We start from the raw sequence: 71371 nt of genomic DNA, 5'->3' as shown, positions 1-71371 counted from the left end.
GATCCATTTATCTGTTAATCTGTCTGCAGACCAGAGGTGGAGAGCCAATGTGGACGGGAGCCAATACACCAAAGTCTACATAACATTTCATAAACTAATTAATCAATGCCGGGCCTGTGCAGAAGCCAAGGAAGCTGCCAGAGAACTGCAGAAGTGCAACACTGCCCCCTGCTGCCACGAGGCCCCAGCACATCACCAGAGTGGGAGAGGCTCTGGCGCCCACAGTTGCATTAAGATGAGAGAACAGGCCCTGCCAAGTGCTGTCATATTGTGTTTTCTGGTTAAAAGAGACGGCCACTGATTCAGCTGTTGTGAAGCCGAGGGAGATGAGCATATGGCCACAGTATCTAACACAGAACACGCCGACAATGTGAATTATAACTCGCCGATTTAATGGGGATGGAGAAGTTTGAGCAGAGCAACACTCAAGGTTAGTGTGTGATATACGCAGGATTTAATCCGGTGGTTGGGATATGCTGGAGTTGTTTCACAACCTTTATAGAAATCTATTATTGGAATTAAGCATGAGTCTTATCCTTTTTCCCAGGTAGAAAGAAATAAAGCCAAAATCATTCTTAACATGTGTAAGAAATAAACCTTAAAAACCTCTCATTCATTAGTCACCGCATGTATACAACACAGGTTTGGGATATATGGGGACTGTTATAATGAATGCTTTCCTGGGCTGCTCATCTCATATGGGCAGGTCAGGGTCTAAATATACAAAACTTACTGGCTGGTAAAAGTATTGATATGGGTAAATTAACCCTAAATTCAAGATTAATTATTGTGTTTACACTTATTGTTAATAATAATAATAAAATAATAGGAATTTTTTCTTTTACATGTGTATTTTATCTTGTTTCTATTCCATTTAGACATGCTCGGCTGCTGCAGGGACAATTTAATTTCCCTCTGGGGATCAATATAATAAAATACAATATCTGAAAAAATATTGATGGGCTAACCCTTGTTGTACTCGAAGTACAATCATTTTATTTGACACAAAATGAGAAAATAATTCATGATTTATATATTACATTGATTATACATGAAGAAATATAAAAGAAATGCAGTGTGGTATTATACAAAAGTGATGTCATAGAAGAAGACTCTAGAAGACCTCCAATGATTAAACTTATAAGTCCACAAAGAGAATTTCACTTAAATTAATTTGGAATTTAGGAGGGGTAGTGTTGTGTAAAAAGTCCTGTCAACACAAATCACAGAGATAAAGTGCAGATGAAAATCTGTTGTCATTAGTCGTGTTTTTACAGCTGGAGTTTCACAGCTGTGTCATCTGTCATCTGCTCAAAATCATATTTAAAAACCAACTCTCATTTAATTATGGAAAGCTATTAAGTGTGAGGCAGATTGCAGACGCTAAATGTTAAAGTGTGTTGGTGGATCTCCAGCACCTCAAAGAGTGAAAAGGAAAGATAAGCTCACCTCTGCCACTATCAGGGTTTACTCAGTATTCTCCTTCACATTTCCAGGACCTGTGCAGCAGGAAATTCCAATAAAGGAACCATTCAAAGAGGTCCAATAGCAAAGGCAAACACACGTCAGACATTAATAGGCTCTTTTGAAGTGAAAATGAAACTGCATTTTTAATGCCGCTCCATCCTCCACCTATATTTCTGCAGCTTATTGCAGAATGAATTGATTAAAGATCAGTGTGAACTTTGTTTGTACTTTATGTCGCCTACTTCTCCAGGCTGGAGGGGACTTCTGCAAATGTCATGCATCGTTATCAACAATACTGATATGATTACCTCCAAATCCTCAAAGCATTTGTTGCTGTTTACGGCCGTGTGTCATCATAATGCTAAGAAACCACAAAAATACGGGTGGTTTTATCCTCAGTCCTGGCTTTACTTCATAGTCTGCTCTCACAACGCAGGCCAATGGAAGGAGTTTATGTCCTACAGCTAAAGCAGTGACTAAGTGGCAAGTCACTAAAACTTATATACTTAAATGCTTGTAATATATAATAACTCATATTTATTCTGCTCTGAAAGTCCTTTACCTGCACCTCCCCCCGTCATACTGCTATTTCATTTTTCATCCTCTCCTCTTCAATTCAAGGTTTTTCTTCACTTCACCAAACCTGGAAGCTGCTCAGTGTGGTCATACCAGCAATTGAGGAAATAACTCAACTGATTTAGTTTGTTTGACGGTTTTCCTTTGCTTGTAGGTTCTCTAGTGTCCTTGTGTTTTCTAACCAGATTGGGTGTTTCAATCATGGGTTTGCTGCACAGTTAGTTTGGATCAGGTGCATTATATTACACATGTATTATCCATAGATATTTGGAGTTAGGATTGGTTATTTGATTTGATTTCAGGTTTTGAAAACGGATTAAGGTCAACATGTGGAAATTTTCCTGTATATCTAAATCTGGCATATGAATACAGTATTTTGGCTGTTGATCAACGGCCATCGTCCCATATATATAAGAAACTATTTGAAACTGTGGTTCCCCAATGTCGAAACACTATTTTATTGTCCTCCAGCTTTTTGTTTAGCTTTTAATGGCTCTGGACTTGTTTTTATTTCAGTCACTACCTGACAGAGCCGATTTCTACAAATATGCTGTGATGGAGCTTTTTGAAGTTTAAACACCAGACATTTTTCCTCAGCAGAGACCAAAACAGGGCATTAAGAAAAACGATTATTTGATATACATTTGTCGGGAGTGTTGAAAACAGGAAACTGTTCAGCCTCTTTGCAATGGTTTGTAATGATCAGATGTCAAGTCTCATATCTTATCATATCATGTCCGCCCTGCAGTGAGCTGAAACTCCTAACACCACTAAAGCCTGTGTCTTGATGCTCTCTGCTTGCAATTTCCTGCAGCCTCTTTCACTACGTTCTCTTGCATTAATTTGACCATACAGCCTCTACGAAAAGGTAAGTGTACTTTGTGTGTCTGTACGGATGTGTGAACTATAGGGTTTGTGGGTTAGAGTGTTAAACGCAGGTGAGACATTTCCTATTACCTCCATATATAGATGTTATTCTCACGGCCAGCAGATTGAGCCCAGCGCTTTGGAGAGATTTACCATTTTGACTGTTTAAAAGTAGAAAAAGGTCAAAGCTGCTAAATATTCAGCGAACATAAAGGAGCCATGGGAAGTACCTTTCCCACCACACACACACACACACACACACACACACACACACACACACACACACACGCACGCACGCACGCACGCACGCACGCACGCACGCACGCACGCACGCACGCACGCACGCACGCACGCACGCACGCACGCACGCACGCACGCACGCACGCACGCACGCACACACACACACACACACACACACACACACACACACACACACACACACACACACACACACACACACACACACACACACACACACACACACACACACACACACACACACACACACACACACACACACACACACACACACACACACACACACACAAATCGGTTGGTTTCTATTTGTAGAAATGGAGGATGTGAGCACTTGCCTTACCTGCTCGAGTAGCCATTTTTAGAGGCTAGGTGGGCTCAACTTTCAACTTAATGCCTGGTATGTTAACTTAGAGTGATACATTATTGTTATCTACGCTAAACTAATCTCTCCTGCATCTCACACCTCTTTTTCTCCATTGCATGTGTGGAATCTTGTTCCTGTGACTCTGGGGCAAATTTGGGGAGATGTATACAAATTTGGCCTTGTGTTGCTTTTGTGTGTTTCTTTTTAAACTGGATTGGATACAATGAGACTTTTCAAAAGATAAGAGGTGTAAGATGCGTGGATATAAAACACACTTTTCTGGAGTGCCAAGTAAACGCAGCCCCACAGACAGGAGCCGTCCACACCTTGGAATAGAAGCTATGTTTGCAGCTGCCTGAGAGGGCTTTGCACACTGCAACGTTATTATTATTATTATTAACACAATTTTGCTGAGCGATACTGCAGCTTAAAATTTTTTGAACCTATTTATTCCAAGTACATGTACACATCTAACCAATCGCAATGCATGATGTTCATATCGTCATATCTTGAAGCAGAAAAGCAGAAGAAGATGAACACTTCAGACTGATACAAAGTTTGTCACTTCATTTAATATATTGGTCTTCAGCCATTGATTGTTATGTTTGTCTTTACAAGGACATGATGTTGCATTTACTTGAAGAGCTGACGTAACTCCTTTCAAAGAAGAATCACAATTTGTACATTTGGGTCTGGTAACAAACAATTTTAATATTCAAGAAAACACTGTGATCTTGGTTCAAACTGTTGCAGGAGTTTTCAAAGAAATGGTGAAATACGTCCTGAAAAGGCTGTGGTTGACTTTATGCCCCTGAACCAGTGAAATTAAGTGAAGTTATCCTTGTTTATTCAATATTGTAGCCACGTTTTTCTTTTTTTTTTCTTCTTATAAATAAAAGGAGCACCAGTTCATAATTTCTTGATGTAGATTCCATTTTTCTATTCTTGAGGTGCTGTTCCTGATAATTTTACCAAGATCACCCTGTGCTGTATTTAAATTGTCAGCCACATCCAAGTCTGCCTCCAAATTATTTGCATTTTGTGTCGTTTGTTCCCCCCTGTTTATGTGCAAATGTATTTAGTCTGGACCAGGATTTAAGCTTTGTAATGGAGGTTGAGTGGTGCAGCAGGTGTCACATGACTTCACATTGATCAGAGCAGGGAACATAAAGGAGAATTGACATGTTGTTGCATAGTTGGACCTGCCATTTTAAGAGGCAGGGACATATTAGAGAGGAATAACTTCGCCAAATAGGAATTATTTATCATGGCCCAAGAAAGAGTAGTATTATACCACCATTATTAAAATTACAGCTGGCAAGTGATTACATACCAATTAAGTTGTCCACACTCACACACCAGTCAGCAGCAATCCACTTTTCCACTTCCAGCACTAATCTCTAAAGACAACAACTTTTTAATCCCACACTCTCAGGCTTCAAGCAATTACACGTTTCATCAACATGAACTTATTAAGCTGTATGCTTTTTGAATGAGGAGACGTTTAAATTATATATGTATTCACAGTCATACAGCAGCTCCATCCCTTCAATTACACAATACCACGTGAAGCAGCAGTGCATGTCAGTCAGACCAGCAATATCACTATCCAATGCAATTGTCCTATAATAAGACAAAACACCAAAAACTCAAGGAATAACTTTATCAGTGTCAGCCAAGCTAAAGAGAATGAATCAAACTTCGCTTTACAGGTTTTTCTAAGCGGCTTTTTTTTTTAAGTCAGAGAAACATCTCACAAGAGTTAATGAGTCAAGTTCTATCCGTCACGAAGGGTTCAATATTATATGAGAAGAATGTCATTACCTTTTCCAGCTTTTTGATCCTGAGCTATAGTTGCCGCAGTCGTTTCGTTAGGATAATACATGCCAGACAGGGCATTCTCTTTCTCTTTCTCTTCTTCTTATGTTCTTTCTCTCCACCTCTCTTCTCTCGAGGTGTTAACTGGCTGATTGGCTTACACCTGAGCCGTCCAGTCAAAACTGCTCATTGGATTCTCCCTTGACTGAGCTGACCTATCACCAACCAAGGAAGCCTCTCTTCTTTTGACCCCCCCTTCTTGTTACCTGAGCTATAACATGAACAAAGGAACTCATTAGAAATAAAAGGTTTTTGGGGGGCTGTAGGACGATAGTTAAGTTTGAGGTACCTTATACATTTTCCCTTAGAAAACACTTTGTGAAAACAGTGCCTTATTTGGTTGAATTGATTGTGAGAAGTTTCTTTGTAAAAAAGTCAGGGATTTTTTGTATCTTTTGATTTTCAGAGTTTGTTTGATAGTCTAGGCCCAGTTTGGTTTTCTTTATTCCAATTATTTGGCACAACTATCTTTTAAAAATCTCCCCCACATTGTGTAAACCTTTGTTTATTATGTGTCAAGATTTTCACAAACGCTCATGTCACATCCTTTGATTGTTTGTGTTTTTGTCTCAAGTTTCTCCAGTGACACACAAAAGGGACATAACAAACAGGAAGTTTCCTGAACAGCAGTGAACACAATACACAGCCTTCCAACACTAGCAAGCAACAAACTGAGCTCATCTGAATTCTTTCATGTTGGCTACCATAGCTCACTCATCTGTTTCTGTTACAACATGCAGGTGCCCTTCACTATCACATTGGAGGGAGATCTAATTCACTCTCACCCAGGTTCCCCACAAGGCTGTCATCCTTCATGTTCAATGTAATTTTTCTGAATTCCGAATTTTTTTTAATTTATGCTTTTAAGAAACGAGGGGGGGGGGGACCTATCACTTTCTAAGTTTATGTGGAAGTGAAAGTTAAGTTAGCCAGGAAAGCTACATTAGGTAACTGGAGTGGGACTTACGTTTTTCTGTAGTTTCATCTCCTTCGCTGAACCAAAGGCTGATGTCAAGTACAAATCAATCTCCAGAGCCAGTTTTATAATTCTAACTTCTGCCTGATTTACTCTGATATTCTTGAGTTTGATGGGCAGATGAAGCTGCAGATGATTGGCTGAGGAGTGGGTGGAGATAGACTGCAGCCAATTAGCATACATATTGATTCAACAATACCAAGTAAGGCATCCAGGCCAATTTAATTAAATTTTGTATTGAATGGTAAAGTAGATTTCTCCACCATGCACTATATGGCTACCTGTAACTATGTGTAAAACTAGGCACTCACTGGAGTCCATACCTCTGCCAAGGCCCTTTTAATTTGGTCATGCCGCACCACATGGCACACACTTTGATATCACTCCCCTGAATTTGCCGAATTTTTTTCCACCAAGATTCATTCATTGGGGGCACCTCTCTCCCAATGTCACACTTAGTAAAATAAGGAAAAAATGCCTAGAAATGACCGGCAAAATTCAAAGGGGAATAGGATTAAGAGTAAGAGTGTCATGAAACATACAAAGCAACAAACAGGGGGAAAAAACATAATGCAGAGGAGGTGTGATTAGAGGATTAGAGGATAAGAAGAGGAGGAGGAGGAGCAGGTGAAGAACAGCAGGATGACAGTGACAGATGAGCGCGAGCAGCTGACAGAGTGATGGCAGTTTATCAGCATCTGGTCCGCAGGATCACATCAGCTCCCGGACTCTCTTTCTCATCCGTCACCCTCTCTCTCCCTCCCCTATCTCCTGACCCGACTCTCCCTCTCTTGCCCGCCTCCCTCCTCTCTGTGGTTCTGACAGCTCTGACAAAGCACTGAGATGTGAAGGCGAGGCTCCTCTCTTTTTTCACCCTCCATGCTCTCAGATATGCAGGCAGAGAGAACAGTGTCCACAGAGACACAGCCACACACCAATTAAGACACAGAAACACCACCAACAATAGCTGTCGATAACATCAGAGATCATTTAGCCAGAGACTTTATTGCTTTTGCATTAACATATTTTAAATGTCAGCCTCTTTGTGCAAGAGCAGAGGATTTATGCCGACATCCCCCAGCTGATTAAATGTGATGTTTCAGGATAAAATACAGCCTTGGCGAACGGAAGAGGAGAGAGAGTCAGGGGAGGCCAGGCTCACACTTCATGTGTACGACACCTTAATTGCGTCAATGATTACCCCTCAGCATTACACTTTCCCTGCTCATATTTATAGTTGTGTCCAATTTTCATTATGCTCTTCATTATGGAGCATAAATAACCTGCGTAAATGTGCCGCCGCGCCACGACACACCCCATAACATTCCCAAGTGATATCCATCTTGTCCCCCAGTGATCCGGCATTACCTGGCTGAATTATGTCTATTAGCTGCGTGCGGGTCCTCCCACTCCATCAGGAAGGCAGCCTGCAGATGACAGCATTAACTTGTAAGGCTTTATGGCGTCTTCTTTACCCAACACATACCATTAATCAACTTAATGGCCACTGTGACCCCTTTCATCGTGTTTCATAAAATAAAAATATGAATAAAGACCATTACATTCTCTATTGTGGAGAGTCTCTGCAATAAATCAGAGTGGTTCTATTAGAAGGATTGCCTCTTTGACAAGTTAGGTTGGTTGCACTAAATCATCTGCACTGTTTGCTTTATTAAAGCTCTTTTTTTGCCCGTTACAATGCTTAAAGGTGGAATCTTTAACTTAACACACGTTTTGGGCCATATTTCAATCCCCTGCTGTCCTTTAGCCGGCGGTTAGTGTGAAGGTTTCAGAGTTAATATCTCTTCCTCACCTCTGAGTGGGCGTTGCCTCTCTTACTATTGGGAGGCCTCGCTGGCCTCTGACAGATGTTTCTTCTTGTTTACATCTGCTGGTGCGTCATGTGTTGAATCCTGCAGCTTTAGCAAATGTTGAAATACCTAGAATCCTCAGAAGTGTATTGTTAAACAACCATTAAACCATCACCCATTAGTCTAAACATAGTGAATGTGCCAGTCTTAAAAACACCAGCATGCAGATTAAACCAACACATCAATATAATTTTAGTGTTATACAAACGTACAGTACTATTGGGAGAACATGTCTGTCATTGCCACAGCATCCCTGGATGCCTGTAACTACACTATGTAACTCTAGTCTACCCTGCTGGAATATTATGACCTGCTTTACGGCATACGTCACACCAACAACCAGAGACGGAGCTAATAGCTAGCTACAGGAGACAACTCGCTTGCCATTCTCAGTGTGGACATCTTGGTGGAGCCATGGAAGGAAGCAATGTGAACATTGTGAGAGGAAACGAAAAAGAAGAGAAAAGAAAGTAAGAAGGTAAGAAACCGATAAAGCAACGATATCGGAGTATATTTTACTGGCGAGAGCTAAAAGAGGGCCGACCTGATGTGCTACAAAGATCACAACTTGTACTTACAACAGTAAGTTATGCATACCACCTATAGGGGAAGCCTGAGTTTAATCAAGAGGAAATCCTGCATTGTGTTGCTTTAGAGCTGCTCTTGAACTAACAATGGATCGAATTCAACATACAAATCTGCCATTTTCTGTCTGACATCACAATCATGGTTGGAGTGATCCATGGTGCGAGTTTGCAATGATTTCTGAAATATCTATATGCATCATGGCCACGTACATTTACACTTGAAGTAAAATAGACTGGATGTAGTGAGCATAACAATGAATTATTTTTAATGTTTTTCAGCCATCGTCAGAAATGATGTAGTAGGGTCAGTAGCTTTCCCAAAAAGGTCCACAATGTAACTTGGATCCCATCAGTACAACATTATCCTTGTGTTACCAGCTTTTTAACTTTTCACCTGGCGCAAGCTCGGAGTTGAACCACTGCTCCTTCACAGCAAAAGGGGCGAGTTAAAGGGAAAATTCTTAGAAAAATGGAAAATCCCCCGAGACTCCAAAAATGTTGTGTTGCCACCAGCACTTCACCAACCCCTCCATCGGCATAGTGGTGAGTGGATAATGAGTAAATTTAAATTTTTTGGTGAAACATCTCTTTAAGGTGACTAAGGAACCATTCAGGATGACTCCTGAGTGCCTTGCTCTGAAGGATTAACCTGCTCGTCAAACTGGGAGGAGACCCAAAAGGCTAAACAGCCAAGAGGCTATACATATCCCTACATATCCCATCTGGCCTGGGAACACTTCACCTCCCACAGGTGGAGTTGGACAGTGTGGCTTGGGAGAGGAATCACTGGAACCAGCCAGCTGCCCGCACAACCTGATCTCACATATTAGGACGGATGGATGGACCCTGAGCATGACGTCAGAGGAAAGTGAACGTCGTGTGAATATGGTTAATTAATAAACGTTAAGCAGAAAACATGTCAGTCATATTGACAAAGACTTTTCCTCTGACTCTGCAGTTCTTTTTAGCTGTTAAAGTTTATTAGCATCTTGTAACTTGTCTCAGTCTTATCTAGCTTATCTCTAGTTTAGTCTTGTCTAGTAACATCTCTGCTGCAGCCGGCAGCATTTCACCCTGTCTCCAAGAAAAAGCTCTGAGAGCCAATCTGTACGCCACCTGCTCACCTTGGCACCCGTGAATAGAGACAGTAAATGTTGGACAGCTTCAAATGATCATTTATGTTGCTTCATTTGTATGATGTAGATTTTTTCCCAAACATCTTCACTATCAGAAAGAAAGAAAACATTTGCCACTGCAACATTTACTTGTTATATTTGCAGATGGAATAAAGAATAAGCCTCAGATTGTGCATCCAAGATGAATAAAATCCAGAGGCAACCAATCTGAGCCAGGGCAAAGGCCAAATGCATAGTGTGTGTGTGTATGTGTGTGTGTGTATGTGTGTGTGTGTGTATGTGTGTATAATGGTAATATTGTGTGGATGAGAAGCTCAGGACCACATACTTTTGAATTATGGAGCAAGCCTTAGCTGGAAAGCATTAAGTATTCTTGAGCAGTTTCCCCCCCAAAAAGAAAAAAACTCAATCTTCTGTTTTCACCTCTCTCCATTCCCACCCTGCCTTCTGTTCCTTGGAATTCTTCTCATTGGCAACTCAGAAGGAAGTCCTCTGCTTTTAGTTCAAAGAATGATCTTCTCTCTTTCCCCTCCAACTGCATGGGGTGAGTGTGAGGGGGGAGGGGAGGGGGGGGGGGGGCGATCTACTTCCATTAAAGGGTAACAACTTTGATTTCGCCATCAACCTGACTGAGCGTCACATATAATTTGTTGCGTGGCCAATACAAACCAGTTTGTGCTGTAGGACACAGTAATGATAAATGGAATTATGCCTAACAAAAAACCACTATCACCGGCTGTGGCGCAAAGGCCTCTCAGTAAACTCTCAATTTGAGGATCTGACACTGCCCTTGAATTGTTTAGGCTCAACTGGGACGGGTGGAGGAATTAATTTCAGATATTACCAAACAGCGGGGTACACAGCTCCCCAGGCGCGGCAGACAAAATCTTTCATCCCCGTTAAAAAAAAATGAATGGGGATTTAAGGAGAACACAGATAATTCAATCTTTATCTGTGGCAAGTCACAATGAAATGTTAAGTTTTCAGGGGATCCTCTTATAGCTCAAGGGAGGACTGTGGAATGAAAGGGCGACACATCTGAAGAGTCTCCCTTCTGCTCTCGAGCACAGGACACACACACACACACACACACACACACACACACACACACACACACACACACACACACACACATTCTCCCACACTAAAACATGAAAGGTCCTCATCAACATATCAAAGCTGTACTACCTGCTGTTCAACATGCTACACACGGACCCTTTGGAAGCCAACAGGGCAATGCACAGCCCTCCTCTGCAACAACACAACACTTACATATATCGCACTGACAGCTCCTGCAGATACCAGACAGTTACAGATCGAGATAACTCTCAGGTGTCAGGTGTACATGCGCCTACACGCCAACCTGGGCACACTTGGCATTCCACTCCTCAACCGCAGCACCTCTCCCTCCCTCCCTCCATCCCTCCCTCCCTCATTCACACTGACGCCCGCACAACGTATGACAGAAAGTTTCGCAGGAAGATGGAGCAGGGGGAAGGACTGAGATGAAGAACGTGGGCTTGGCAACATCAAGCCTGAGATACCCACCAGCAGCATATGGATACAGCTCCAGAAAAGCTCCACTGTAGCATTACAGTTGTCAACATGCATCGACTCCTCTAGTTTGGAGAGCCTCACACCGAGTCAATATGCAATTTGAGGCAGGTTGGCAGAGAACATTGGATTGATTGATTCTGACCTTTCCCTGACAGTACCTGCTACACATGTCAACGAAATAATGAAAAGTGTTGAAATCCCTCCATCTTTAGCTTTTGCCTCTTTTCTTCTCCCAAATAAGCGCCTGTTGTTAATCCCACTCATACGTCTGGCTGCAGGTCTGCTTTCTCTTCTTTATCTCTAAGAGCAGGGGGAGAGAGACTCAGGGGGATGATACCAGCTATATCGATTTGTGCAAACACGCGCACGCAAACGCACAAATACACACAGACACACTTGAGGCATTGGTTAAAGCAGGTGGCCGCTGCACAAAATAAAGCTATAATCCTCTAGATTTAACTCCGTCTATCCTATAACACAACTACAAAGCGAAAAAATGAAAAATTGTAAATAGGCATACAGTAAGGTAATGACCATTGAGAAATAATCTAACACAGTGGTTCTCAAAGTGGGGGGCTTTGAGAACCACTGTTTTCCCTGGTGAAAGCGGACACTCACCAGGGGGAGCGCAATGTCACAGACAAAAAAAAAAAATGGCCGACGACCTGTCACTGGTTAGTGAAATCTCCCTCAGAAGCGAAATGCTAGGGAATGGACAGACACAAACATTTCAAATCGTTCCTGATCCACCAATCAAAAGAGGAGTGTTATCATTTGAACGCGAGTTGTGGGTACTCTTCCGAGTATAAAAGTAACTGCAGGCATGGTCAGCGCTCACCCTCACTGAGACGACACCCTGCAGAGCTTGTGCGATTGCTCTGGTTTCCTCTATAATTCAGATATTCATTGCTATATAAACAGTATTTTTAAAGACTCACTCCCTCCTTAGTAATACCTTCCTGCACTTGCATTGCAGCAGGCCTATTCGTAGCCTAATCTAAGGAGTAATTTGCTCCACAGTCTTTTTTAGAAAGCTCATATCCCCAAGAGCTAGCCTTCTAGCTAGCTAACTACTTCCAACTGCAGCTAGCCCTTTTCTCCTTAACAACTACCTTTACATCTTCAATCATCCACCGTGTAGCAACAAATAAAACACCAGCACTTGAATACTATTCTGTGCTGTCCCTGTCTACATTGTGTACTGTTCGTTTTGTTAGGAACCATTGCCTAGCACAGCCTTATTCATCATTTGTGTGCAAGTCGCTCACAGCCACACATACAAACACACTCACAAGTCCAAGACGTTGCAATTAGAACTTTATTAAAATCACACACATTGTATCAGCAAACAAACACAACTATGGACAAGTTTCTGATTTGTAAAAGTCAGGCAACCGATGTGCCAGTTGCGAAGAAGCCAAAGCTAGTTAGGGCCCCAAATACCCCTAACCAGCTTTGGGGGGGCCCAGCTTGCAAAAGTTTGAGAACCCCTGATCTAACATATAACACTACTATAATAATATTTCACCTCTTCACCACTTCTATTTCAGCCATGCTAGCAATTGGGTCATTGGCTTTCTGCTTTCACCACTTTGGTCCAAAATTAAGCATCTCAACATCTTCTTTCTGGATTTCCCTTAAATTTAGCAGGAATGTAAATATGGTCGCCTAATGACTTTGTCGATCCCCTGACACCATGAGGTTTACTTTTGTAATTTTTTGTAAAATGATTCAACAACCATTGGATGAATTGCCATGGCATTTGCTCCAGACATTCATGCTTCACATTAGATGAACTGGTAGCAATTGGGATCACTTTTATGATACCTTTTATTCTAGTGCTATCATCTGGTCCAAATTACAAGTAAACAATTTTTTAACAACTCTTTATTTTACTTCACGATTTGTGTACTCTCTGCCACGTTAAAACGTTTAGGTCCACTCTATCCTGCTGTTTCTATCCCGGAGGGCTAAAATGGGGAAATAGTGTCAAAGGCAGTTAAAAACTGAAATATCAATAAAGAAAACTTTGTTAAATGGTTAAAAATACTACAACAGTCAACATACAGTTGAGAACGGATCTGTTTAATCTAAGTTATTTCCTCATTATGACACATTTCGAATGAGAATTCCTCATCCCCGGAGTTTTCACGCTGGCTCTCGGTGCCCATGTCCATGCAGCCACTCAGAGCCACCGAAATCATGCTCGAGATTGATGCAATCATAAAACTGATTTCCAACTCTGTCAACTTCAACAAACCAACGCCTGTGTCCCGTCAGTTCCAAGTCAGAGTGAATAAACACCCTCTTTCGGTGAGAAATGTAAAAGATCAGGTACATTTCGAGCTGCTACTTCTGCTCATTGGTGCATAGAAAGGTTATAATACCCAGTTGGGGAGGTCACCCGATGAAGAGACACAACATCCTGCTCCCTTCTGCTGTGGCGTGAACAAAATAATTCCCTGCGGAGAGAAAGCGAGGCTATTTCTTATCAATCCGTCAAACTAAAGGACTCCTCACGCAAACTAGAAAAATGCCAATTCTAAATAAAAGTCTCTTGTCTCGCACTGAGCGCAACTTGCCAGCTTGCCAGCGGTCACATGAGGGTATGGATAGAAATCTATTTTCTGGCCTGAAAATCAAACTGGCCATCATTCTGTCCTGCCTCCCCTCTCTCATGGGGACGTGTCACATTTATAACATGTAGTCATTTTCTCAGCTGTCAGACCCTGGTCTTGCCGAGCTCTGTTTCTCGACCCGTCCTGTCAACCTCTAATTCTAATCTGCTCAAATGCCCCTTTCTGTGTGTGTGTGTGTGCATGTGTGTGTCCATGTGTGCAATGAATGGAGTATGTTTTTTTTAAATGTCTTTAGAATGATGTCTTTCCTTTTATTCATTATTAGTGTGTGTGTGTGTGCACGTGTGTGAGCGTGTGTGTGTGTGTGTGTGTGTGTGTGAGCGTGTGTGTGTTCTGCGAGGGTCGAGACAGAGAGGTGGCATAGCAAAGTAGGTCATGACAGAGGTTAGTACTGCATTAGTGCCCGTTAGTGACAGGACAGGAGGGTGCAGTCACCAGGGCAACCCTCTCCCTCTCAATCACAGCCTCACACACGTACACACACACACACACACACACAGGGGTTTTGTGAAACTCTAGGTGTTCTGTCAGGGATCTGAGCCAGCGGGCCGTGACACACATAGAGGTCAGTGTCTGGAACAGGCGGACGTGTCCAGTCTGTTTCTTGCATGTAGGCGCAGACATGCAAGAGAGAATGCTTGCAATATGACAGGGACACTTGACCTGCCAGAGTCCAAACTGTTTGCCCTTGCTTGAGATACGGAAGCTCCCAACTTTTTTTGTCTCTGAATTTCTTTTCCCGATGTTCTCACTTTCCAGCCCAAAGTGACTTTGTGTCTCTTTATATTATTTTTAAAGGAGTTCATTCAATATTCAAAGATTTGCTCCATCTCAGCACAGATGATTATTTTCGGAGCCCCTTGTATCAGGATCCAGTTCTCAGACTTGACTCATGGATCTCTGGTTCATCGCTTCTGCTTTCTTACGGTTCAAACTCTCACATAAAAACAGAATGATCCAAGCTGTTCCTGTTGTCTGGCGCGTCAGTCAAAGAGTCTTTTTTTTTTCTGAATGTTCTAAGTCTCTCCGGCTTCCATCCTCAGAAAGTCTGGGATAATTACGCCAGTGAAAAAGACTCACTATCAGAGCAGATTAACAACATCTCACTCGGCTGAACTCTGCACTCCCTTTTATCTCCTCAAACGCAGTGAAAGAGAAGACGGGTTACGCAACTCCCACCTTGGGGACCCAGCCGACTTTCCACCCGACTTCTGTCTGTCTCTGCATGTCTGGGGCGCCTGCGAGTCCTCTGCTATTTGATGTGCGTGTTTGAAGCAGCCACGCAAGTGGGGCAAAGAGGATGTTGTTCACAGCTCGCGCCGCTTTGCTTCGCTCCCGCGAGGAACAAGTTTCAAAGCATGGCAAAGTTGGACCTTTCCTGGTTCTACATATAACACCTTCTCCAACCGAATCCCACTGTGCTGGGTAGCTTTCTTCCCAACGTCCTCTTTAAACCGATTTCTAAGGACCGTCCTTTCATTAACAGACCTGCCCTCACACAAATCATTTAGATAGACTGTGTCCTTAAAAAGAAATGATCGTCTGCAATCGTTTTTTCGCAGTGTCTATAAGCTACTTTAATGCACATGAATGCTAACTCTTTCTTTTACTTATTACATCTACTAAGGAGGTAATGTTTTTCACTCCTATCCATTTGTTTGTTGGTTTGCGGTGGGCAAGATTACACAAAAGAATCAACTAGATTGGCACGGTTGGCTCATTGGTTGGTTCGTCAGCAGAATAACGAACAAATGGATTTCCACTAAACTTTGGGGAAGGATGGGACACGGGTCAGGAAAGAACCCATTAAACTTTGTTGTGGATCTGGATCAGGGGGCAGATTGATAATTTAATTTTCACTCATAGATCTTCATGATAAAAAGCAAACGTGTTTATGGGATTGATATTTAAGCGTGAGTTTAATTTAGTGAGTTTAAATGTGGTTTCAGAAGGCTTTGGGGCATGCATTCTCTTAGTGCCATTCTTTAAAAAAATATTTAATCATGTCAGCATGATGAAATTTGGTACAATACATCAAACATCAAATTCTATGCATCAAAAACCCTAGTATTTTTTTTCACTATACTCATTAGCTTGAGGGAAATTTAAATGAACAGCAAGTTGAACTTTGAGCTGATTACTCTCTGACAGATCGCGTAAAATCTCCACAAGAACATTCCTTGCTCTGGATTACTGGCTTCATTGTGTCTTGACTGACTACAACTCACACGTTTACTGAGAAACCATAAACTGAATCAGTAGTCAGAGGAAACTAAAGCTGAATTCTGTACATTTCTAATACTGTAAGAAGGCATTTATACCTTGGGCAAAATCTGGAAAAGATTTATTCTCAATTACAAATTTGTAAAAGCTTTTTGTATTGCGATTCATTGGTTTTACAATTTGTTTCTTTATTTTTTTGTCAACTTTTGATATGCCTTGCTATGGAAATGTCCCTTTTCTTTAGAACAGCATTCATGTTATTATTAATCATTTCCACAAGGAGGCTTTGCTCGGTCTGTTAGTCTGGATAAAAAAATTATATAATCAGATTTGTACATATGCTCATTATACTGTATACTAATACTGATGTGAGCTCTCATTTTCTCCGATGCAACATTTGGGATGACTTGATGGCTGCTGATTGATATTTCAGATCTGTTCATACTAAATCTTCATATCTGTAATGTTTAGATTGGACTCCATATTCAACTCAGCAAGGGGTCAGAATGCAAGCTTATTGCATTTTCCTCTTTCAAACGGTGTGTAACTTCACAGCACTGGACCAAACAGAGCAGAAATTAGGTTGTGAAACATCAGTCCTTTCATTACATGTCATTTAGCTGACGCTTTTATCCAAAGCGACTTACATTTTTAGAACATTCAGCATTTATGAGGGGCCATTTAGGGGTTTAGTATCTTGCCAAGGACACTTAGGCATGCAGATAGATAGAGTGGGATTCGAACCGGCAACCTTCTTGTTGCAGAGCACCCGCTCTATCCCCCACGCTCTCCCGAACTTTCAAAGAGCATTTTTAATTTTTTTTGTAGTTTCCTATGAAAAAATATATGGAACGGACACAACAAGCAACCTAAAGCAGATGGAGCTGAATATGAACCCAAGATATTGCATGCTTTGATTCAAATCACTATATACATATCAAAAGGTACACATATCATTTCCAGTGATAAGAAGGGAAAAGATAAAGCAGGATGTAAATACACATCAACATACATATGTGGGCGACATGAGAAAAGTTAATGTAACGTGATGCGAGAGCTTCAGGAGTTAATAAGATGTGACAGCTCTGCCAATCTGAGGACATTTTCTACTGTTTTGCAATTTTTGACCGCTGGATCGTATCTGAGGTGAAAATGTATAGTCTGAAATTCAACGTTGAATATGACGGCAAAATAGCCTGACGTTGTCAGACTCACAATTCTAGTCAGAGTGTGAGTCTGAGACCGCTCCATTGGGCTGTGATTATGGGGCGTGTTTCAACTGACCAGGAAATAAAATTCCTCTTCGCTCAATTGGATAGACCTACAACCAATCAGAGCAACGTAGTATGTGACGTATGTTAAGCAACGCATTGTGAGTTATTTACTAACACCGGGTTCACACCGGACGCTTCAGCGCAGCGCCAAGCCTTAAATAACAGCTGGCTCCCATCCACTCCCATGTTAAAACTTTGTGCGGGTCACACCGGAGGCTGAAGCTCCGCGCTGCGCCAAGGCTGCCTCGCGCCGTGCAGCGATCGTTTCGGCGTCGAGTCTATTATTTGCGCTGGACGCGAGCGTATCGCACCAGGAAACACACGGAAAAACGATCTTAAACTATATTGATGACATATTTTATATGATATAAATGATCAAATATGCATCCCATACTTTGAAGTCCCCTTCTGTTGTCCTGGAGTTTTAATTTGACCAATGACATTATTAAATGTCCCCCTCTGCCCATCCACTACAGCCACACAAGCAGTGATACAGATAAAAAGAGAGAGAGGGGGGGGACTACGTATTCTCCACATAGGCTTGAGTGGAGAATACATAATTTACCCCCGACACCCGACATTGAACGGAGCAAACAGCGAAGTTCTTCAACATGGATGACAGTAAATTAATAATTGAAGTGGAGAAGTACAGTGAGTTGTACAGTGAGTTGTATGATCCTCGGAACATGTTGTATACAGACAACACCAAGGAGGACACATGTTGGGACGCTGTTGCTTAATGTTGGAGCAACAAGTAAGTATATGCTTTTAATCTACTGGATCAACGGGTGATATTATTAGCGCTGCCCGGCGGTTCAGCGTCGCTTCAGTGTCCGGTGTGAACAGCCAAGCACCGGCGCCACAGGGATTAGCGCAGTGCTTTGGCATCGCCTCCACGTTCTGTGTTCCTCTTTCAAAATGAATGCGCTGTCGATGTCTTCTAAAACAGACTCAATGGCAGCATCTACACATCTCAGCTCGCCAGCGGCAGGCATGTTTGTTGAACTCAACCCAAGGGCACTTCGATGACGTGGTTGATTACATTACCGTTACTCATCTGTCCATCATCGTATAAAGCCCGCCCTGACAATCTGATTGGCCCGGTCGGGCATAATTTCTCCTCAACGGAGTGACTCCAGACCGAACTTCCCGACCTCAAATGTTGTGGGCGGGGCTAAATTCGTCTGGCATCCAGACTAACGGCAAAAGGGAGGAGGTGAAACTTTCTAAGACATCACTTTATTCCTGCTTCTGGGACAGTTTAACTGATACACGTGTGCATGCACCTTTATTTCCTACAGCTTAAATCCTAAGAACAAACTCTGGAGAGCAATTAAATTTAACCCCTTGTGGACGAATGTCGCGATTTTGCCTCAAACCCCATTCAAGCCTAATGCTGCTGAGGTGCCTGATTGTGCAAATACTACACATACCAAGCAAGGTATTGGAAGCACTCTGCCGCCATCTAGTGGTCGAAGTGGAAAATACATACTAGCCCCTTGGGGCTGTGCAGCAAAGTTATTTTGAGGTATTAAGCTGTATTTGAAATACTGTGATGATGGAACAGCAATGATTGTACAGAAACATATGTTGTTATTCATCAATCTACATACCAGAGACTGGGAAATTTGTTAAATTAAGGTTATGCCCCATTATGCCTAATGTCACTAATTTGCCTCATACCTTAATTTTATATCTACTGTATATGCTATATTGAAATTAACAATCTCCAATTAATTTAGCATCTGTATGACCGCCAAAAACACAATTTTTTTAAATAATTGGAAATTAATTCAGGCATTCAAGCATTAAAGGGGTTAAAGCTCCATGTGCATTTAGGAAAGTTGCAAGTTATGGTTGTACAACCACAACGATGCACCAAGTGCAAATTGGATATCAGTAAAAGATTAACGGAAAGACGATGAAGTTTTACTGGATCCCCTAAAGATTAGACGAAACCCCAGAGACAAAGAGGTGGTAACACACAGCTGTGCAGCATCCTCAGACTTTGACAACTGAGTCATCAGTGGATATAAAATTATAGTGTGTCACCTCTCATCTAAATTTGGCCCACCCTCATTACAGGAGGACATCTGCTGCTGCTCATGATGTGCGAGTCAAAACCTGTGTAATAAAACACGGCTTTCAGAGAGGGCCAACCGCCTCTAAGAAAAATAACATTGATGATTTGCATACAACACTGCTGACTCATTACACATTATTTTAGTTTAAAGTGAATAATAATGCTATAGTAAAAATAGCTATTTTTCAGGACAACACAGCTGATTTGATCACATGACAATTCAATTTTAAAACATAACTCACACATAACCAACTGATGAACAACACAATAACACTTTTTGTAGTGTCTTGAAACTTTACTATTGGCATTTCACTCAATAATTCAAAAATAAATAACATAGCCATTTTAAAGTGCATGATTTTGTAAAACCGGCTTTTTTCCCCATGTGTAGAGGTGAAGGGATAGACAGACAGGCTAATCTTTTAATGAGCATTACTCGTGCATAAAGCTCAAAATCAAAACGCACCACTAGTGGTCACTAATAAGCCGCTAATCTATGCTATGTGATCAGTATGTGGCATATGGTGTTTGTCTGTCAGCTTGTCATCGGGGTCAGCCAGGACACAAAACAGCAGGGGTTGAAATGGGTATCACTCTGGCTGCCTTCTCAACTTTATCCCACCTCTGCGGCTGGTATACTCTCAGTAAACTGACTTAGTGCCACTTACGAGCAGATCAGCGTGCTCACGGGTCAGTGTGTTAATGACAGGAGCATGGCTTTTTCCGCTGAGGCTGACAAAGGCCAGGTGGACACCGGGAGTTATAAATGGGAAAGGTGGCCAAGTAGAGATGTTCTCTGTACCGGTGTAGTCCTGTAGGCCCTTTTCATTAGTGCCTACAAGCTGCTCTGCTGCACCAGGGCCTCACACCCAGGTAAGCAAGCTTCTCTCCTTTGTCTCGAGATTTCAATTTTTTAAAATTGATGTAGAATAACCCGGGTGAAAGTAAAGAGTAGCACAGGCGGGGTTCTTTAATTCAACCAATCGACTGTGCCAAGAAACCGGGCATGAGCCCAAGAGGGATAGAGGAGTGGCGGGCCAGATACAGCGCTCTGCCAATATTGTAATGCCTGGCACAGGTATATTGTTAAAGACACTGTTAAAATGATTCATTTTCAATCCAATGATCTGCTGAACACTATAAGATGTCCACTAAAGGTCTATATAGCGTCTAACTGACTGCTAAATATATTTTCCCCCTTGAAACAAGGATTGAACTTCAAATCCAGGAGAATGTCTATCAGACAGAATCTTGGACAGATCATTCCCACTTCAGAGCGCTAACTGCTAAGCTGATAGCAACTGTCCTTGAGGAGCCACAATGCTTTTGTAACACTTAAGCAGTTTTTCTAGTGTATAGCAGATGGTGCTGAGATCAAATAAGGTCAGCAGGAGATAGAAGTGAAGCAGAAGTAGATCCATGTGAAGTAGCATGAAATATAACCTTGTATGGTCTACCTAAAATCCTGTCTGTAGATATGAAGCTATAAGGCATCATAGATAACAGTTTTGGGGGTTGGCCGAACAATGAAGAATTATAATTACCACATCGTCCCATTGAAGCCTGGCTTGATGAACACATAGGTCATTAAGGAGCATTTCTGAACTCATCCCTGTTCTAAATGGTACTTTCTTTTTTTAACAGCTCAGACTCACACAGCTTCAAAAGATTTAGAGTTCGAGTCAGATACCATCCAGTGACTTTTCTACAGACCTTGTTTCACTGCAGTTTTTCATCCTGGCCTTTGATATCCAATGAAAGAATAAATTATTCAGTTTTCCGCTCACTTCAAAGCCCTTATTTTGAGTTGGGGAATTGCTGCGTGCTTTCAGTGTTGTCTTTGTGCTATTATACTCTCAAGGCCTGGAGCTATGTGGTGGAATATCAGAGCGAACACCGTCAAACGTCTATATCCAGAAATATAGGGGTCTTGTTGTGCTCGAGTGTCATCAAGAAAGATCGGATCAAATTTAAACATCACTTCACCTGTTACCCCTCAACCAACAGGCCCAGAGGAAATCAAAATTAATAGATGGATTTCCATTTCATTCGTGAACTTTCCCTATTTGTGCTCTACCCTATAGGTCTCTGTCCTATGGCCAGGGTAGCATGTGCGGTGTCCTTGATGCTGCTGCTTGTGCTCTACCCCCGCGGGGTGTCCTCAGCCCCCGCCCAGCACCTGTGTGGCTCCTACCTGGTGGACGCCCTCTACTTTGTGTGTGGGGAACGGGGTTTTTTCTTCAGTCCAAACCGACTCTACAAGCGGGATCTGGAACATCTGCTCGGTAAGCTTGTGTTAGCTCTGGTAACAGGCGTGACTCTTTTTGTTTGACTTTTGAGAAAGAAGTTGTAATTGTCCCCTTGATGGTTGGAGTTTAGAAAGGAACAGCAAGACATTCCCCCCCGAGACCTCAGGCTGGCTTTGTGTCTTTGCGGTCCCTGTGCACCATGTTCAAAGTTCAGAGTCGGTCTAATAAGAACGCCAATTTGGATGCTAGCTGCAGGAAAATGCAGAGGGACAGAATGTTGGAAACTTTACTGAACTAAAATATTTATTTGTACAGACCACCATTAGTGTGCAAAGCCTCACTGCGGCCTCTTTTGAATTCAGTGGTGAAGCCAGACTTATGGTTTCTCATTGTTGCTTTCAAAGTCTATGATGTGACAAATCCAATAAACACAAATCTTGTGAAATCCCCAGTGAAAGTTATTCCCAAAATGTGTTATTTGGATAATGTTATTTATTTTGATGTTTTGAAGTTAACTTCCAAGGTGTAAGTTATGACATGTCTCTGTTGGAGCTCCGTCATATCTCCTCTTGAAATTGATGCCAACAAGACTAAACGGATTGCGGAGATCGAATGACAGTGTCATAAAGTCTCCATTAAAGCGTGAACAGTCTGAATGGTAGTTTGAGGAATCGGAGGGGTTTGTGAAGCAGCAGCACGACTTAACACATAGCTAACTACAAACTTTCTCCACTTCACAGGCTTCCTGTCAAAAAGAGCCAAACAAGAGCACCAATCGCAGAGGGCTCTGACCGGCCGCATTGAGCCCAAGGTGAAGAGAGGCATCGTGGAGCAATGCTGTCATAAGCCATGCAGCATTCACCACCTTGAAGGCTACTGCAACTGACTAGCCACTCCACGATGAAACATATATAGCTTGAAAAAAAGTCCTGAAGTCAATTTGTGGCCCAATACTTGCTGGCAATGTCTTATCAAATGGAGGAAATAAAGCTTCATGACCCATAACCCAAGGCTCTTCTTTGCAAAGATGGGAATTGTGGGCTTGTAGCTGGTATATAGAGTGGGTGATAGATGGGCTGCCATAGCCCTCTGCTGTGCCACAACCTGCGGCTGCAGTCCTAGAGTGCACTCTACTGGTCGAGGACGGACATGGCCAAGAAAACATAAGAAGCTAAGGCTTTGTACTTTTAAATATTTGGGAAGCAAATAAATCTCAGAAACACTTTGTTTAAGAAGAGTATTAAAATCTGTCTTTATTTACAAACAAGAAAGGTTAATAAAGAGCTACTCCACATGAAGTGGTTAATAGTTCTGTTGCTATAAGATTTATAAAAAAGTTATAAAGATAAAATTCCAAAATACATATTAAAATGTTATGCCAACAATGCTTTTTCTAAGCACTACAGACTTCATCTATGTCCTCATTATTTTCACACGCTGCTTCCATACTCACATTTCTTTTTATAATCTAAACGGATAAATCCTCAGGCACATTATGTAACAAACTGAGTACAAAAGGCTGTAATGCATCGACATGTGGGAATGCAGAAAACACTCGTTAGGAGGTTGGTTTAGTATCCAAAAGTCCAAACCTTCGAAATTTACACTTGTCAGCCAATTAGTTCCCAGTTCTTGAGCTCCAGTATGCCTAATTATTCCCTGACAAAACAAACAGAGAATTAGGTGAGCAGGAATAACAAATGATACTGAAACTGTTATGTCTGCTCATTGTCCTCAAGGCCAATGAGAGGTCAGCGTGACACTTACCTTCTTTAAGAGGTTCATTGGCTACAGTATGCCTGTTCTCCTTATCGTGTTGGAAAGCTTTGCAGGGATCAAACCTGCCAGGCGCACCGGGCAGCTTTGACTTCAGCTGCTCCAGATCACTCTTCTGCCGCCACACCTGGGAGCGGAGCTTAGACACCTCCTATGTAGAAACACATGTATACAAACACAGTCAGGAAGAAGGGGGATAAAGAACATGTGCTTAAGCTTTGTGTGTGTGTGTGTGTGTGTTAACGCTGCTCCCTTATCCCGTGTTTTACCTGTTTAAGAGAGATGTTCTCCTCTTTCAGCTTCATGACGTGTTTGATCTTCTGCTTCTGGTTCTGGTGGCCCATCAGGCGAGCGTACGCGTCAGACAATTTGTTCAACTCCTCCTGGTTTACCCCGTTCTCATTGAGCAGTGCATTTCGCTCTGCCGCAAACGCGTTGAGCTGCTCCTATGGTTAAATCAACATCATGATTTTAACTTTGTCAGTAATTTTGGTTCAACTTGCATGAATTTGTTGTTTTGACCACTTGGTGGCAGTGCAACAATCTGTAAAGATAACACTGCTATAAAAAAAAGGTTTTGGAGTTGTAGTTCAGGTCACCTGACAAATGGGTACAAATTCAAGACTCCAACATGTCTGGAAAAAATATACAACTGTTCACCAGTAACTGTATTTCAGGTAGCTCTTATTTTAGTTTATTTTAGTTTTCACCAGTTTGTTTTCAATTGTTTATATGATGCCATAAAAACAGGGTAAGATGTCATGATTGGTAGCTGAGATTGCCATGGGCTGGGCGGGTGTATCGGCAGGACCCCAACTCCACACCATAATCACTACTGCATGGATTCCAAGTGCTAAATTTGTTTGTCTGTTCTGTGCTGAGCTTATATCATATAGAGCGTTTATCAGTTTCTTTTATGTGAACTGTGCAGGAGCTGGAGAGAAGTGAGTCTGATTCAAAACAGTGAAATTGTGTCTTGTCAAATGAAAAACATGAGCTGAAAGACATAAGATTTAGGTTTTCCTGACTAAGCTTTGACATTACACTTGTTTTTCTTTAAAGAGATTGCACATGTGACTTCATTGATGTGGAAATGACTCACCTGGAATGGCCTGACTTTTGCAAACAGCTCTTCGTATTGTTTCTTCCAGTGTTCTGTCTCTGATCTCAGGGAGCTTCGGAGAAAAAGAATGAAGAGTTTAAATCAGCAAATAATAAGTAAACAAATAAAGATGAAAACTGACTCCATTAGTACCCGGCATTAAAATGTGTTTTGTATCCGCATTATATCTGGATATGATTTTTAGGTTTAAAGATTTGAGATAAAATAATTTTCCGCCTTCAGTTATTGTATGCGGATTTGCATTTACAGATGCATAGAAAAACTGTGTTCAATGTGGTCACATGGCGGCTCTAACCAGCTGTAGAGGTGGTTTGGCCAATCAGATTAAAAATCTGTCCACAATGCATCTTGGTTGCATTTAAACCTGTTCTTTAACATGGTCAAACTCAACCCAACTCAAAACACTTTTAAGGCAAGGAGTTAAAGAGGACACACACACACACACACACACACACACACACACACACACACACACACACACACACACACACACACACACACACACACACACACACACACACACACACACACACACACACACACACACACACACACACACACACACACACACACACACACACACACACACACACACACACACCTCTCCTCTTGCACTTCAGTGATTTTTCTTTGTAGTTCGTGTCGCTGCTCCTCCATCTCCCACTGCAGTGTAACCTTCTCCTGAGAAAGTAATTCCACCTGCTCCTGCAGAGCCCGTCTGTCTTGTCGCTGTTCTTCCAGCTCGCACCGCAGGGTCTCTGTAAGATCTAATTGGGTCTGGGAGCTCACATACTCTTGTTTGACATCATCTAGGCGAGACTGAAGCCCATTTCTGTCCTGCTCTGCCACGTTTAGTTGATTTTCAAGAATGAGCCTGGACTGCTCTTTGAGCTGAACTTGAGACAGAAGACTCTTCTTTTCCTTGTCTGCTTTCTCTAGCTCTGCCTGTAGTCTGAGCACTTCTGACCTGACCTGCTGGTGGTCTTTCCTCTCAACCTCCAGTGTTCCCATATTCTCCTGAAGGGCTGTCTGAGTTTTAGCTCCCTCTTCTCTTTCTTGTTGGAGCTGTTCCATTATTTCCTCTTTTGCCAGGCTGACCTCCTCAAGTAGTCTCTGTGCCTTTTCCTTCTCATTTTGGAGCCGAGTAACACTCTGACCTCTCTGTTCCTCGAGCTGCCCCAGAGCTTCTTCTCTCTCCTTTGTCTGCAGCTGTAGCTCCTGCTGCAGCTGACTGATCAGGTCTGCATGGCTTGACTCCATGGCCTTTATCTCCCCAGCTTTCTTTGCCAGCTGAGTCTGCACCTCCAGCAACATTCTATCCAGTAGAGGGAAAAATAAACTTAGAAGGTGGAAAAGCGACACTTATTCCGAACCCAGGCTGAAAGTGAATTTAAAGCTTACCTTGCACTCTCCGCCCTGGCATTTTCTTCAACTAACTGTCTCTCCTCCAGTGCCTCCTTCACTCTCTTGATCTCCTCTTCCTTCTCTTGAACCACTTTGTCCATCTCCTCATTCATCTTCTGGGTCACTCTCTCCACCTCCTCTTCTAGTTCTTTCTGTCTCTCCTCTTCCTCCCTCAGAGCATTTTTGGTGCTGAAAAGTCAGACAAGCGCTCTGAGAAACGTACACTGACAGAATCTTAAGCTACAGGTAAATGCCAACACAAATCACACTGATGTTCCACAAGTACTGACACTGAACTCGAGCACTCACCTTTCAAGCTCTGTGACAATGTCTCCCATCTTGCTCAGCGAGTTTGTGTGTGCTTCCTGGAGTTGTCGCATTACAGCTAAATGGTCCTCTTTCAAAGCTGCCACATCATAGCTCTTACTGAAATTGGCAAGCAAACGTTTGATGTGTTATTAAAAATTATTGAATGAATGATTTAAATCATTGAAAAAAAACAGATTTCTGAACAGGGTTTTGGAATCATCTTGACCACTGACAGATTAGGAAAGAACTTGTACCACATCGGGTTATGCTGCTGCTGACATGGGCTTGAATGCCCACTTATAAATCAAACTACATTTAGTTAAAAAATGTAATATTTTTGTTGAGGATGAACTCTAATCTGTCGTCAGCTCGTCGCAATTGGGAGTGAGTGTTGGATAAAAGGCTAAGCAAGAAAGCAAGCAGAAGAAATTGTTAAATTATTGGATAAATAGTTTAAATTAGCTAAAACATATGAAAAGATTATTGAAGGCAAAAAATAAGTAAAGCTAAATATAAAAAAACAAAACAAGAAATGACATCGAGGTTAAACTAATGGCTTAACAGTTGAAATGGTTACTTCACAGTTATGGTTTGGTAGTACTGCCAATACTGGCAGCTCATGCCACTGCAGATGGTTGTAAAACAATTGCTAACTTTACCATAATCTTTTGAAATCCTCGTATAATTAACAGTGTTAAATAATACATTTTCAGCAACATGTATGCAGCATGATGGTGATATCAGTGAAGAGATATTTTTTTGAGCTCGTCTGACAGGGCTGTGTGGGTTTGACTCACAAAAAAAGGTCTGGGAACTTCTTGTCAAATCAACTGACAAATTCTGTTATGAAATAACAGTTAGTTGCAGCTGCACATCAGAAGTCTCCCAAACTCGGTTCAAATTTGACACAAGAGATTTGTAGAGTGTCAAGCCTGTCCACCAGTCTCCGTCGTTCTGTACTTCTCTCTCTAATAAACTCCCCCAAAACACGTTCCCCTCCATGTACCCTGGTTCCCCTCTTATTCCAAAGACGAGGTAGTGAGGTGACTTGCAAACTTTAAATTGCTCAGACACAGAAATAGTCTGTGTCAGACCTATGATGGACTGCCAGCCTGTCAATTATTTTTCTCTACATTAAACTGTGTGTATACTAGGACTGTTTCCCAGCTGCTCAAGACTCAAAATAGAAACATAGGCAGTCTCAACAAAACCAAAAGGAAATATTGTATTGCAGGTGGAGTGAGCAAGAAGTCTTTTCTACAAGTATGCATTTCACAATCCACATGGATTCTTGAGCTAAAGTGATTTGGAGGCCAAAGTTTCACTTTCACCTTTTCTTTTCTGTGAACAACAGTGCACTTTCCCTTTTTATGCTCACCTCTCCTGCAGTGCCCTAGCATCACTCAGTTGTCTCTCCAGCTCATTGTTTTCATCCTGTAGCTTCTGGAGGGCCTCCTGACTTTTCTCCGCCACCTCCATCCTACTCTGCTCCTGCTCCTCCAAGATAGCAAGGTCTCCCAGCACCTCCTCCATCTCCTCCTTCAACTGTCTCAACCGCTCCTCCGACTCCTCCCGCTCCTGCTCCACCAGCACAGACAGCGAGTCTACAAGTGCCTGTGGAAAACAGGTAAGAGTAGGTTACAGCTTTAGTGTCAGGGCACTCATTTAAAATCAATTTGCCACAGAAGGGAAAATGTATGTGTAACCTTTTCTTTTGTTAGTTCCTCAGTTAGAGCATCATGTTCCTGCAGAAGTTGAATTTGTTTCTTTTTCTCATCTCGTTTAACCTCCTGTAGCAAGTTGAGCTCCGTCTTTAACTCCTGCACCCTCCTCAGCCCCTCCTCTTGAGTCTTGCCTAAAATGAAATGACAAAATTCATAGAAAACATCACTGTTAATTCATTTTATTCAATTAAAAAACACACTATTGGGATCTAGGCGAACACACTTCTCTCTTCCTCTGAGTAGAGACACCGCTGTTCAAGATGAGCCACTCTCTCATCCAGCTCCTTCTCCGTCCGTCTGAGCACCTCCCTTAGTCTGGCAAGCTCTGCCTCCTGCTGCCGAACTGTTGCTCGAGAGTCGTGAACTTCTTGGTTGGCCAGTTTAATTTGCTCCTCCATGTCACCCACTGACTTTTGCGCAGCCTTGAGCTCCTGCTCCTGGTTCTCCAGTCTCTTCTCCACCTCCCGTAAAGCATCCTTTGAGGCCTTCAGCTCTTGCCGGAATACCCGGGCCTCCTCCTCTTTATTTCTCAGCATATCCTGATTGGTTTCAAGCTCAGTTGCACACTGCTCCAGTTTGTTTTCTAGTTGCCTGTGGAGAAGTGACAAGTAAGTGTGTCGTGTTGCACAGTTGGGATCTAACTTGCTTGGAGAAACCATTAGGTATTTCATTACTTTGCTTCCTCCATATGGGAACCTGCGACAGTATTCTCCTGTGTCTTTTCTTTAAGCGTTAAGCGAAGATCCTACAAGTACACAAACAGATAAACGTTGTAATTCACAATGATTATCCACTTTGGGATGAATTGCTCATATAGGCTTTTAAAAAATAACCTGGATCTGGTCATTTGCCGCATCCAGGTATCCCTGCAAGACTCGGACCTCCTCCTTCAACTCCCGTATCACAGCTGGAAAAAAATACAGAATTGTGGGTAGTAATAAGCAAGCAATCCCCAAATCACAAGCAAGAATTATGTTTACTGTAACCTTTATTGCTCCTTTCAGACATGCACTAAACTCCAGATAACCTCTGGACATTCTCTAGAGGGGATGTATGTGAGAACGCAAATGTCCAAACCTTCTATTAAAAAAAAAAAAAAAAAAGAGAATTTCCGAAAGACCCGATATGAGAACACAGCAGGTGATTCAATGCAAGCGAGTGGACACAGAATAAGAGTACCAATACCTTGTGATGAAAAATTGTGGCTCCACCCCTCACCTGAGCCACTCCAGAGACTCAAGTGTTGTTGTGAACAAGCCTGAGCAGAGAATCTCCTGCTGTGTTGTTCACGTGTGAAAAGCAAACTTCAGAGAAAGTCCGAACCTAATTCTGCAGACATTGTCTGGTGTTCATGTCTGACAATGGCTTTTACTCTTTGTACATCAAGGACAATACTAGGGACATATGTGCAACTTTATGTGAGGGATACTTGCAGAGAAATCTGGCAACTTAATAAATTGGAGTATGTTGTAACATACCAACAGAACTCACCATGTAACCTAGCATTCTCAGTCTCCAGCTCTTCATTCAGGACTTTTGTTACTTGATGGAGGTCCTCTATAAAAAAAAATAAGCCTTAATTAGTAAATCTACCCATTTGTCCGTCTGGTAGAACTATGTGTACACTATTCTTACCCAGGTCTCTGTTTCTGTCCTTAAGAGCTGTAACAGTAGCCCTGGCAGCTGACAGGTCAGTTTCTAGCACCTTTAGTTGACCCTCAGTGTTAATCTGCAGGACACTCAGCTCCTGGAAACACAAATAGATACAGTTTGCATCAGCTCAGAGTAAGGCAGATTCATATTTACATGTGAATAAATAATGAATTCCGTATTTTGCTGAATAATGAAGGGAGAACTTGAACACAAGGCATACCTCACTTTTCACATCCAGAGAGTTCCTGGCCTCCATCAATTCCATTGTTAGTGAATTTATTGTTTTTTTTGTAGTGTCAGCAGAAACCTAAAAAACATGTACTTGGTCACAGTTTTTGTGGGACACTGTCGAGAAATACTAGAAATTATTTTAGAAGCCAAGACAGGATTTCTGAATACATTCAATCCAAATAAAACTAACCTTGTTCTTCAGAAACTCATTGACTTTCTTGAGCTCAGCTCGCTGTCTTTCAAGCGTAGTAACACTGGCAGAGAGGCCCGTCCTCTCCCTGACCATGGCAAGCAGCTTGGCCTGCACCTTCTTAAGCTCTTCCTCCAGGGCCAGCAGCATGCGGTCCTGCTCCCCTCGCTGCTGAACCAGGGACCTGATCTGTGAGGATGCAAAGGGTTTGACAGTGTAATCATCTGCTGATCTGGCAGGGACCAGTAATCGTTCATACACAACATATCAATACTAGTAATCAATAAACACAGGAGGATGAAACGCACCTCTTTCTCCAGGAGCTTCTGCTGTTTCAGCTCCATGGAGAAGCCGTTTTTTTCTTTCTTCACACTTGACCCTTCAGACTGACATTTGACAAGACATACAGATGGATGATTTCATAACAGAAGCACAAATATGAGTGATAAATTAGTGGTGTTATTAAACGTGGAAGTTACAGTAAACTTACAAGACCATCCACAGACATAGTCCTGCGGAAAGGTGACTGCAGGGGATTTCTGGTAGGCGATGGCGGTGGCAGGAGAGCCCCAGGGACTGCAGACACGAACAATGAAAACAAGAGGATTATTGTGGGTCAGATGATACTGTGTTCAGTTAGTTTTCACCACTTGTTGTATTGTGCTCAGTAGATTTACCCACCCGCCTTTAGAGGTCTGAACCGATCCGACTTCTCGAAAGACACAGCTCCCTTCAGGTCCCCGGGTTTAATCTCATAGGAACCCGGCGGAGGAGCACAACCTTCGGCCCCAACAAGCACAATGTTAGTCGAGTTAGCATCAAACAAACACTAATGCCACGTCCTGCTTCATTGACATATCCAACCAACGTCAGCTCACTTTATTTGTGGGTCTTTCACTGAATTAGCAATGGGGATATCAGTCTGTAAGGTTAGCAGCTGTGGTGACATGAGCTACTTCTCCTGAGTGAGGACAGTTAGCCAACATGCTACTAGCTTATAGTTTCTAGACGGTTACTTACCAACGTGCTCGTTGAACCTTTTCAACGGGGCTCTGGAAAAAGACATGTTAAAGCCCGAGTGTCTTTTAATGCTAGTTTGAAATAAATTGATAATTCCTCGTCTGTCACTCGCCACAGACGATTCGCCGCTGAAATTTCAAAATAACGTCCTACGTACGTTAACGTGCCTGTGGCCAATAGGCGGCCAGGACTCTGTCTCTTGTGACGCCGTTCCGCCTCCACCTACGTCACCGCGTATTATTCAGATTTTCAGTCAAACCCATAGACCTGACAAGGAAATCATATTTATTTAAATTTGGGTTTATTACTTAATCAATTATATTAATAATCGATTTAAATGTATCTGGGTTTATAAGTTCATCATTTATATAAATTATATTAATAGTCGATATAAATATATCTGGGTTTATTAGTTAATCCTGTTTTAGGATTCTGACCCTTCAAGTCTGTACAATTCCAGGTATGAAAATCTGGATATTAATTCCCTTCTATTTCATTATCAGTTTTTATCATCTGTCTTATCTTTTTTTTATTTGTAAACTTTTATAAAGGTAAAGACCAGAATTCATATTTTACAGAATTTAGGCCAGTCATCAGAGGAAAGTTTTCAGAATAAATTCGAAATGAGAAAAAAGTAGAAATGTCAAGAATAATGTCTGTTCAACTGAAAGAAGAGCATGATGGCCCTGTTTAAACATTTTTTTTTATTTTCTTATGCCTGGTCATGGAACTCCTCTGTACATGTGTGATATATCACCTTTTGAAATTCCATCATGCTGTTGACCCCTCCCCCCCCGAAATATCAGCAACATGTTTTCCTCAGTGGCCGTGTGTGTAAGTGACGGCGAGTCCACAAACCTTTCCAACTAATTCAGTTATTAGAAGAACCTGAAGAGACAAGTCTGTTGACAACTTTAATACTGCACTTAAAGGTCGACCCACTGAAAACCAATACCGTAAATACAACTTAATTTTTTTCCAGTTAAACATTTTTTTATTTGTTGGAAATACAACATCATTTCAAATCCTTTGCAGGACCATTGTTGTACATGTTATACTTATTTCTCTGTAATTTTTTTTGTACTTGAAAACATGGTCACTTGTACAACAATATCATAAACAAAGCCTCATGTCACAAATGGAGCCATTGATGACAATAAATTACACTTGCCATGCTAAGGTTTTTGATGATACATTGGTACCTTTGTTATTACTAGATTAACCTTAAATGAAAAACAACTTGTAATTGAATAAATATGATAAAAAAACATCCTTCATTCAAAACGGAGCAGGAAAAGATCACAGGGTTGTTCTGGGGTAAGGTTACTTATTCATAATTCGGGGGTTTTCCTACATATGAAAAAAGAAAATAGGCAAATTTTTGCATATTTTAATAACATTGCTAAATCTAAAGCAAAAATCCATCAATAGTAATTACTGACTTTATGTAGGAAACTGCCCTTTTATTATAACTGACATTTTAGTTATGATTTTTTTTTTGTTCCTTTATGTGCAGTTTACGTTTCATAGACCAACGTCATCCATTCACACTCAAAACAGGTTAATCTAGAACAGCACTGTCTTTATACAAACTAGAGGTATTTTCTAGTCTTGTTTCTTTAGTTTTTTTTTTCTTCAACTCTATGAAAAAGCAAACACATTTAACCCAGATGACCTTTTCCCAAATTGTAAATAATATCACTGTATTCATGTACAGAATATAAAAATCTTTCCAACAGACAAAAAGAGAGAAAAGCAAAAGAAAAGAAAAGAAAACACAGGATGAGGTTTCCAGTCAGTAGTTGAGAGGCAAGTATATTGAGGATTTGTAAAGTAAAAAATATTTATAATTAAAAACAAGGACAATCACGACACTTCAACACTTCACTTTGCTCAACACTGACATTTACAGTGGAACGGGTACTAACTTAAAATGTGACGGAGAGAAGCGAACCAAAACAGACTCAACGGTGAGATGAGTAAAAAGCAAATACAAAAAGTGTTTGTGTAGATGAAGTACTCAAACGCATCATGATAGACACTATGTATCATGAACCTGGCAGATCAAGTTACTATACAAATGATAATAATAATTATGATAGCACAGGTTTACTAGATCCTGTGCAAGCAATGTTAGTAGAGTAAGAGCACCAAGTTGCACTTAAAATAACTTTATATAACTTAGAAAATTAGTTATCTGTTTTATTATTTAGTATTATATTTTAAACAATGTTAGATTTCATTTTGTCTCAGCTCTTGAGAGCGAAATCGGAAGGGTTTTTTGACCCAGAATGACTGTTATTTTCGAGACATGTGGAGCCAAAGAGGACTTCAGATTGTAAGGAAAGACAAACTCTGGTTGTCATTTGTGACAGTGGTCCAATCCACAGGTGTGCAGCAGAGGGAATAAGAGAAGGCATGCATGAGTCTGAGTGAGAGCCACACAGATCGAAAAAGAAAAAGAAAAAAGGTGTGAATATACACATCCACCTCTGGTCTGGGACCATTCCTGAGGGTCTAAAGAATCCAAAGACAGTCATCGTGTAGACACAGGAACATTTTGAGAGGATTCGTCTTTGGATTCTCTCCGCCCATGGGGAGCCATCCCAGTAACCTAGACCTCTGCAAAACCAGCAAGAGGCAGAAACAAGTATCACAGCTATGGGAAGTGTGTGTGTGTACTATGTGAGGAAGGGTCTTTTTCAACAGGTGGTAGCCAGGGATTGGTGTATAGGAGGCTGGAAGCAGCGGACATGCTCCACAGTGGAACTGTCTGTCTCCACCGCCTTCATGTACTTGTTGAGGATGGCGAAAATCTCATTGTTGAGGATCTGGTACTTCCTGATGCGGTCCGCCATCTTCTTCAGGGGCTGTCAAGGGGAAATGCAACAACGGGTGTATTTAAATCATAGAGCTGCGAGAAAAAGAAGTAAATACTGTGTGAGTCGATGCAGACACTGTGATACACCCACCACGTTTTTGATGATCTCGTCCTTGCCGTCCTGTCTTTGGACTTTGAGGAGGTGGTAGCAGAAATCAAAGAGGTCAAAGCGACGCTGCTGTCCCAACAGCACAATGATGGCACAGCCGGCCCAGTTCAGCCCATCACCAAAGCACTGCCTGCAAAGCAAAGCACATAAAACACAGCACTTATCTTTCCATTACCGTGAGGAACAAGTTTAAGACATTTCTGCAAAATGAAATATTAAATTCCTTACATATTCCCATTAAGACCTTTATGCAAATTAATTCCAGCAGATGTGCAGACATGACATAATAACCTCCGCCCAGGAGCATATGTTTCATTGCTGTTTGCTAGTGTGTCTGTCTTTCAGACAAGATTACTCAAAATCTACAAGAAATATGAGGACCCCATTATATTCTAGACCAGATCTTTCTTTTTACTTTCTGTAACATGGCAACGGTTATAGCTTAAATGGAAGTAAGCATTCTTCTCTTAAATTCTGACGAGGGTCTTCTTCTGATCCAGGTATACCATATGAGGTTTTTTAGAGTTACTATGGTGCCAGAAAAGGAGGAACAAATGCATAAACGGTTACTGTCATAAGTCAAAGTGTGGTGTCATGTGAGAAAGACCAGAAGCAGGGACAAGAATATGGAAGTTTAGTGAAAAAGCTGTTAACCTAAATCTTTATGACTCAATATACATGATGAAATTATATTGGGAAACCAAGCCTCAATTACTATTCTTACAACTTGCATCATCATACGTTGTTCTACATGATGACGTTTCTCCACGTGTTTTGGATGATTGAACTGCACATAGACCAGCTGAGCGTTACTCACTCTGCTGTGAACTCGTGCGTGCCCACAGGGATGCAGTAGACGAACTGCATGGCGCTCCACAGGCGGTGGAACTCCATACACTCATCCACGTGCATCACGCCGTTGGTGGGTGGGGGCCCGCGCCACACGGCATCCTGCAGGAAGCTGCGGATGCGCGTCAGGATGACCTCGAACATGGAAAGGCCACAGCACAGGCGTTCTTTGGTCAGCAGGTCTCCCTCACGGGCAATGGCAATTTGCTGGTGGAAAAAATGTCGAGAATAACGTAAAACAACAATAATATTTGTCAGACCTCCTGAAGTCAGTATGGTGTTAAACTCACTTGTGGGGTTCCCAACCTCTCAATTAGAGGCACAAGGTGGAGAGGGGCGTACTTGGCTTCCAGCCGCTTCATCCTCACCTCCAGACGTTCTCCCTCTGTGTACCACACAAACACAAGTAACAGCATGTATTTATTTTACAAAAATGAACAGGATGTGAGTCATCTGATTGAGTCTTTTACAATATTCCTCTTTCCTATACCTTTGATGTAAACTCGAGGCAGAATATTCTGGAAGGGGGCAGCATGGAGAAGATCACACACCTCCTCCTGGGACTGAGATTCAAGCACAACACAAAAAACAGAGCATTTTCATCAAGAACCTCACCCCCCTATGGACACCCTTACTGAGCATGCAGGAAGCCATGAGGTGAGGATGGTTGAACTTCAGTCTAGAGTTAGAGGTTAGTGGTGGATGAATCACATGCAACACTACTCTTAAATGACCAAAGCGTTGAGAAAACTGCCATGAGTGAAGGAGTAGATTGTTAGATTAGTCAACACTATCTATAGCTTACAAGGAGAAGGAGATAAATGAGTGACTGTGTTAATCATGCCAGGATGCAAACAGCTGGATTAAAATTTGTCACACATCAAAATCCCATTAAATTGTGTTATGATGAAGTGTCAGTAGGGAGGTTTTCATTAAGCGCTTAATCATTAACCGACAATCAGAATGGTGACCAATTAATACTATTGATTGAAGGTATAGTTTGTTTCAGAAACAGTTTTTATCCAATTTTGCTGAATTTCTCTTCAAGTCCCAATAACAATGCCAACTGAAGCGGACAGATTTGTCTTGACTGTGACGGACAGTTGTGTATGTATATGAGAGAGAGAGAGAGAGAGAGAGAGAGAGAGAGAGAGAGAGAGAGAGAGAGAGAGAGAGAGAGAGAGAGAGAGAGAGAGAGAGAGAGAGAGAGAGAGAGAGAGAGAGAGAGAGAGAGAGAGAGAGAGAGAGAGAGAGAGAGAGAGAGAGAGAGAGAGAGAGAGAGAGAGAGAGAGAGAACAGCAGGTGTCTGATGATGAGTAAAAACCTAATTTTTGAATTAACCCCTTGAATTGATATTTTTTCATAGATCATCTACACTCGTCCATCATATAACATTTAATCTCGCTGGTTAGTGGTAGATAATGTAACAAACGTTATTGGTTAGTACATTTTCAGAATGTATTTTGGCATACATGAAGTTGCTTGTCAGTGATGGTTGTCATGGCGATTGTTAGATAAGACAACATAACATGCGCAAGGAAAGAGAGCCATGCAATGATTAAAGTAACACACACACACGCACGCACGCACAGACACACACACGCTCACTACATTCATAGATCAGTGCAGTCAGACAAAAATGGCAGACAGAGTGAGGTAGTGTTGTGTTGACAGGCATTTACAAGCTCCCCAAATCAGAGGAGAGAAATGGAGGCAGGAGTCAAGCAACAGACTGAACCAACAACCAACCAGAAATGTTTTATCACCTCTTCCATGGAAGACAAGGACAGAAAGATTCTTTACTGCAGCTGCCAAATTTTTTAAATGCATACATTTTTTCACATAATTCACCACTATCGGTTTTCATGTATTTACTTGAGTTGCCTTATTTTGACATTCATTTTAAATTCACCGCAATTCTTATCCTTTTGCTTCCATGGCTGATTGGAGGTGAGACTGTGTGTGCCTAACTAACACGGTGAAAAAAGAGAGGAAAAAATATAAATAACCACAGCAACCCAAGCCAAGAGGAAACAAAAGAGAGGAAGATAAATTCGGTCTCGGCGTCATTGTGATACTAACGACAAGACCTAAGTCCTTACCACCTGAGGTAGTTGCCAGCGTGAAATGAAAAATAGAGTTGTATTTCAGAAAAACATCAAATGATCCAACACACTTGGGGGCACTCGGACCAGGCACCTGACAGTTTCGGTTTTGATTGAGGATGTGAATCGATGCTATAAATTAACCAGAAACCTTCAGGCGCCCTGGTTACGGCTTTCCCACATAACAACATGGCAATCAATACAGCTACACAAGAGCGCCCCTCTCAGAGATCAAGCTCAGGGACAACAGAGGGAAAAGAAAGTGGAAAGGTCAAGAAAGTAAGGAGAGACAATTCCTGTGAGGAAAAGAACAGAAATAAACACAACAAACAGAGAAGGGGAGAGAAGGACAACAAGGACAAGGGAAAGAAGAAGAAGATGGGGAAAGAGGTGACGGGAAAGGAGAGCGAGAAAGAGAAGGAAAGGGGAAAGAAAATAAATATGGGAAGGACAATGAAAGGGAGAACAGGAAGAAGAAAGGGACAAATAAGGAGGAAAAGGAGAAGAAAAAGGAAAATGGGAAGGAGGAGGAGGAGAAGGGAGAAGAGAAGAAGAAGCAAACAGGAGTATAACAGTGACATAACTGTAAAATATGCAATTTAGCTTGCAGAGTAGAAGATCTTACCAGAGCTTGTTCGATGAGCAGACAGAAGAGGATGGCGTTCCCGACTTCCCTTAAGCTCTGGAAGACGTCTGTCTTCAGCTCGGCATACTCAATGATGTCCTTCAGCTGATGGTGAAAGAACTCCAGGATCCCTGGGGTGACAGAAATGGAAAACAAACAGCAATGAAACTCTGATAAATCCATGTTTTCAATTAAGGAACACAAAAAAATCGACACACACAGTCCCTCTTTACGACATTGATTATCTATTATGAATCAGGTGTCAGCGGGCCTGCCCGGCTGCTCTGACCCACGTTTGGTAACACCTGGGCGTTAACTGCTGACGGCAAGATCAGAGGATGTAAGCCAGGTACAGCACATCAGTAATCTACAGATTACTAAACCCTCCTCATAGGATATACCATCTGACAGGCCTCTAATCTGCACACACTGTTCCTGCCAAAATGCACGGTTGAAGGTCAGGTGATCACATAGATGACACAGAAGTACGTGGAGGAGAGAGGCATCTGTTGTGGGTCGACTATTAAATATGAAAGCATTTAGTTTCCTTCACCACAAATTGGCAAAAACATTCTTCATTAAATAACAGTATTACACCAGTTTTGTAAGATTTTTCCGTCAGTGTGTCCCCAAATGGCTCATTTACACTCCTCCTCACTGTTTTTACAATACTGGCTGATTGATGGAGTATGTTATGTGTTAGAAGAGTTCTCTGATGCTGCAAATTACAATTGAATATTTTTCCAATAGTGTGCAACAGCTGAGCCTCGACTGAACTGAAGTGAGCCAAGGAGGAATCAGCTGGTTTCATAACCCTGCAAAGCCAAATATGGCCCCCTCAGGCTCAATGTTAACAGGCCTATGTGTAGACTAGCCAACATTTCTGACCTGAAGAAGAAATTTCAACAATGTCGGATCATAATGAGGAGAAACTTTGCCATTCCGTAAGAAACAAATCCATGTGATGTTACTACTGCTTTTGTCTCAAGATGGACACTATCAAGAACTCCATCATTAGGTTTGTTGTTGTCAAAAAACTGTCTCTGCACTGCCCCCAGTGGAGGTCTTTGTGTCAGTTACCAGTATTTTTCATCTCTGGGTAAGTTCCAGTATGTCAATCTTAGCATTCAGATACATGTTAGATACATGTAGCACAACATGTGATGAGAAACTGCACAGAAAAAAAGTTAGTTTCTCAGAGAGGAGCCTACAGTCATGTCACTGACATAGGTAAAAATCCACTGCTACACCCTGCTCTCTTACTCTGACATATTCTTTAATGAAAGAAGTTGTTAAAAATAAGGCATGGACTGCGCTACCAGGTGAGCTACACATTCAGAGGCTTGAGTCATCCTTTGGTCTGGTTTCGACCCTTTGCTGTACGCCTTCTTCCATTCTCTCTCCCCCCAATTTCACGTTTACTATGCTGTCAATAAAATATCTTTGAAAGAAAAGAATTATCCAGAACTTTTCAGAAGGAAAAATCAAGTAGACCTCAATCATGGAGAGAAATGTTGCTTTTGTCGCGTGTACGATGGAGTTGCTGCAGTTGGAGTGAGACCATCAAGCTATAAATTTGACCGTCTTCTTCAGAAAAGCTGCTTTATACTCATATAAAATGAAAGAGTTGATGATTATAGGAAGGTTTTAACAATCCTTGGTTAATAAAATTGTAAATGTGAATATGAACTGAATGTTTACTGATGCAATAACATCACAGCTGCAACAAATCCTCTCTGCAGATATCAGAGGTAAATGAACCATTTTCAGTATTTCCCCTCCTTCTCTATTTAAAGCTTAAACGGATGTAGACCTGTGTTGTCAATACTGCAGATGTAACTCCATGCACTATTTCCTGTAACAGCATTGACGATGAGCTCACCTGGGGAGCCATACTCATGGCGTGGAAGGCGGCAGATCTTGGGCATGACCTCTATCAGTGTTTTGACGTACTGCAGGATGGTGCCCTGTAGCTGTGACGTGAAAAGGAAGAAAGGAGGCCAGGGCAAGATAAAGGGGGGGAAAATGAGAGTCCTGCCCACTGGGAGGAAATGGAAACATGTTTTCTAGGAATATGGAGATAAATACCAGGCTCTTGACAATCTTAAGGAGCTCCTCCATCACTACAGCAATGCCCTGGTAACCAAGGAGACGGCAGATGGTCTTGAAGTGAGGCGGGCCGACAAAGTTTCTGTAGGAGCTGTATATGTGGGAGTAGGCAATATTGAGAGGCTGAGGAGAGAGGAGGAAACAGAGAGACGGTGTTAATCGGAAGCAGACGGGAGGCAAGTCTACGACAAAGGGCAAAGGTCATTCCGCTGCTCGTTGACCTCCACTGGCTGCACCCATCTGATCAATAACACTTCTATTTAACATCCATACTCATATTTATTTTCCTATGCCATGATCGTAAATCACTTTGGCTCAACTCCCGTTGTTTTTAATGAGCTGTATAAAAAAAAAATCTGATTTAACATTGTTTCACGGAACAGATTTATTACTTAATACTTTATTCATGGGCTCCTACTCTCGTTAGCGCTGTCCCTCAGTTGGGAGTCTCTTTGGATGAAAGTGTCAGCTGAATGAGTAAATGTAATGTATGAAATATAAATCATCCGTGACACCATACCTTGGACCCATACAGGTAGTAAGGCTGCACATTCGCTGGCTTGTCTCTCTGGGGCTCCTGGGTGAAGGGGATGGCTGTACGTACAAAGCTGAAAAGAGAGGGGGGAAATGAGAGAGGAAACAGGCACAGTCTCTTCCCAAATAGAGCGCATCAAACTTAACGAACCGGTTCGTGGATCCATTGTAGCAGTAGTTGGGGAGGAAATCGAAGTTCAGCTCCCAGAAGACGTGCAGCGTGATTCGTCCGTAGGGAGCCGAGACATTGTGGTTGGCCTCGCGGAACATGGCGTCAAAACTGTCCAGGGTCATGTGCTTGCACAGGAGCCGGTGGGTTAGTCTGTTGATCTCCAGCAGCCACTCCAGCTCCTGCACCGAAAACACAGGAATTGTGAAGAGGTTTGATTTTAACACACAGTAGGTTTCGTCGGGCTTCGAAAGAATGAAGCTCAGATTTAACGGTGTGTATCATCGGTGTTTGATCTTACCACTATGGAAGTGAGGTCCTCACTCTCAAAGCGGCTGATTGCATGGTCCAGAGACTTGTACATCGCTGCAGAGATCCTCTGGGTGATCAGGCGGTTCAGGTCGATGGAGCGACCGAGCAGCTGAAGATTCCAAAGGAACATAGAGAATCTTATAAATACTCTACAAATACAAATACATTTCCATAAACATGCTGTAAATAAAGGCCAAAGCGATGGCTCCCTGTCTGTATCCTTACATTTGAGGAGTAGATGAGACAAAATAAAAGCCTAAATGAGCAACAAATTAATAACTTTTTCATTGTTCCATTACCTGTACGTGTCTCTGTTTGAGCAGCGTCTCATAGCGGTTTGATGGAGGGTAAGGGATGATCACTCCATAGTTTTTACACTCTGCTCTGAAGCGCTTGTCAAGAAGGACACTGTGGAAAAAGGGTCAAAACTGGTGTAAACTGGTGATTTCCCACTTTGTACGTAGTGTCCTGCATGTTCTATTGAGGCCCCAGCCCTTGTCTGAAGGTGGTTAATGTCATCATAAAGACGCTTCCTACCTCCCAGCCATTGCTTTGTAGTAGGCAAATATCTGATCCGCTAACTTGTAGACAAACTGGTCAAAGCAGAGGTTCACCTGAAAACAAGAAACACATTGTGAGTTTATTCTTTTTCAAGAGCTCCAGAGAGACAAGATCGATGCATTTTAGTTGTAAGAACAAGGGGGGTTACCTCAGCTTCAATTTCATCGTAAAGGAACTGCTTCTTGAACTTGGTGAGAGCGTAGTATCCGCTGTCATTATACAAGTCCAGAGGATACAGCACATACCTGGGGGAGGAAGAGTAGCAGTTACATTACGGTTTGTTTACTAATAGTACAAACACATTCAATTCAACAGGGATTGTGAGGTGTGTGTCTTACTCCATCATGGAAGGCTCCTTGGTCTCCAGGATGTGGTCGGTTAGGATCCAGGGCATGGACATCTCGATGGGGAACTGGATTCTGCGGCCCATGGTCAGCTCCAGGAAGAACTCTCTGAACCACAGCTGGGACAGATCACAGCACTGCTGCAGGGCCTCTGGACAGCGGAGACGGAGCAGAAAAGAGAGAAAGGGATAAAGTGAAATGTCTACATCTCTACAAGGATTTGACTTTCATATGACAACAGGCTGGACTTTTCAACATTCTCACCGCTGAAGTTGAGCAGATGTGTGAAGAAAAAGGAATGTTTGTGGAAGTCCTCTATGGCCACCACTATGGGTCCATCCAGACTGCTGCGGAGAGTCTTCTTCGAGCCACTCTTATCTGCGATCAGTGACTCCAGCATGGTGCGCACCATGTACAGCTGCAGAGGGAGGACAAAGGTGAAAAGATGAAAACGAGAAAAACTATTTGTCTGTCACAAAAAAACGTGTTACAGTTGGATTTATTCTCGTGTTTCTTAATCCTCCAAACTTATCCTGGTATATATAAAATCCAACTAATGGCGCATTTGTGCTCAATGCTAGATAAGTACATGAAAAAACAGATGGAGCCTTCTGCCTGTGCTCTGCTTTCATTTCATCTGTACATGTGCACGTCTTCAGAAAGCTTACAGATACGGACGAAACAAAACGAAATGGAGCAGTACCACAGGAAATAGTGGGTGGGATGTGTAGACACGAAGTATAAATTTCAACAATGGGAGAATTTTTTGAGGAAATACTTTAAAAGATGGTGATTCACTACAAGGATCTATATAATGTTGCTTTAATTACTGCAAAGGGACAAACAGCTGCTTTTGCATTGTTCTTACATTCTGACATCCTCCTACAGCATCGACATGATGATTTAGTAAGAAACTCAACTCTTTGCTGCCCTCTAGTGGAGGTATTGCTTAACAACCAAGCCAACATCAGGGACAAATGAAAGTATGTGCGCAGTGATACACATTGTTTGAAACAGACACATCTGTTTTCATTCATAAGGGCAGCTTAAATGAGACTATCAAACCACACACTATAACTCAGTCTCTTCTAGCACTGTGTGTCAATACCCACTTTATGATAAAGTAATATTCATCTTATTAATGTGTGTTGAAGCAGAAGGCAATATGGGACTGGCTGACTGGAGCTGCGCAAATCTTAATGCAAAGTTACCAACTATCTTTTTGTTACACAAACTATAAAGATGTTGTAACAAAAGATGTTGTTGCATGAGACCAGAAAAATAAACAATTTGTTTTTTGTCAAATTACTTTTTGTTTTGTTAATCGTGCCTCAATCTATATTTTTAAATGAAGGACTTCTATTTTGCGTTGTGTTACTCGTGATTATTGTTTTGTTACTGGATGGGCCCTGTTTCTCAAAACCTTGTGCTGACCTCAGTTTGTGAACTTACCTGTGTGCTGGAGGGTCCCACAGCCCTGCGGGGCACTTTGATGTCAAATCCCCCTTTGGGATCCTTCTCTCCCCTCAGACAGGGGTCGTTCGGAGGCTCCCTCGCCCCATCCCAGTCACAGACGGTCTTTCGAATGGCCTGGAGAACACTGCAAACAAAGCAGGATTATAAAAGTGCAAGAGCCAGGAGATTAACTTTAATGTGCATTTATATAGATCATCTTGATGTTTACCTTATGAGGACGTTCTTCTTCTTGCGAACAGCCTGGCGTAGAGGCTCTCTCAGGGTCATCTGAGCAAAGTCCTGCAGCGCTGCATAGATGGTATTCCTGATGGCCTGGTTAAACACCGACTCCATTCGGCCCATCAGAACCTACACATTTCATTACACAAAACCGTCATTGTCTTCGAAATAAGCCAAGATATACTTGCAGAGAAAAAAATTTAACATCATTCTCATATACATTATTGTATCCATTTAAATAAACCTCCATACATAGCTGGAGACAATAAGTAATCTGCTCCAAATAATTTGTCTGACTTTTAAAATCTAACACATCTCCTACTTCTCTGAAAAGTCCACTCTCATGTGCATTGGAGGTTTCAAGTTTCACAACACAAATGAGCAAGATGGATACTGGACTAGGATTGGCTGCAAGAATCTTGCTTGTATATACACACATAATAAACTAAGATTAAAAGGTAGAGAAACTCTCCCTGTTCTTCTCCTAGTATTAAACTCTACATATGCATCATTCTGCTCAGTGAAATCAAAACATTAAACTGAATTCATATTTAAAAAAAACATTTTAGCACAGTGGGTCTGAAAAAAAAAAAGGCTAAAGCCTGCAGACAGTTGAGCTTAGCATAAAGGCTGGTGAGGCAGGGACACAATTAGCCTGGTTCTGCATTAAAGTCCAAATTTAATTTAATCTAACAACACCTTCAAAAAGACTCTACAGATAGAGTCAGGCTAACCCATTCCCCCTCTTCCTGGTCTCTGCTTAGCTCGTCAGCTGCTGGCTGTAGCTTTGGCCTTAGCGAACCCATCAGAGTTGCATCAATCTTCTCATCAAACTATCAGCAAGTTAACAGATTTCCCAAAAATGGTCATAATCCAATAAGGTTTAAAAATATATAACATCAAAGCATTTTGGTGACTAGTTTTATATCTGCATGTACAGCACAGACCATAGACTGTATATGAAGATGGAGGACAAAATGAAGCGAAAACACATCGATCGACCTTGTGGCTGGTCACAATAGAGGTCATAAGCCCCACCTCCTCTATGTTAGTGAATGGGACATGCTATATCATACTACAAAAGTGTGAAGCATCATGATTGACAGGTGAGACTGACTCCTGATTGGTTAACTGCATGTATCGGCAGGACCTTGATACCCCACGATCACTACGTGCAGACTCCGGCTCCTGAAAGGTGTAGCCAGCTCAAGACGGCAGCAACCGTATCCAGGATATCTTGGCTTCATTTTTCGCAGAGTGGGAGAGAAGCATCATCCAACTTTATTTATAGTCTATCGACAAAGTTCTATAACCAGCTGTCGAGAACACCACATACAGATCTCCTCATATTTTCGTAACGCCCACTTCGACATCTTTCTGGGTCACCATGTGTTTTACCTGCAGCCCTTTGATCATGGCGATGACTTCCACCAGGGCGAACTTCTCTTCACTGGTGTAATTGTAACGCGTGGCGCGCTCGTACTCCTCCGCTGTGCCAGGACAGTCCTTGTTACAGAATTTATCCGTGGGATGGACCAGTTTCCAGGAGTACTGAAAGAAACAAGACAGGGCTATAAATAGACCAACTCTGCAGCGATCAATGGCGAAACCACACACCTATCGTACCTACAGCCACATTATAAGCATTTCCCTCCATGAACCAAATCAATCCCTCGCTTCACTCACAACTTCCATGACGTGCGTGCTCCACTTGGACAGCAGCTGCAGGCCCCTCAGAGCCAGGTCGAACAGCTCCCTGTACTCCTCGTCCGACTTCTGGCTGTCCAGGCCCGAGCCCGTCACCACCTCGCTGTTGCTGTAGCGCGCCAGCTCCGAGATGAAACGGATGTGGTCCTCCCTGATCTGCACCATCTGCTCGCACAGGTTGTACTGCGGCGAGATGCTGCTCTGGGTGCACGTCCACCTGGGCACAGAGTGGAGGAAATAGAGGGTTAATGGTGGGGGGGCAGGAGCAGATGGCACAGTGGTCAAGGATTACGGATTTGAATTGGGTGTACGAGTAGATATTTCTTACTTGGACTTGTTTTCTTCATAGTGGGCACTTGTCTCAATGTAACGTGACAGCTCTATCTGCATGTCCCCGAACAGCGGAACCACTTGAAGCTGAAATACAAAAGTAACGTTTGTCCCACCAACCGATCATAGCCACAGATATATTCCTGGATAAAAGAGATTAGTCTTACTTTGAAGAACTTGTCAATCTTGCTCAGGTTGATCCTCTTCTTGGCGTCTAGTTTGTAGATGTTACTCACGTTTCCATCCATCAGGTACAGACCAAAGCCCATCACCTGACACATAGAGACATTTGTATTTACAATGACATTGAGCCAGCGAGAGATCCCACAATTTGACAGTTATCCGCTGGCAACATGTTGAATGTGAATTAAATTGCTGTACCTTGAGCAGCATGTGTTTCTCGCTTGGAGTCAGATACATTTTGTTCTCGTAGTAGTCCACACAGATGTTGACAATGTCGGCCAAAAGTTCCTCGTAGCCAGGAATGACCTCCAGCTGTTGGTGCAGGCACTGCACAGAGACGGAGACAGAAGAGGTCACGGACGATTTAATAACCATTGATTTGTTAGTTTATGCCAGAAAGGGTCTGTTAGCTCCTACTTACACAGTGAGTATGAATATTGACATCACTGTGTGAACACCTCACAAATCAAGCCAATTGTAAATAGTCGTCAATGGAGCTGTTTATCATTAGAAACCGGGGGTTCTTCGAGGGTTTTGAGCATCACACATGGAGACATTTGTTTCAAATTATGACATTTTCCCTGCCGATATACTTCCAATGCTTCCTTTACGTCGGTGTGGCTTTAATACCTCCACTAGAGGGCAGTGTCGGAGAGTTTCTGACAACAAACATGGCCCTAGTGGTGGACGTTGTGATAAAAGCGGACGTGCTGGTCCAACTTCCCAACTCGAATAGTCTCTCCCCTTACTAATTTCTTCCTCTTGTGCTATGATCCTCTAGCTTGGATTATTGGCTACACTGCCCCCCCCCCCCCTTTATTTCTGATGGTACTGCTATTTTTTGCCTGTTTCGTATATATCCGAAACCGTTCAGAAGACGACATGAGTAGGGATGGAGTGAAGCAGCATACAGACAGAGATGAGCCTTAAACCGTGAAGTCAATGACAAACCACAGCTATGACTATTTAAAATCTGACCCCCGAGATTTAATGTGTGGGTTGATACCTTCTGATCTAATTCAGCATATTCTGTAGGATAAATATTGGGCAGGTCAATTGCTTTATTACCTCCATTGAGGAGGTTATGTTTGTAGATTGGTTGGTTTTACAGCAAGATTCAGCAGAAAATACAGAACAGATATGGACAAAACATGGTGGAAGAGTGTGACATGGTTGAAGAGGTTGAGGTTGAGGAGAGAATCCATAAAAGCTGGGTATCCAAATAAAGATGTGGATCCAGAAATGATTCATCACTTGTTCTAACATTGGGTGATTTTTTTTAGACACAGTCATAAATTTCCCTGGAAGAAATCCATGAATCAGAAATGAAAGAAAATGATTCATATTTAGAGGAATGATATCTATGAGTGTGTGAAATTCGGTGCAGCATTACTGAATTTAAGGGGACTGTTGGGCTTTGTGCTCGCCTGAGTGCCGGTCTAGTTTCTCTTTTATTCATACTGCATAATATTTTCATGCAACCTAACCTGTCACAAGGCAGCTTAGATATAGTTCATCCCCTCAGATTATCTAGCATATCATTTTCTGAGCTATTCATTTAGACGCTTAGGAGCTCATCTTCCATAATGTATTATAGACGAGCAGAATATTTATGTGCATTTTCAGCAACCTCTTAATCAAAAGATTTATGATCCTGTGCCACTTTGACAAAGACTCAAAGGAGAAACAGCATTAAATCAACATACAACGTAAATATAACGCACAGGGTCTGACAACGAACCTGAGTGATCCTATTGTGGTTCGCTAAAAACATGGAGAGATTCTGGGACTCCTGGATGGACTGAGGGTCAGCCATCTTTCTCAGGAACTGAGCCGCTCTGCAGACAAGGGGAGAGATAGGTTCATCTGGCTGCTCAGAGGAAGAAACTGTATTTTCTTTGGAGTTTGACACACTACCTTTTGTAGGCAGAGTGATCATTCTTGACGCTACACTTCATGTTCTTCAGCTCATCCAGCACCGCAAACATGTTGATGAACTTGCCCAGAGTGAGCAGGTAAGCCTCGGACACAAAGTCCTTCCTTCTCTCAGCGTGGCACAGACGCTTCACTTCACCACAGAAACGCTCAATGGCTTTTCGCTGCAAACACAGAGTAACCAGGATACATGAAATGGATCAGTGACCATTTCACCAACAAACAATACAGTTTAAAACTACGTCTATTGATCTGTTAATTATGAAATATAAAACTAGCAAAATATCAGCCGGCTGAGTCTTACCTGGAAGTACATGAACTTCATGAGCTTGGTCACCTCAGGTTCCAACACTTCCACGGTTTTCTCATAGATTTCCACTCTGTTGGGCTGCTCGTTGCATTTCACCTAGCAGACACAAGAGGGAGCCCTCACAGAATGTGATATTGCAACAACAGTTCAATATTGAGTTTCTCTGTAATGATCATGATTCAAAAAAGATATTGTGTCACAAAAAAAAAATTCTATGATGTATATAAAAACTGTCCCTTTCCAGTTATTGAATATTACATTATGTGAAATACTTAGGTCAGGTGCAGCCTTGTCCAGGTAGGCTAGATTCAAATATCTTTCAAAAGAGTGAGCTTTAGCAATGAATTTTCAAATGAGCTGTTAAATTAGTTAAAGTTTGTGTCTTTGTGGGGACCATTTAAATCATAAACTTTATGGATTAAGGACATTTTGGCCATTCCTATCTTTTTCATTCTGTTTAGGGAAAGGGTTAGAATTAAGTCTCGGGCAGGTTTACATTAGGGTTTAAATGCAGGACTCTGAATGCTCTGACTGCTACTAGGGGCGCTGGCACGCAGGGCTGTGAATGTAAAAATATAAATGCATAAAATAGAAAAAAATTCAAATGCAAAAAATATCTAATTAAAATTGATTGGTTACAGTCCCACCTTAGAAGGAATAAATAAATAAGTCAATTTAATAATGTTAAAAGAAGGCGGGGCAGCGGGAGCTTTAGTTCTAATAAAAGGGTTAGGGTTACCCTTTTTCACAACCTCCAAGGCCTCTCCCCTGGCTCGTACATTAAAGGATGAGCTATGTTCATATGACAATTTATGATAAATAATAATAAAACACAAAAAATTTGTAAAGGCCCCTTATTTTACATTTTTCGGATATAATTTGATGTACTTTACACCCCTAAGAGGATATATCAGTGGTTTAAAGTAAATGTGTATTTCCATGTCCTCTCTTCTGCCTCTCTCTGGAGCTGCAGACAGAACAGGCAGTTAACGCCTGCCTCTTGAACACCTCCTCTGATCGTCTGACTGCAGTTTGAGTGCCACTCGACCAGGCCCATCACCGGTCTAATTGCTGAAAGTCGCTATAGAAGATCAGCCACATATTTACAGTGGGTTACAACAGGATGTTTCTGAACGGGGCTTCAGTACGGAGTACAGCGACACGGCACGTCAGAAGCACAAAGTGTGACCGCTGGTCTTGAACAGTCACGTTCTCTTCCTTGCATCCCTCCACGCTGCGGTGTTTCTTCAGTGTTGTTTGTTGTGGTTAGCCTGTGGTAGCTAACAGGCTGCTAGCTCAGCAACACGTTTACTTGGTGTGGCCTTCTGACTGGAGGGATGGTGCTGGGGAGCGGAGGTGGTGGTGGGTTTGGAGACTGGACTGGTACCGACGGGGTGGGGCTAAGAGACGAGTGCGAACCGATATGACTCATACGGGGGAGGAAGTACGAAGCAAGACGTTTCCATAACATATTTTTTAGAATGGACTGAGTGGAAAAGTCTGAGGAGTGACTGTTTTCACACTTTGAGGGTCCCTAGTGACGCCTTCAAGTCATTACGGTGAATAAAAGCCCAGAAAATGTATTTTACCAATATGGGCCCTTTAAATATGATCAATACTAAAAGGGTGAGGGCAGCGCGTGACGGTTGATCTGCTGCATCTCGAGCACATCTGATGTTCACATGGAACATAGACTACAGTATGACTCCAAGCATCTTCCCATCCTGCACATATTTATATTTAATACCAATGAATGAATTTAGTCACCAGAAATGATAGGCCATAGATTAGAGTGCTTTTACTTTGACAGAGGGCCTCAAACGGGCAGTGTAGACGTTCTAACCTGTTAACATAGAAGCTCACACATCTAGTGTGATCTCTGGACAGCAGAATGTGTGCATGTGCTCATCAGTCAAAAAGATATGCAGATCTGTGTGTGTGTGTGTGTATGTGTGTGTGTGTCTGTGTGTGTGTGTGTGTTACCTGTGGAATAGCTCTGGAGCAGCTTCTCCAGGTGTAAAGCATCACAGCGTACTCATGTCCTTCCTCCAACATCTCATTCTGCAAATAGAAAAAACACAAGACTTGATTCCTTCTCAAAGTAAAGTTGTGGCAAATTAATCTTTGTTAATGTATCTCTTGTTTTTTTAAATTGGAATGTTATTACTGAAATTGTTGTTACCGCACTTAGCAGCACAGGAGCCACATATCCCAGGGTGATTGGGGCTTGATAAATATTTGAGCAGGGGACGATTTCCTCCATTCAGAAGTAGCTAAGACAGATTTCTCCGTGACTCGCTTTAAACAAGGAGAGTCCTCAAATAGACCAGCTTCCACCTCAATGGGACTTCCCCATTGAATAGGGTTAAATAAAGCTCCACTTCCCCTCTTTTCCAGTCGAATCACACTCTCCATTCATTCACCATCAGGGGAAAGAGCTTTAGTGATCCATCGGCAGCATGATACACCACCATCCTGTGTGTGAGGGGAATGTTTATCTATGTGAGTGTGTGTGTGTGTGTGTGTGTGTCTGTCTTGCTACAGGCCTAGCCAAGACTGAACACACTGGAGCCAAATGATAATCAATTCACAAAAAAACAAGGCTCTCTTTAGGGTGTGAGACTGCTCTCCCCCGTCTCCTTTGTGTTCACTGAAAGAGTAACAGCAGCGACTGAAGACAGACAACAACATAATTGTTTTTAACCAATTACATGGATAAACCAATATGATGACGGGCCCTGACCTGTGGTTCTGGGAAAACTGGAACAACAAATCTCACCATGCTGGAGTGGACCGTGGCTTGCTCTATATAACGAGCGATGCCAGTGACGAACGCGTTCCTGTCTTCGAAGTTGGTGTCGAAATTAGCCTGCGAAAGAGGGGGAGAAGAGAGTGAAGGTGAGAACTGAAAATGTCTGAACCAATGGGGACGATGGCGAATGGCGGTGGCCGCGTTTGTGAGATCGTACCTGGTACATGATGGAGGAGGGAGGGGGCTCGATGCATGGCTGCTGGTCCGGGAGGGGCAGCTCCTCCAGCAGGTCCACGTTGGACAGAGCATCCTCCAGGGTCACGTGGGTCGTCATGGTAACAAGCCGTCACTCACACAACAACGCAGTCTGACAGAGAGAGAGGAAGTGGTGTGAGATAGGGAGGCAGAAGAAGCTCCAGTGCAGAGAGCAAGATGCATGATGGGATGAGTATAAATTGAGTTGACAACGACATCTGAACATCACAGGTATCGGAACAAATTAGGGTGAAAGAGTTGTTTCAAGTGGCAATAATGCCACTGCAAACCTAATGGGCATAATCAGGATGTCATCAATCAATTCAAGTAAACACATTTTGACATTATTGGTATTGTCGATGAATGGATGCTTGAGTTGATCTGACAGGGCTGTGGGGGCCAATTGATAGAAATTAATTAAATATATCCTTCAGTCAGAGAATGCTTCTCAGTCACAAAGACATGGAACAGATATTGTCTAGACAACCTCACTTCCTCTTGTGAAACCCTTTATGCGCTGAGCGGTGCAGCATTTCTCTGAGTTCACCCTGCACCTGTATCCCTGCTGAGGCCCCCCAGCTGTTTCCTTTTTAACTTCTTATTCGACTGGAGGAACAGATGAAGCGTCTAACTCTTGAAATGTAGAGACCTGGAAATCTCACAAATGTGAGATAGGCGAGACTGAAGTCTGGCAATGAATGACATTTAAAAAACTTATTATAAAGAAAAGTCTAATGACAGACAGTGGATACTGGAAACAATAAAAAATGTAATTTGTAGCTTTTATATAGATTAAAATACTATATATTAGCACACAGGTGTATATACGGCTCATGCGCATGGCCATCATTAAGGCCACTCTCTGCCTGATTTGTGTCTGGAATAAATGACCAGCTCCTCTTGAAACTGTACAGTCCCAGTCGTGCCCTCCCCTCCTCGTATAAAAGCAGCCCCTGAGCCAAGCAGTGTGTATGCGCCCGCTTGTATATCATGTGCCTCTCAGAACGGAGCCTTTTTCACGACTGACCTGGCAGACAGCAGCGATAATAAGCTTAATATTCACAGCCAGAGAGAGCATGACTCGAGCTGAGGGGTGCCAGGGGCCAAGCAGCGACGAGAGAAGAGGCAGATAAAAACAAACATGGCCGTCTCTCTTTCCCCTTGTTAAAGGCAGGTAATGGATTTAGAGCAACAGAAGGTAAGGTCAAGCTGTTAAACTTAGTATTTCATATGAATAAAGGTTTGGTTATGGCACCTTATATAGAGATGTTCCGATACAGACACCAGCATCAGAAATACCAAGTTGAGCACCTGCACACACACACACACACACACACACACACACACACACACACACACACACACACACACACACACACACACACACACACACACACACACACACACACACACACACACACACACACACACACACACACACACACACACACACACACACACACACACACACACACACACACACACACACACACACACACACACACACACGTAAAAGAATTATCAGTAGTAGCACAAGAACAAAAACACTCAAAAAAGCATGGCGGCCCAATAGTTGGCAACTGAGTCGACAGCGTTGATCCGTCAATTACCTGAGAAGAAAGCTGACGTCCAGCTAATATTGGGGGTAGCAGTCTGTAAATGGCGGAAATGTGCTGCAGTAACATCTAAGTTCAGTGGTAAACCTACAGTTAGACCTAGCAGCGATAACCAAATGTAGAAAAACCCTATTTGTTGTTGTTTCTGGTGGATTGATTTTCAGTAGGTTAGGGGTAAGCAGAGGTCGTTAAAGTGTCAGAACATTTCACACTGGGATGTTCAGGTATAAAGCTGATGTGTACTTTACAAATGACTGATGTTTTGCAGGGTAATGCTAGTGTTGCCAATTACAATACACTTAATAGGCCAAACAAAAACTAAAGCAATAACCACTTCCAAAGTGGGTCGTTAGCATACAGCTGTTAAAATGGGTTGTATGGGTTGTTACTGGTACGGATATGTACTCTACATCGGCCGATACGTGAATTCTAAGCATCAGAATCAGTAGTAGGAAGGGAAAAGTGGTTTCAGAAGATCTCTTCCTTAAGCAGCTCATCATTTGTCCAGGCACTCGGCCACACACTGACAGTAATGGCACTCTGCAAATCTAAATGTCAACACAACAACGATTGTCAAAATTAGCATTCAGCTTTTCTATCTGATGACATCATAGAAAGGGTAACAATCCAAAAGTGACCGCAGTGACTTTCTGTGACCAGCAGAGAGACACGTTAACGACACACTTCCTGACAGATGCCGATGTCATGTGACATATGTTGCTGGTCACGCTCACTAATGTGATGACAAATTATGTGAAAAAGGAGGTGGGTGCAGTTTCCTGTCACAACAAACTGTCTAAGTGAACACGATGTATGTGATGGCTGCAGCTTGGTGAGGTGAGCCACAAGTTGTCGAATGACTCATCAGACTTCTGTGACACCAAACTCTTTCACGTAAAAGAAGGTAACAGAGTAAATTAATGTAGATGGATTCATATGTTAAATCTATGTTGTCCTCTCTATTCAGATTTATCACTTTATTTTAGTACCGTCTCCACTGTCCCTTTTTTGGGGTTCCTTATACATATTTCTTTATTTCAGTATTTGAATAGCTTATATTATATTCATCATCCTTTGCTTTATAGTCTCAATTTGTTTGTGTTAAATAATTAGAATGTTATATAAAGGTTTGCTCCACATCTATAGGTTTGCGCCACACAAACTCTGTTATTACTAGTTTGCAGAAATGCTCTACACTACTGGAAATATGAATACAAAACTTGGTGGAAGGATGTGGTATGGATCAGTAAAGAACCAATTCAATTTCGGTATCATTTTCAAGGCAAGACCTAACGAATGACAGAGAACCCCAAAAGTTCTCACGATGAGCAAGCACTTTGGCAACTGTGGCGTGAAAAACCTCCCTCACTTACTGGAAGAGACCTCTAGCGGAACTAGACTCAATGTGGACGGCCATCTGCCTCTACCGGTTGGGGTGAGCAGAGAGAAATGGGGAGGAGAGGGGAGATGGGAGGAGAGAGATGGGGGGAGGGGAAGAGAGAGGAGAGAGAGTCCAGGAACAGTTCTGACAGACTAGTTGTTATAATAAAACTATAAGAGGGATAATAATGGATGTAAAGATGATAGCAGCAATATAAGAGGCATCATTTTCCATTGTAGCATTTAGTGCCCCTGACTTACTGAGAGTTTTAATCCTTTGCAGAAACCTATAACTTTTGTTTAATAGCATTCGAGTTTAGTTTTTGAAATATTTATATACTTATACTCCTCAGTGATGCTGTTTCATGCCAACAAGAGCTTAGGTTGAAATCTCAGCACAACCTTTACCCGTGTGTGCTCCGATGTGTTTGAGTACAGAATATTAAAATGGAGGATTTTGTCGTCTTGAAGAATGTGTTTCCTGTGTTCTCTGAACTGCTGTGACTGCTACAACCTGAATCCACACTTCTGCAGATTCTTTCTGGGCTCAGTTGGTTATTTTAACTGTTGAGTTTGTAGAATACAAAACATACAGCTCGCTACAAGCGGCTTTGTCAGGCACACAAACATGCACAGTACTGCTAAACTCCCATCTGTGCTTGGAAAACACGGGCGCAGACTGAAGCCTGGTTTGGCTGAACAAACTTTCCCACCCTATACCAGGCTCTGTTCAACAGTTGGTGTGTGTGTGTGTGTCATTCTTTACAAAGCAAAGGGCCCCTTCATTCCCTTCTGAACACTTGGTAAAGTAGCTGCAGGCCTGTGTTATGGCAGAAAGACAGAGACAACAGTTCCTCTCAGAAATCCAATACAGTAGTTGAACTATTAGACAAGCTCAGCACAGAACATCAATGCTTTGCACAGCGAAACCCCCTCGGGCCAATCTGACATCAAAAATGAAGCTTCAACACATCACACACTGGGGTCGGATCTCCTCATGACAACAATAAACCGTGAGAATCCAAGGTTAATGAGGAAGTTCTCCAAATAATCCAACTAGAATGAGACGAGTGGGGGAACAGCATCACGACCACAGATGACACATGATTTGTAGGAGAAGATCTTGACCGGTATGTGCTGCTGGGGCTTTATGTAAAACATCCTGACTGGGATGCACAAAGTGAGAGAAAGTGTGTCAACTGCAGGGTCACAGCCCTCAATGGGAACCCCCCCCCGCCCCGAAGGCAAGCTTTGTAATATATATTCATACACACAATAAGACGAGATCTGCTCAGCGTGGAAGAAACAGGAATCTCGAGCATTAAAACGCACAGATGGTAATTAGCACACACACACACACATAGACACTAGTGTATTCCAGCAGCATCGGTGCAGTCCACGGTGTGTCGTCATGTGCAGGATGCCAGCAGGCTGAGGTATGTGACAGGCTGATTGTCATTTCAAAACACCCGGCAGTGCAAAACTGTTGTCGTCTCATGATTGGTCGCCCATGATGTCAAGCTCACCTTTTCGACCCCACATCAATGACATAAGCGTGGATCACATGACTACGCTTTGACAAGTAGAGGAGGGTAAACAAACCCCTAACATCACAAGTTATTTGACAATTATTTAAATGTACTTTACACATCTAAACGCAACACATAACAGACATGTTCATCTATCTGTGTTGTTTTCCTCTACTTCCTTTTTCTTCAGCTGGTTGGTTATTAATACTCCTACAGGCCTTTGTCTTTCGATTTACTCATCTGTAAACTAAAGCAGCAGCATTGCTGTTACCTGATCAAGTTGTCCCAAAAAAATAACTTTAATGATGTATGATAGATCTCACAATAGCCGCATTATGTGGATATGACGGGCTGATACTACAGCTTTGATTGTGGTTAAGTCTTCCACTTACTACTAGTAGAAATATAATTTGACAGATTTGGCCTTTGTATTGTCATAACATTTGCTTTACAGTTTCTCAGAGCCCAAGATGTGGTCTTCACGAGTCATGCTATGTCCAACCAGACGTCCACATTCTGAAGATATTCAATTTAGAATGGTGAAGAACAGAGAACTGATACTTACATTGAAGAAGTCGTAATGACTGAATGTTTGGCATTTTTGCTTCATTTATAATTCAAATCAATAATTGGATGATGAAAATACATGATGCTTCATTCCCTGCTAATGAGCAGAGTTACTTACTGTATATCTAAATCCAAGATAACTCAATACCAATACATTCTATTTTCATCCAGAATCTCTTCCATACCACATCCACGCTATTTAAGTTTTATTGTTATAGTTCTTCCACTAAACAATATTTGGGGGATTTTATTTTTAACTTATTCAACCTGAAAGTCTGATGATAGATGGTTTCATATGATGACTGCATATTCCTCAGAGACAAATGTGTAATTTAGATTTGGGCTGAGCAATAAAAACATAACTAATTATTCATCAGTAGCAAGTTGACCAAGCTGCACTGTGTGACACATAATTGATGCAAATCAGAGTTGTAACATGTTTAAATGTTTGTAATTCTCTGCGCATGGAGAAGAGAATAAAAGCACAAGATTCACTCAGGAGCAAAAATCTGTTAAAATAATTAATAATATAAAATAATAATAATAATTGTTATCGACCAATGAGAACAGCTTTATCTTGCAGCCCTAATTTTTATCAACCCTGACTCTGCTTGATAGAAGTAGCATATGAATAATACTATTATTATATATTATAAAATATTTTCTGTGCCCGGATCAGTAGCAGCAGCAGCAGCATCTAGCGCCTCATCATTACATCACTGCTAGCTGCTGTGGGGTTGGCGTACACGTTTACAACTCCAGTGAGTCTGCAACAGTGGCAGCTTCATGTCTGTGCTGCCGTGTGACAGGATGCAGACAGACAGCCGAGATATAATGGGACGGAAAAAAACATTAGAAACAATAGTGATCAGTGTCTGATGTGAGGCGGAAGTAGGTGAACCTGTCATCGGTGCATCAGCAGCAGGCCTGTCTTGTGTGTCTGTGTGTACTGATATCTTCATGAGTACCATTAATAGCATATAAACTGGGGACATTTTGATCGGTGCTCACTTGTTCAATGGTCTGTTTGAGGATTAAGATTTGCTAATAATAAGGGTTTGAGTTGAATTTTGATGCCTATCGTTGGGGAAAGTGGCCGAGGCTCCTATCACCTTTTCTAGCATTTAACACTATCCTAGTCAGGACCAGTGGACCTCATGTCCCCTGGTGGTAAACCTTGTGGCAAAACAGCATGTCGGAAGGCCTGGTTAAGGTTAGGGATGACATACGAATTGTGGTTAGACATGAATCGGTCATGGTATAGGTTAGGGATAAGGTTTTGGCTAAGATGTCCTTAATGAATGGAAGTGAGTGCACTGTCGTAATAAGGATAGCTGCACAAACCTGTGTGTTCGTGTGTGGGTGTCCGTGTGCGCGTGCGTGTAGTCATTTTTGTTGCATGTTATGGACCCTTTCCAGCATAAATCATCAAGGGGGGAAAAAAGCCCAGTCCTCTTGTGTGTACGCGTGTGTATATACGTGTGTGTGTGTGTGTGTGTGTGTGTGTGTACGTGTGTTGCATCGGAGTAAAACAAAATGCTGAATGGGAGTGAAACCAGCAGCGGCATCACATTCGTCCCCTCGCACACCACCATCCCCTCCCTGGCTAAAAAAAACACCGTCCATCTGCCGGGGATCCATCCATCCCCCGGTGCACTGGCTCCACGGCAGAGACCCTCTCCTCTCCTCACCCCACCCATCTAAGCTACGCTGCCGCTGGAAGCTAACGGGGATCCGGGAGGCGCTCCATCCGCCGCCCGGTGCCGGAGCACGACCAGACCCGGTGTCTGTCTGCTCGGTGCGATGCGATGCGAGGAGGAGAACAAGGGAGGAACGGGAGGAGGTGGAAAGGAGGACACACGGGCAGCTCCCTCTCTCCCCCAGCCATCATCACTACCCAGCGCACATCTTTAACGCTGCGGCTCCATCCGCCGCTACATGCAGCACGTACCTGTAAATTGCATGTCCGTCCGCAGAGACGCGAGGGCGGCCGGGCGGTGTCGCGGTGTCTGGGGCGGCAGGTCCGACGAATCCTGGGTTCGGGCTGTTTTTCGCTTTTCCTCTTTTTCCGCCGCTCGTCTTCTTCGCCGAGTGATGCTCCAGTTTCGCCCAGGACCGACCCAGTGCTGCTAATCCACCCCACACAAAGAGCAGAAAATGGCTGCAAGTGCATTTTCTTAAAGGCACAGGCACAGCGGAGGGATGGAGGCAGGGGAGGGGAGGTTATTCTAGGCCCCTGACATGATGATCTGCTTTTATAGGTCTGTGCAACGCATCAGTAATTATCACGATATGTTTTAATCGATAGCGACATAACACACATATGTATTGTTTATGTATAGTGAACAGTGCACAGTTTAAAGGGATAGTTCACCACAAAATGGCAATTCTCTCATTATCTACTCACCACTATGCCGAAGGAGGGGAGGGTGAAGTGGAGTTTCAGGGGTAAATAGCGTTGCAGCCAAATCCTATACAATCGAGGTCAATGGAGACCGATTCTTCAAACGTAAAAAAAACTTAAAATGCCTCGAGGCTGCTCCTGTGGTGTCATTCGATTGTCCTTAAATGTCCTCTGTGATCCACACAGACGAACATGGCTCCAGAGGAGGCCATCACAGGACATTAGGCCTAAAGACACGGTGTAAGTCCCCTCGTTTCAGGTTGAATTTGAATGTTGAGGCTTACAGACTTGGATGGCACGACAGGAGCAGTATGGAGACGTTTGAAGATGTGGACACCAGTTACTTCAATTGAATTGGATTTGGCTCCAACTCTGTTCACCCCTTAAAACTCCAGAAGTGTTTTGTGGACTCAAACACTCCACCCACCCCTCAATCGGCATACTTTAAAACAACAACCTTCCATCAGGACCAAATTCTCTCTTTAATCTTAAATTAAATGATATTGTGATCTCCTTGTGATCATTATCGGTATTGAGTGATATGATATTTTTTATCCTGGCATAATTTTTGGCCTTATCACCCAGCCATATGAAGTATTAGACCTATAGTATTTCAGCTTATTCTTTTATAAATCACAAGTAAACATCTTCCCACCTCCATCTTTCAAAATAGACTGATATGGCCCTTTGACAGACGGGCACAAAAATGTGTTTAGTTCTTAATTTAATTAGAATTTTATTTGTTGTAAAGTTCATGGTTAAAAGGTAAAATATCAATCCTCAATGACAATTCTTTTTCATTGGGGTTCGGACAGGGAAACCTAAAACTTTTCAAGTTTAAACATTGGCCAATGTATCATTATGAGAAACCTTTAACTCCCCGATATCAACTCACCCTAAGTCTATGGCGATTGGAATTTTTTTTTAATTTTGTGTATTTAGTCTCACTTTGGCAAAACTATGACATTTTGAGAACAGTTGAAAAGGATTATCAGCATTTTAATTCACTGCCAATAGCCTGCAGTCAAGCTAGCGTTGATCAAGTGCCATCATTTTACTGTCGAGAACAAAAAATACAGAACATTTAATGAGCAGGTTTTCCTTTAATTGACAATCAGTCAAATAACATAACCACCTCACCCCATAAACAGAGCTCTTCTGGAATAAATCTGCAGTGAGCAGCTGTAGCTTTGTGAGTGGACGTCATTAGAATTCTCAGGTATGAAATTCAAAACTGTAAAACAGATAAAGTGCAATGTCCAGGGATCCAAATTGTCTTGTGTTTTGTTGTCATCAGATGAGACAACTTCTCCCATCTTTGAAAAACATCAGACAATCAACTGGTGAAGGAATCAATATAAATTAAATAAATAAAAAATCATCAATATCAGATTTTATCCCTGTTCACAGGTTTCTGAGGGCGGCCAGCTCGTGTAGTACTTGAACGAAGGATGGACGATCATCTGGTTTCTGCAAAATAAAACAGAAAAACAATATTATTATTTAGATTTGGGACTTCCTCTGCTTCAACTTTGTTAAAGTCCTGTGCCCACCTCTTTCCAGCACCAGTCCATGAGCTGGTAAACTGCATCTGGGGCCATGCGAGGCTTCAGGAGCCTCATGCCTGAGTTCAGGGACTCCACCACCTCAGTGTTGGAGCGGTTCTCATAAGGAAGTCGGCCCTCATTGTAAATCTCCCACATGATTACACCTGAGCGGGGGGGGGGGGGGGGGGCATGACATGTAAACATCTTTAACATCTTACGTTTCTGCTCAGATGCTATGAAGCGACAAGCAACAGAGACATATTACTGGTTACTGTGTTTCATTCAACTTTGATTACAAAATTCTCACTTTTAAAGAAATAATCCATTTGCTTCCTTTATGTTAAGCTCCTTGTTAACTTGTTAAGAAAGAAGCTATATTAGCTGGTATTTAAGAACGGGACATTCATTTGGAGCATTTTATTTATTGCAAATCATTTAATAACAATCTTAAAAATAAATTAATAAAACAATCTTTTGCTTTGTGTATTCTCCCAAGATTCTCAGTGTCTGTTGAATATTGTACCAAACCATTGTGGGCTGAGAGAGCTTCCATTTTAGTTCATTAAAGCCGAGAAGACCAGAGTCAGTGTGCACAGGTGATTCTGGTGTTTAGTTGCGTGGCCTGCAAAGCTCCCTAACACCTTCTTTCACCCAGAATTTAAAAAAATCAAATATGAAGAGTTGAAAAGTTGCAAAAGAAAACACATGTATGAGCAGAGAGACAGCGAATCAGACACACAGTACATACAAGTGAGACAGATCAACACACCGAATGACCAGATGTCTGACTTGCTGCTGAACTTGCAGTATTTGATGACCTCTGGGGCCGACCACTTGACAGGGAACTTGGAGCACTGGGAACTCGTGTACTGATCGTCCGGAACAAATCTACAGCCCAGAGGGTAGACAAACAACATTATAGAGCAGTACTTGTGCACTGATAACTATAGTCCAAAAAAAAAAAATACTCTGATGAAAAAAATGATGATAGTAAAAGTCGTACCTGGTCATCCCAAAATCGGACACCTTCACCTCAATGTTCTTTGACACAAGACAGTTCCTGGCAGCCTGCGGAAGAAGGAGAAGCAGAGAAGGGTTTCAATGCTGAAGCAGCAGCGAAACCCAAGTGAATAAAATATGTTTCTGTATTTTTACCAGATCCCTGTGGATGAAGTTGGAACTCTCCAGGTAAGCCATCCCCTCGCTGACATCCAGACACATCCCCAGCATCATCTCCTGGGACAAACACCCCTTCCTGTCTCGCAGGTAGTCTGACAGGCAGCCGTTTTCCATGAGCTCAAACACAAGACACATGGGAGAACGCTGGGTGCACACACCGTAGAGCTGCACCAGCCTAGAGTGGGACAACTTCCTGTCAAATCACACACACACACACATACACAAGCATCAGTCCCCCGGTTTTCAGTTGATTTGTCCTGGATATGTAACATCACCATGAATCACACTTGACTTACATCATGACTCTTGCCTCTTCTTTAAAGTCCTCGTCTGACATGCACTTATCTCTTATCATCTTCACTGCAACCCTCGTCTCCCTCCACTTCCCCTCCAGCACCAGCCCAAACTGACCACTGCCCAGCTCCTGACCCAAGATCAGCTCCTCGGGGTCCACCTCCCACTGATCTGTTGGAAAGAGCAACACACATAACACTGTTAAATTCAAATGAAATAAGGGGGAGATCACAAATGTGCATTTTGTGTGTGCAATTGCTACCACTAGAGGTCAGCAACAAACACACGATTTCCAGCATCGACTTTTACATATTTATGCAAGTGTACATCCTCTAACCTGCTGCGGGATCAGCGGCGACCTGGGAGCAGCCTCCATCCTGAGAGATCGGGTGTCTCAGACGCGTTATCAGGCCTGACAAGAAATGAAATACACATACAAAGGGTATATCAATCCATAGTCATTCATGATCACAGAGCAGAGGGTAGAAGTATGAGCTGTTTTATCAACTTGATTCTGCCTCATATTACTAATAATTGTATTTGGAAAACCCGCACTCTACCGGCAGCATTGTGTTGGTGGTAAAGGATGAGCTCAGGAATGGTGCTGAACAGGTACTTCTCCGCCAAGTAAAAGGCGTCGTCCTCCGTCTCTCTCTGCCTGATCTGGTAATGTTTCACTCTCGGATTCTTCTCCCCATTTGACCTGGAGGTCAAATCGCACCATTAGTTGCAATCTAATTATTTAAACACTAGTCAGGGAAATGTGGTAATCGGATGTACATACACATAGCAGCATATCATCTGGTTATATATCATCTGTACAGGTTAATAACATTAACAGTTGCAAGTATAATAGGAGGAAGTAAAGTTACCCCGGTGCTTTGGTGAAGACCGACACTGTGTAGACGCCTGCCTGCCTCGAGTCCCGCACCATGAACGCACCTTCTTTTCCCTGAAAATAAAGTGTTGAAACTACAGTAAATCAGCAAAATGTAATTAAACATTAGTTTTGAGGTCCCACTTCACTAAACTCATTGAAAAAATTCCCCTCTTGGCATTAAAATGGCTGAAATGTAACACATATTCCTTCCTCTTTTCGTTATGAATATGCTAATGTAGCCCCGCCCTTGCTCCTCATCCCCTCACCCCACACTAGCTGCCCACCTGCAGCGTAAGACCTAAAGTGTGGATCAAGACCCAAGCCTGTCTGGACCCATTAGGAGCAAGCCCGTCGGGTTTGTTGGTTGGGCTTTTTATATACTGCAGGTGTCTGTAATCAGGGAAAACACTTTTTGGACACAAAAAGGGTTTGGACTGGATTAGTTTTCTATCAGGCTCCATCAAAGCCTGAGTCACAATCTAATAGGAGCCCTTTCCATCTGAGTCCCAACTAGCATAAGCTTGGTTTCTTAGATTTGTGACATCACAAACCCAGGCTGTCAGAATCAATAATCTTCAGACTTTCAATTTTACTGCAGTGTTACATCGCAAATACTCAGCCATGGCTCACACTGCTTATTTGTACTGTAAATGGTAAATTTACTGTATTGATAAAGGGTCTCTGTCGACTCAAAGTGCTTTAAAGTAGAAATCACAATCAACCATTCACACACAAAGCCATACAGAGCTGAAGAGCGAGGCATCGAACCACCGACCCTCTGGACAACCTGCTCTACCTCCTCTGTTGCTAAACACAGTTGTCGAAAATATCATAAAAGGCACAAGAACTGTTAACATTTTTATAAACACCAGAAGAGGACTTTAAACATTTTCAAACAGCTTTTCAATTTATTTCTTTAATCTTCAGCTAACCTCAGCACAGGAATGGTGGTCACTGTGACTCAAAGATAATGATGGATATCTGTTTTACCTCCTTCTTGCAAAACGTAGCAAAAGCACTCACAGCAGGAAATGCTGTGGTCGTGACACATTGCAGCTGTTTCTACGCCGTTGTGTTAGATTTGTGTTTGCAGGTATATTTGCACTGCACTGCGTCACTCAGACACAACATACTGGTAATTATCAGCAGAATTAATAGGATTTTAAGCTTTTTTTTCTGTCAAAGCACAGCTGGAGGCATAAACAAATGAAAATTGAATAATCCTCAGATCCTTAAATATCGGTATGGTTTTTTACCTCATTCATTAGCAATATCTCAGCTTCCCCTCGGGTGATGTTTTTATTGTACCATCTGTGAAATGACAAATTAATTTACAATTAATTAAATCCTGCAGAGGACAAATTGAAATTGCAGGTATAGTCACATGTTAAGAATTACATAGAAAAGACAAATTCAATAAAACTCACTCAAATCTCTCAAAGCTGCTGCCCGACTTTTCAGCTACATACCTACTGGGCACAAATCCGATATTCCTGGAAACAAATCAGAAAAGATGGACATCAACTCATCACCCTTATTTAAATACAGGTGCTATTATTTCTCAGTGTGAGCCGAGGCGAGGGTGGACCGCCATTTCTGTTCCTTACCCCTGCTTGTCTTGCACAGCCCACCAGTCAGGGTGGGTGCTTCTGATCAAGACATACTCTTGATCTTTCTGAAGAGGCAAGTCGTCATCTCCCAGTGCTGTGTAGTCTTGCAGAGCGATGACCATCCTCTGTTCTCCACCCTGCAGTTCCATCTACCAGAGATAAAAAAGGAAAATGTATCAAATGTATATGAACTTGATTTTAGAAACACAGTTCATGAAGCGTGCAATAAAAGCTCAAATGTACCTGGAAATAAGTATACATTTACATTGTCAGTCACAGCAGACAAATAATGTTAACACCCATAGAAAAGGACTTAAAATCACAATATTTGAAGCATGTTAGTGCACGTTCTGTTTACAGCTAGTTAACAGCAAGTAAAACATGTAAGTAGAAGAAGAAGCTAAGTTATAATCTGATATGAGAAATACAAGATAAGGAAACAAAGCTGAAAAGATGCAAAACCACAGGGAAATTGGCAACCTGAAAAGCCAACGACGCAAAAGATTAATATCAAACTAGACAGAGGTTCTTATAATACAGACCGCCACCAAGGCTACTGCTTCATGTCACAGCAGTGTTTCCCATTTCTCTTAAAGACGGTAGTGCTGCTCCATATTCTAATTTGTCATGCCAAAGTTTCATAGTAACATAAGAAAACTCTGACACGGTGCTTTGCTTTGTTGCTGCCTTGTATATCTGTGTTTAGCACTGTGTGCGTTGTTTGTTTGCAATCTGCTCCCTCGCGCTATCATCCTTAAAGTTGTTACCGTCCGTGCAGACAGTCAGAACTCATCATTTCAGCTGCAGTTGAAATCAGACTCCCAAGTGGCATCCATCGCATTTCTCTCTCCAACGAGAACTGTATCTGGGGACCTGTTGCTCAGAATATGTTGCACATGTCGGCGACCTTCTTGTACGTGCATCTCAGCTCTACCGCCATAGACTGAATTATTTCATGGGGAACTTTTTTTTATCCTGGAGCCATCTGTTAATTCGAATCTGCTCGGGTGAGATCATAACCTTCTTGTTTTATCCATCTCTGTAGTTTAAACAGTGTTACAATTTGACAACAGCAAGAAATATTTTTGCTTTAGAAAGTTCTACCTTTGGATCTGGAAGTTGAGGAAGTGGCTTTTTAGAAGCTGAGGAGAAAGCAGAACAATTTAATTGGAGAAGGTTTCTGACAAATACAAGTTTACAAAAAATAGAGATTTTAAAGGTAATTGAAATTATTCAACACTAAGACATTTTGTTAATATCAAGATTTGCCCTAACGTCATATTCACATGACAAAACCATCATATTACTTTACAATGTCATGAACACAAATTAGGAAGTTGATGGAATTGATGGAAGTGATGAAATATTACAAACCATAACCCAGTGGATCATAGACGTGACAACCTGGTGCCAGTTTCTCCGTTTGTTGGCAGCATCTCCATTTTCCAACCATCCAGAAGTTTGGATGGTATTTTGCGACCAAATTGTTGTGTTTTGTTTCTAAATAGAACAAGATAAAAAAACAAAGATACAGAATTAAATATTAACCTAAAATCCATAATTCATCTTCATTTATTGCACTGCTTTCAATGTTCTCAACATGTCTCACCCTCTTTGAGAGCTCTGACCCATCTCTGACGACAATCATTGTCTGGGGCGAAAATGTAGAGGTAATGGGTATCATGAAAAACCTGTGAAGATAATTGTGTTTTAGAACGCTACCCAAACATGCATCACATATGTTGTAAAATTAACTATATTGAATTAGTGTTTATTTCGGAGCAATTGTGAACCTCACCTGGAAAGGGTACTTGAAGTTGCATGGTATAGGAACGTCACAACACACGATCTCCACACACTTGATTCTGGAGAGCTCGATACAACCTTTCATCATGGGCTTTTTCTGAAACAACATGACATTTACATTTCCTATGCACAGTGTGGATATCAATTAAACCATGGTAAGTTTCGAGCGGGCTCACTTCCCCTGGTTAACTAGTTTGTATACTGAATAGGTGCATGTACCTACCCCTGGTCGTCGTTCCGAGTACTTCAAGTCTTGTGTATCCAATACAAAGAAACGCTCCTTGTAGTTACAAGGTGATGTTCTTTTCTTTTGTTGAGATTTTTTGATCATAGTTCCCTTTAGAATCACCCTGGGGAACATGGTAAGAGCGATGAACAACGCTCTGAGAAACACTGAATGTTATGAGGAGAGACTGAGAACTTTACTGCATGTGACAGAAAAAAAAAGTCAAAGCTATGTGGGTCGCTCGATGTGATAGAGGCTGTTGAGCTTCCGGAATAGAGACGCTGCACTCGGTAAACCACATCCTCACGGTAACAAATGATCTGTGCATGCACACACACACTATACATACACTGGCAGGTACTTCCACTGACGATGTTGGAATAAACCAGTATGTGCATATGTGGGAGAGTGATTATTTTTATCTTCGCCATTTTTTACATTTTCCACGTAAATATGCAGCTTGAAGGTACGGCCTGTATCCTGGAATTGATTATTAGATTATTATATAACCACTAAAGAAGAGTGTTCATATAGAAAATAACTGATAGCATTTGGCTAAATTACTCTCACAAAACTAACCTGAAGACAGATGTCTTTAACCATAACCTATATGTTAGGGCCAACCAAGTTAAATTATTTTTTTGTGCGGTCTCAATTTTCAACGCTGTATTTGAATTTGTGAGATTTTTCTGTGTTCTTTTATAATCTCCCTCCTTATAATACTCACAGACAAATGAAAAAGCATATGTTTTAACTTGCACAATGAATAGCTTGTTGAATTTTTTCAATTAAATATGAAGAAAATTTAAGTCAAAAAAGATCCAAATGAAAAAATAGTATTTCCTGAGACATGTTATGAAGAAGCATGTCGGCTCTGGATTGAGAAATGTAAATACATAGTGTCAGGTTAAAGAGAAGTGACTGTAAGGACTGTACATAGTAAGTGTGACTGTAAATCGAAAGCTGTGTGTATTTGTGCTAAATAAAGCAAATACAAAAATGCCCGGTAGTTTAATGATGGTGTGACAATTATTAAGGTAAAAAGTAGTTTACACTAAAGAAATCAAATCAAACAGAACAATGTAATATAATGGCGACAAACTATACAAATTGAATAGGTTTTGCTTGGTGCTGGAAAAAATTTAAAGCAGTATCGTTGTATCGTTATAGTTATATTTTGTATTAGTCTTTCTAGTCAATTCTCTATTTTACAGAATGTATTTTCCTATCAACTCATACATTTGTTCGACTGTTATTATAAGATAATCCTTATATTTCTGAATTTTTCTAGCATTCTACTAAACTGTTTATGTCTTTTAAATTCATACAATTGTGTAAGGTGTGTTCGATGAATATTACCTCCATGGTTATGCCACAGTCATTAACTTTGTCAGGATTAATAGAACACATTTGTGCTTGTGCTCTCAAATTACATGGAAGTTGTGGATGATGATGATGTTGTTGTTGATAATAGTAGTAGCAGGCTTCTAGTAGTATTATTTTTGTTGTTTTGAGTACTACAGGTTGAAGGTCACAGAAAGGCAGTTTTACCCAATACAAATATAGACCTATTATGATTGTATAACATTGAAACCCTGTGTTGAAGGGATGATGTCTTGGTCTTCCAAATACAGTCGTCAGAAGCTACTTAAAATCATCAGTTAAATTCACATGTTAATATGATCAAATGCATACATATATTTTAATCACCTAACTCAGAATTAAGCTGAAAGGATAAACTCATCTTTTCAGGTTGCATCTCCACGACCTCCCACTAGGAGATCATGAAATACTACAAATATTCTTCATAGACAGAAGTACTACTACACGGTTTCGAACATCTCGACCAATCAGCGTTTAATGTGGTCGTCACGAGCACATTTCAGCCAATGGGAATGGGACAGAAACGAAAGTCCACGGTAGTGAAGCAGCTACGCTTTGCTAAGAGCTAACAGTCAGGTGTTATACGTCTGTTTACTTCACCGCTAACATCTGCTTTCACCCACCGGAGAGGCGCGTTATAGGTGCGTACGAATACCGTCGGTTCCTCTGTGTCTACCTGTGCTGTTAGTCAGCTTGAAGCCATTAGGAACTAGTTAGCAAAGGCTAGCACGGATGCCGCTAGCCCAGCAGCAGCCATTGCTAGTTAGCTAACTCCCTGTTTGCCTTAACAACGCTGTCACGTAACTTGCTTTACACTGAACACATAACACATCCAACGATGTGAATCGAGGTTTGCTAGTGAGAGTTTCTGCTTCTCGGTTGTTTAGCGGCAGCAGCCAACGCAACCATCGGTCGCCCGCTCGTTCTGTGTCTCAAACGGAGTCCACCGGCAGACTAGCGCTGTCTGAACGCCCCAATCCTTCACTTAAAAACAGCTACATTGCCACTTAGTCTAAATGTGGAAACACTAACAGGGTGTTTGCATTTCTAGAGTTTGACACAAGCAGTACAGATTTACAACGTTGAAGAGAAAATATGGTGCGTTTTACTTTCTATGTGTTTGTGGCAGCTGCAGCTATCCGGTATTTTACACACTCAAATTGGGGAGAAGCACATGGAACACATGACTATGAACTCAAATAACAGTCAAAGTTATGCTTACTTAAATTACTGAATCAACACAGTTTTGTCCTGATAGTGGCCGTTCTTACGTACATGTACGTCAGCTGCTTCCTTAACTAAACACACCACATGTTTAACACTAAAATCATGAATATACAAGAGAAACACTTTTCTTTTAAACTCACAGTCGGTGTCTCTGTTTCAGGTCAGCATCATGGGTGAACCGCAGCAGGTCAGTGCCCTGCCCCCTCCGCCCATACAGTACATCAAAGAGTACACAGATGAAAACATCCGTAAAGGTCTGGCTCCCAAGCCACCTCCACCCATCAGAGACAACTACATGATGTTTGGCAACCAGTTCCAGTGTGACGACCTCATCATCCGGCCTCTAGAGAGCCAAGGCATCGAGCGGCTCCATCCGATGCAGTTTGACCACAAGCGGGAGCTGAAGAAGCTCAACATGTCCATTCTCGTGAACTTTCTGGACCTGCTGGACATCCTCATTAAGAGCCCTGGTAGCATAAAGCGCGAAGAAAAGCTGGAAGACATAAAGCTTCTGTTTGTTCACTTGCACCACTTGATAAATGAGTACCGGCCGCATCAAGCCAGGGAGACGCTGAGGGTGATGATGGAGGTACAGAAGAGGCAGAGGCTGGAGACTGCTGAGAGGTTCCAGAAACATTTGGAGAGAGTGGTGGAGATGATTCAGGGGTGCCTCACCTCGCTACCCGATGACTTGCCACAGATCGAGGGTCCAGATGGTGCTGGTGATGGGACAAGGAATATGTCTGCAGGGGCGAGTGTTGGTAGCTCTTCTGGCCTGGCCCCCAGGCTGAAAAGTGAACCTATGGATGTAGAGGAAGCAGGGGCCAGCTGTATGGCAGTGGCTCAACAGGACAAAAGCATCCCTCCTTTAAGGAGAGAAAAAATATGGGACAAAGACGCCGCTATGTGCAGTATTATTGATGAAATTGCTTAAGTTTTGTATTGGGTGTTCGTGTTTCATTTTTGTGCATCTTTCTGTGTTTTTGTGAGCTTTATTAGTGTAAGAGGGAAGAAGTTGGCTGGGTCTGAAATCCCGACTGGAATAGTGTTTTATTTAAAAGCATTCACATAGATATTATTACCACTTCCTGTGAACATTTTCAAAGAATTTAGATGTCACACAGATCAACCGGGAAGCCAATTTTCAGTTTTTGTAATAAAAACAATTTCCAAACATCTAATTGCAGAAGGGTGCAATGCTTTCACAATCACACAGTGGTAGTAATTTAATGTTTGTATGGGGAACTCTGTCAAATCTCTTGAAATCATATGTCCTTTAAGTGCTCTAAAGATGTCTTGCACACTGTCTAATCGTATGAGTGGTTACAGAGAGGTCAACATGTACTGGAGTTGCATAGTAACTCCTCCCTCCCTCAAGCTTTTCATGAGAGCACTTATACAATATAACCTGTGTTGTGTTTTTCCACAAACAGTTTTATCCAGGTTATTTGAAGATACTTTTCAGAAAGAAATGCATGTCACAAAGGCTGCCTGTTAAGCTTCTTCAAGCTCACTTGTTTCATTATGAAAAGTTGAAAAGGAGCTAAATGAAATTTTTTGGTTGCAACACAACAAATGTTAGAATTAATAGCTGTTTATTTACCAGTCTAGAAGAAATGTTGCACGTTCAGCATCAAACTTCACTCCTCTACTTCTACAAAAGCTGTGGAAAGCAAAGAGGGAAGCAGCTAAAGTCCAGTTAATAACCTTAAACGATTTAAAGGTGGAACCCAGCTAAGTCTGGTTCGAGCAGGAAGTTTTTACAGTTAAAGAAAATATATATCCATGTAGCAACAGTCATGAGAAAAGTGCTTCTCTAAGGGGATACATAAAGACAAGATAATTAAACCTCATAGACAACAAGCCTTTGAAAAAGACAGCAAATTATAAAATATAAAATCTAAAAGCAAAGACATAGATACCATGTTTTAAAGTAATGGCAAAATAAATGGATAACAGAATAAACAGCAATTACAATTAATACAGTGAAAGCCACTTGGTAAAGCATGTTTTGAGAGATGATTAAAACAAAAAGAAGTTCAAGTGTGCGTTTCTGAGGTAAACTATTCCATACGGTAGGGGCCCTGACAGCGGCTCCAGTCCTGAGCGTCATTAACAGAGATACAAATTACATTTTGTTGTGAATTTAACAACTATTTTTCACTACAGCCTAATTCCAGCATCTGCTGAGAAATTGCCAGTTCTGCAGAGCATAAAGCAAATGTGTAAGCTCATCTTTAAAGTACATATTTGTCAAAGGTGCTCTGGTTGCCTAACTATCCTCCTGAGGCAAATTGCCGTAATAATAATAACGGTAATGATAATGTGTAAAGGTGTTCGGCCAGCGGCAGACTCTGTCCTCATTCCATCAACACTGCATGATAATTGTGTAACACTGGTTCTTTACGGTTATAACACTGCTCGGCTCTGGGGCCTCCTCTTGTCATGCCTCAAAAGTACAGGACACAGAGTTTTCAGCCTCTCCTCGTGCAAACTGTTAACCTCATAGAATGTTTATAAAGG

General features: G+C 42.0%; 5 protein-coding genes across 5 annotated transcripts; 2 read left to right on the top strand and 3 right to left on the bottom strand.

Moving 5' to 3' along the window:
• Positions 1-20502: 20502 nt before the first annotated feature.
• LOC133958962 (insulin-like) lies at positions 20503-22998 on the top strand. Its single transcript, XM_062394006.1, has 3 exons — positions 20503-20629; positions 21841-22041; positions 22746-22998. Exons 2-3 carry the CDS (start codon positions 21852-21854, stop codon positions 22889-22891), a joined length of 336 nt encoding a protein of 111 aa, XP_062249990.1. The 5' UTR covers positions 20503-20629; positions 21841-21851; the 3' UTR covers positions 22892-22998.
• A 261-nt stretch (positions 22999-23259) lies between these two features.
• Positions 23260-31563, bottom strand: hmmr (hyaluronan-mediated motility receptor (RHAMM)). The gene is made up of 20 exons (XM_062393104.1): positions 31436-31563; positions 31097-31195; positions 30906-30991; positions 30724-30801; positions 30416-30604; positions 30215-30301; positions 29977-30088; positions 29833-29898; positions 29175-29248; positions 29016-29086; positions 28565-28932; positions 28324-28472; positions 27996-28231; positions 26618-26734; positions 26306-26497; positions 25506-26219; positions 24884-24956; positions 24051-24227; positions 23773-23932; positions 23260-23664 (listed from the first exon to the last, which is right to left on the bottom strand). Exons 1-20 carry the CDS (start codon positions 31479-31481, stop codon positions 23654-23656), a joined length of 3105 nt encoding a protein of 1034 aa, XP_062249088.1. The 5' UTR covers positions 31482-31563; the 3' UTR covers positions 23260-23653.
• A 773-nt stretch (positions 31564-32336) lies between these two features.
• On the bottom strand, positions 32337-58422 carry cyfip2 (cytoplasmic FMR1 interacting protein 2). Its single transcript, XM_062394127.1, has 30 exons — positions 58244-58422; positions 51163-51312; positions 50973-51062; positions 50177-50254; positions 48188-48289; positions 47866-48047; positions 47690-47786; positions 46147-46275; positions 45933-46037; positions 45764-45852; positions 45415-45652; positions 45127-45279; positions 43718-43857; positions 43486-43633; positions 42298-42451; positions 42028-42184; positions 41838-41934; positions 41666-41742; positions 41428-41536; positions 41118-41237; positions 40799-40998; positions 40634-40721; positions 40093-40236; positions 39887-39977; positions 38005-38135; positions 35765-35837; positions 35565-35659; positions 35243-35481; positions 34408-34555; positions 32337-34305 (listed from the first exon to the last, which is right to left on the bottom strand). Exons 2-30 carry the CDS (start codon positions 51277-51279, stop codon positions 34138-34140), a joined length of 3759 nt encoding a protein of 1252 aa, XP_062250111.1. The 5' UTR covers positions 51280-51312; positions 58244-58422; the 3' UTR covers positions 32337-34137.
• Positions 58423-59516: 1094 nt separating this feature from the next.
• itk (IL2 inducible T cell kinase) lies at positions 59517-66437 on the bottom strand. Its single transcript, XM_062394502.1, has 17 exons — positions 66236-66437; positions 66005-66109; positions 65816-65897; positions 65581-65706; positions 65311-65348; positions 64204-64355; positions 64024-64089; positions 63853-63907; positions 62589-62668; positions 62277-62419; positions 62054-62128; positions 61719-61887; positions 61399-61615; positions 61247-61311; positions 61013-61131; positions 60250-60407; positions 59517-60166 (listed from the first exon to the last, which is right to left on the bottom strand). The coding sequence occupies exons 1-17, from the start codon at positions 66371-66373 to the stop codon at positions 60101-60103; spliced, it is 1854 nt and encodes a 617-aa protein (XP_062250486.1). The 5' UTR covers positions 66374-66437; the 3' UTR covers positions 59517-60100.
• Positions 66438-68133: 1696 nt separating this feature from the next.
• med7 (mediator complex subunit 7) lies at positions 68134-70024 on the top strand. The gene is made up of 2 exons (XM_062394564.1): positions 68134-68262; positions 69009-70024. The coding sequence occupies exon 2, from the start codon at positions 69018-69020 to the stop codon at positions 69780-69782; it is 765 nt and encodes a 254-aa protein (XP_062250548.1). The 5' UTR covers positions 68134-68262; positions 69009-69017; the 3' UTR covers positions 69783-70024.
• Positions 70025-71371: the final 1347 nt, after the last annotated feature.

This window comes from Platichthys flesus, chromosome 8 (genome assembly GCF_949316205.1).
Source record: "Platichthys flesus chromosome 8, fPlaFle2.1, whole genome shotgun sequence".
NCBI lineage: Eukaryota > Metazoa > Chordata > Actinopteri > Pleuronectiformes > Pleuronectidae > Platichthys > Platichthys flesus.
This window is presented reverse-complemented; position numbering and strand designations above follow the sequence as displayed.

Coding starts and splice junctions, on each gene's coding strand:
- LOC133958962 (XM_062394006.1), top strand. CDS start 21,852: ATGGCCAGGGTAGCATGTGCGGTGTCCTTGATGCTGCTGCTTGTGCTC. Junction 22,042..22,745: donor GGATCTGGAACATCTGCTCG/GTAAGCTTGTGT, acceptor TCCACTTCACAG/GCTTCCTGTCAAAAAGAGCC.
- hmmr (XM_062393104.1), bottom strand. CDS start 31,481: ATGTCTTTTTCCAGAGCCCCGTTGAAAAGGTTCAACGAGCACGTTG. Junction 29,087..29,174: donor CGGCAAATGACCAGATCCAG/GTTATTTTTTAA, acceptor GTGTACTTGTAG/GATCTTCGCTTAACGCTTAA. Junction 26,735..27,995: donor GCTAGGGCACTGCAGGAGAG/GTGAGCATAAAA, acceptor TGCCAATTTCAG/TAAGAGCTATGATGTGGCAG.
- cyfip2 (XM_062394127.1), bottom strand. CDS start 51,279: ATGACGACCCACGTGACCCTGGAGGATGCTCTGTCCAACGTGGACCTG. Junction 43,634..43,717: donor AAGAAGAACGTCCTCATAAG/GTAAACATCAAG, acceptor CTTTGTTTGCAG/TGTTCTCCAGGCCATTCGAA. Junction 41,743..41,837: donor ACGATGAAATTGAAGCTGAG/GTAACCCCCCTT, acceptor TCTTGTTTTCAG/GTGAACCTCTGCTTTGACCA.
- itk (XM_062394502.1), bottom strand. CDS start 66,373: ATGTTCCCCAGGGTGATTCTAAAGGGAACTATGATCAAAAAATCTCAA. Junction 64,356..65,310: donor CTCAACTTCCAGATCCAAAG/GTAGAACTTTCT, acceptor TATCTCTGGTAG/ATGGAACTGCAGGGTGGAGA. Junction 61,616..61,718: donor GAAGAGGCAAGAGTCATGAT/GTAAGTCAAGTG, acceptor GTGATTTGACAG/GAAGTTGTCCCACTCTAGGC.
- med7 (XM_062394564.1), top strand. CDS start 69,018: ATGGGTGAACCGCAGCAGGTCAGTGCCCTGCCCCCTCCGCCCATACAG.